We start from the raw sequence: 72,089 nt of genomic DNA on the forward strand, positions 1-72,089 counted from the left end.
AATGATAAGAGATAAGCATAAATCTGAACATAATTTATGCTCGACTTCATACTGACTACATAACTGAACTCTGAGATACATTTATTACCAGTATTCCAAGTGGCTTTGCGGATTTTATAACACGATCCTATGCACTCACCTTTGATCGTAGCCATCTACCTTGCATCGCAAATAATTATTTGCCATTCAGATTGCTCCAGGCTACTTGTCTCTCCATTCTAGATTCCTATCATCCATCCTAGTAACCTATATGCCAGACAAGTGACATACCTTCTGCCATAGCAACCTATTTGCCATCCTGGTTGAGTACCCTCTAACAACCTTTCTACCATCCAGGCTACCTCTTTTCCTTCCTTGCAACCTATATGCCATCCTGATCACCTGCCTTTCATCACCAGAGAAGGGGCGGAGGAGGTGGAGGATAGTAATGGTTTCATGACAGTCACCGTGATGATGATGATGATGAGGAGGAGGAGGAGAAGGAGGAGGAGGAGGAGGAGGAGGAGGAGGAGGAAAAGGAGGAAGACAATGAGGATGAGGAGCAAGAGAGGTAGGAACAGGAGAAGGAAGAGATGGATCGGAAAGGGAAGTGTAAACAAGATAAGCTACCGCTGATATCATACACGCGGTGTTTTGTGACACACTAGGAGAGTTACATAGAGTTACATAGATACACAGACTTTACGGTCCCTACGAGGTGGTCCGGCCGTAATATTAATATGCCTTAATACTAATACAGTGCATAGGAGCGGGAGAAAAGGATAGCACAGCAGAAGGCTTTCTCCCCCACCCTCCAGACCCTCCGGCATTTGCCGTACAGGAAACAAGAGAGGAAGTAATACCTTGCAGGAATGAAAAACCTGAAGGAATTTTATAGGATCGGCAGAAAGTATAATGACATGGAAAAGGTAAATTTAGGCATATAGCCACATACTCTATGCATGGAATTTTTTCAATGTTTTTTTTTTATTTTTTCATATAAAAGGAAGAATAGAATGTTAGTCTATTAAATTCACCCAAAAATATTGTCTGTGTTGATTACTAGTATAAGTGTAATGTGTCTAATAGATAGATGAATGTAAACGCGAATATGCAATAATTGCTCCATCCTAACTAAAAGATACCAATTGCGTCGAGATACATGTCCAGTCTCTTTTTAAATATATTTATGGTACCACTCTCAGTCACATTCCCAGGGAGTTTATTGCATTCCTTTACAACAGAGTAAGTGAAGAAGTTTTTGGTTGTATCAAGATTAGCCCTCCTTGCTTGCAACTTCATACCATTTCCTCGAGTTACAGTCTCGGCAATTACTGTGAACAGCTTGCTTGAATCAATATTACTAAAGCCTTTTTTAGAATCTTAAAACATTCAATCAGCTGTCCCCTGAGTTTCCGTTTTCTAAGAGAGACTAGGCTTAATTCCCTGAGTCTCTCGAGATATGGTTTATTCCTCAGGGACGGGATTAACATGGTAGCCCTGTGCTGGACCACTTCGTGTATTTTATCTTTAACCAGGTGAGGCGCCCAAAATTGCACTGCAAACTTCAAGTGTGGCCTGACTATGCTTTTGTATAGGGAGATTACAATATCTTTGCTTTTATATGTAAAATGTCTTTTGATGAAGCCCAGAGCCCTGTTGGTTTTATTGGCGGGAGAGATACATTGATTTGAACATTTTAGGTCGTCTGAAATTAGTATGCCTGGATCCTTAACTAGTGAGGACTTGCTAATGATTTGGCCCTTCATTTCGTAATCATACCTTCTGTTTTTCTTCCCTCATTGCGATACCTGACATTTACTTACATTGAAGGGCATTCGCCATTTTTCTGACCAGCTGACAATTTTGTTAACGTCATTTTGAAGGCTAATTCTGTCTTCTTCAGTTAATATAGTGTTGCCGAATTTTCTATCGTCCGCAAATTTAGAAATGAAGTTGTATAGGTCAACACCGATATCGTTAATATACATAATAAATAGGACTGGTCCCAACACCGATCTCTGAGGAACACCACTGGCCACTGGAGCCCAGTCTGACTCCAGTCCATTTATAACGACTCGTTGCTTTCCCTCCCTTAACCAGCAACGTATCCACCTATGAATATTTCCGTCAATTCCAAGTGATCTTACTTTTGTCATTAGTTTATCATGCGGCACTTAGTCAAAAGCTTTCTGGAAATCTAAGTAGATTTTATCAAGAGACCTAGTACAATCATTCATTTAAAAAGTGTACAGTAAAACTCAATTAAATTTGTCACGCATGATCTCTGCATTCTTGAGAGAGAGAGAGAGAGAGAGAGAGAGAGAGAGAGAGAGAGAGAGAGAGAGAGAGAGAGAGAGAGAGAGATTGACTGATTGAATAGGAAAACTAGTGCCAGGCAGGAAAGGCCATATGGCACTAAAGAAGAAATCATTGATATCGGTCAGGTAAAGCAATCATATGGAGGAAAGCATACGGATACGTGACAAAAAGGTAACCGAAACGTGGGTGGATTCACCTAGAAGATCAGCAAGTGAATGTGGATGGCGTAAGTTATCAAGGAAAGGGAAAGCACGGTGGCGCTCAGCAGAGTATCGAGGGCAGTCCAGTAGGAGATGCTCTACACTAAGTAGAACCTGACGGTAGGAGCAAAGAGGAGGTACTCCACCAGCCATCAAATAGCCATGTGTAAGTCGGGTATGGCCTAAACGCAAACGTGCTAACGCTGTCTCCCACCGTCTGTTAGGATAGGAGGAAAATGACCAAGGCGAAACAGTGGGCTTAGTGGAACGCAGCTTATTATTAGTAACATGGGACCACTCCAATTGCCATCGATGCTTAAGCGACAAAGAGAGAGATGGAAAAAGGTCACCTGCTGGGAGACAGCTGGAGGATAATGTGTTAGACGCTGCTGACCTGGCCAAAAATCCACCTGCTCATTTCCTGCAATACCAACATGGCTCGGAACCCAACAAAAGGTGACTACTGTCTTCCTGGTAGCAATCCTGTACAAACACTCCTGAATTTTAAGAACAAGTTGGTTGGCTGCGGGAATGGTCTGGAGGCTAAAAAGGACACTAAGGGAGTCCATGAATATAACAAAAGATGAGATCTGTGAAGAAAAAATATATCAAACAACAATCAAAAGAGCAAATAATTCTGCACTGAAAATACTAGCGACATCAGGGAGACGGGATTGATATGAACTATTGGGAAACAAAAATGCACAACTTGTGCCACCAGAGGATTTCGAGCCGTCTGTATAAATGGGTGTGGCTGACGAATGACAAGACATATTGTGATAGAAGAGAGATCGTAGGTGAGACGGGGAGGTAGAGGATTTAGTTGCAGGGAGAACAGAGGAACATATACCTGGGGGTGGAATAAGCCACGGAGGAAACGAACAAATGTGATGTGGAAAAACGCGAGGAGGAGGAAGAGATAAAGAGCGGGACAAATCATCTACTCTATGTAAAAAGGAGTACTGTTGGTAGAAAGGTGTCCGGGATGGATTGGATGGAACGGATGTACAAAGAAAACCGGACGAGGAATGTTGATTAAGTCTGTAATAATAACGAAGGGTCAGTTCATCACGACGATGCGATAAGAAGGGCAAACCAGACTCAGCATACAAGCTCTGAACAGGAGTGGAATGGAATGCCCCTAAAGCAAGACGAATGCCTTCATGATGGATTGCATCCAACCTGCAAATAGTGGCAGGGGATGCAGAGGCATAGACTTGACAACCATAATCAAGAACAGAATTAACTACGGCGATATGTAAACGTAGGAGTAGAATGCGATCAGAGCCCCAACTGAGATGGCTCAGTGTCCGTAGGAGTTGAAGTCGTTAAAAGGCAGATGTTTTCGCGGTAGCTATATGTGAAGACCAACTCAACCGAGAGTCAAAAGACAAACCCAAGAATGTAGTAGTAGGATGATATGGAAGAAGGGTCATATAGATATAGTGATGGCTGTGGAATAACACGCTGTCTGGAAAACATCATAGCTCGTGATTTAGATGGCGAAAAGCGGAATCCATGAGAAGTTGCCCAAGTCGACACAACACTCACAGCTGACTGCATACACTGACCGAGACGAGAAGGGTCAGCATCAGCAAGGTAAATTGCTAAATCATCTACATATAGGGAAGCATGGACTCTAAGAGGAAGAGAAGAGACAATACCATTTATTGCAACAAGGAACAAAGTCGTACTCAGAAAACACCCCTGTGGAACGCCCTCCACGTGGTAAGGTGGCCGATAAACTGCCAGAAACACGCACCCGAAAGGTTCGAGCTTTCAAAAAATTGTCGAGAAAAACACCCATATTACCAACTACTCCAAAATGGACTAACGTACAGAGAATATGATGCTTCCACGAAGTGTCGTATGCTTTCTCAAGATCAAAAAAGACACCGAGAACTGATTGCTTACAACGAAAAGCCTGACGGATATAAGACTCTAGCTTCACTAAGGGATCTAAAGTACTACGCCCCTTATGAAACCCACATTGAAAATCGGAAAGGAGATTCTTAGATTCTAAATACCACATCAGACGAGCATTGACCATCCGTTCCAGTAACTTACCAAAGCAGCTGACAAGAGCAATAGGTCTGTAATCCTGTGAAGAGTGACCGGTCCTACCAGGTTTTAAAAAGGGAACCAAATATGCACGTGCGCCAGGCGTCAGGGAACTCACCATCTGTCCAGATCGTATTATAAAGTGACAGGAGAAAGGATAATGCCGGTCGAGGCAGATGTTTTATCATTTGGTAATGAATATCATCGGGGCCCTCACAAGTGTTGCCACAAGATTGGATCCCAGACAGAAGCTTGGACATAGAAAATGGGACATTATATGACTCAGCAGATGATAGAGTAAAACGCACTGGGGTACGTTCAACCTCGTGTTTATAGTGATGGAACTCCCGAGAGAGATGGACTCCCTTGCTGATCTCACTGAAATGGTCTCCCAGTATATTTGCAACCCTAGAAGGATCAGCAACAGACTCACCATCGACATGAAGTACTGGAGCTGGTGGGGGAGAGTATTTGCCTGAAATTTTGTGAATATGATTCCACAGGACAGTAACTGGCGTGGAAGACGTGACATTGGACACATAAGACGACCAACTTGCCTTTCTGGCAGCCTTTAATGTCCTACGCAAAATGGCACCAGCCTGTTTAAATGCAAGGAAGGCAGATTGGCGGCCTGGAGTATGCATTCTTCATTGGTACGTTCTCCATCGAGCCCTTTTGATCCGAAGGGCTCTAATACAATCAGGGGACCACCATGGAACGCATTTGGACGCAAAGGGGCGTGTAGTCTGGGGAATGGATTCCAATGAGGCGGCCATCACCAAGTCAGTAAAATAGGCAGCTATATCATTCACGCTTGGGACAGAAGAGGGGACTAAAAGTGAGTGGAAAAATGAGGAGAACTCATCCCATTTCGCACGGTCAAAACGCCAGCGCGGGGGACGAAGAACAGGTGAATAGGATGAACTAGTGAGTAAAATGGGAAAGTGATCGCTAACCAAACAGGTATCCAGTACAGACCAGGTAAAATCTAAAGACAGAGATGGTGAACAAAGAGAAATATCAAGACAAGAAAATGTATGAGTGCGAGGATCATGATGTGTAAATGAGCCAGAATTAAGAATGTGGAGATCGTGATTAGACAGAAAAAAATCAAGTAGGCGGCCTCTAGTAGAAATGGCATTATCACCCCATAAGGGATGCCTGCAATTGAAGTCGCCCAGTAGCAATATAGGCGGAGGCACAAGTGATAAAAGACGTGAAAGCTCGGGGAAATCTATGGGAAAGGAAGGTGACAAATAGAGTGAAATAATAGTAATCCAGTGATGGAAGAAAACCCTCACTATAGTACACTTAAGTGATGAAGAAACTGAAGAAGGTTCATGGGGGACTGTACTGTGAATGAGGATCGATGATTCAGAAATTGAAGAAGGCGTACTAATGAAAACATAACCTGGGATTTGAGCAGGAGGGATGGAAAGACGGGTTTCTTGGAGACACACAACCAATGGGCAATACTTGGCAAGGAGGCATCTAAGTTCAAAGCAATTCATATTAAAACTTCGAATGTTCCACTGAAGTACGGAAGCCATAATACTAACATAAAATAAAATAAAATCCAATAAAACAAATATCTATCTATCTATATACCTAGGCTGCTTCCCCCAAGGAAAGGGAGGTAGCCGAGACAGGACGACTCACTCTCCATTTACTCATCCATTCAAACACATTCATTCGCATCTTAGCCCCAAAGGGGAGAACGGAAAGATCCTCACCGCACCACACCGCACAAGGGTCAACTGGGCAATGCAATCAGTGACATCCGCAGCAGGGCCCGACAGCAGAACTGGTTTACACCTGACCTGACTAGCTGATCAGACCAAATGCGGGAGAATATCCCCTCAGGGCTGCGTCATCACTTATTCATTCACAATTTCTCTCCATTTATTTCTGTCACGCACAGCCACTCTTCCTTGCTCAACAGACATCCCTCTCGCATCCAGCGCTCTCTTCACACTGTCCATCCATCCAATTCGTGGTCTTCCTCTCAGCCTTACACCTCTCACATCAGATCTAGTTATCTTTTTCACCAATCGCTCATTATTCATTCTCTCCATATGCCCAAACCATTGCAACACCCTCTGCTCAACTCTACCAGCCATCTCCCGAACAACTCCAGTTCTCCTTCGCACTTCATCATTTCGCACCTGATCCATACGTGTCACTCCACACATACTCCTCAGACATCTCATCTCCATTACATTCAAACTTTTCCTCTCTGCTACACCCATATTCCATGTTTCAGCCCCATATAATGCAGTCGGTACCACAACACCCTCATACAGCCTTCTCTTTACGTCCATTCTAAGCGAACGACATTTAAACACTTTTTTCATTCCTCCCAGCACCTTTCCTACTTCATTTATTCTAAACTTCACTTCTGCATCTATTCTTCCATCCACAGCAACATGTGACCCTAGATATTTAAAACAATCTACCTCCTCAAGCAACTCACCATTCAAAACTATATTCATCCCCCTACCATCTATCAACCTCGTACACTTCATCACTTTACTCTTATTCTCATTTACTTTCAATTTCCTCCTTTCACACACCCTTCCAAACTCCTCTACCAACTGTCTCAATCTCTCCTCTGAATCAGTCACCAGTGCAGTATCATCTGCAAACAGCAGCTGCTTCAGATTCCACTCTCCTCCATCAACATTTACCAGACTCAGACCACCTAAAACTCTTGCATTCACCTCCCTTACAACACCATCCATGTAAATATTAAACAACCAAGGCGACATCACACATCCCTGTCGCAGCCCCACTCTCACGGGAAACCAATCACTCACAGCATTTCCCACTCTTACACACGCTCTACTATTTACATAAAAACTTTTCACCCCTTTTAGTAACCTACCATCAAGTCCATACAATCTTAAAACAGTCCACAAAGCCTCCCTATCAATTCTATCATACGCTTTCTCTAAATCCATAAATGCCCAAAACACATCCTTGCCTTTCGCTAAATACTTTTCACACACTTGTCTCACAGCAAACACCTGATCAACGCATCCCCTCCCTCTCCTAAAGCCACACTGCTCATCACTAATCACTCCCTCTGTACCCTCTCTAACTCTCATAATTAACACTCTACCATACACCTTACCTACAACACTCAACAGACTTATACCCCTAAAGCTAGTACATTCATACTTATCACCCTTGCCCTTATACAACGGGACCACACAAGCACTTGCCCAGTCAATTGGCACCATACCTTTCTCAAAGCACACATTCAACAATCTTACTAACCAGTCAACAATAGTCACTCCACCACCCTTCAGGCATAAAAGCACTAAAAAATAAAGGTAAAACCAAGGACATCAGAAACTAATTGTGGAACACAATAACCAGGGAGGGGCAATCACAATTCGCGACAGGATAGTATGGGGGAAGGAACAGAAGTGGGGGAAGGCAAAATGACTGGAGGAGCGTCATTAGAAACAACAGAAAGGGAGGGAGTTATCGACGGATTAGGGGAGGGAGGAACAGGAGTAGGTGGTAGGGGATCTGGCACTGGATGTACCTCCACACATGTCTGCATGATCCGTGGAGAACACCCCGAAACAACTGGTGTTGAGGGGAGACAAATTTTGAGTAGAACTTCTGATAGATGATATCCCCATATTAGACTTGGTGGGACGAGAAACACGCGCAGGCTGCGAACACTGCCGTTTCAGACTGTTTAGAGAGGGAGGTGTTGTTGTCTGGGAAAAACCGGGTCGCAAGAGAAGGGCAAAGGACGAGGATGAGGTAGGGTGAAAATGAGGGATTCGAGTAGTACCAGAACGGTGGTTAGAAGGCTGTTTACTGGAGTACGAAGCAGGGGACGGGGGGACATGACGGGGAGGGCGGAGAGATTGTTTCGGTGGAACAAACAAGGATTGACTGAACGTGGCAGGCTGAGGGTGAACTCCGTTGGTGGCCATAGGCAATTGGCCATCTGTAGACAAAGTCGGTGAGGTAGAAGGTGGACAATTCTGGGCAACGGGCGAAGGGGTCGAGGGGACAGTTGTGGCGACAGAGGAAGTCATTGCTGGTACACTCGCTCCAAAAAGTATCAGTGCAGAATGTGTGTTAAATATTATGACACACGGAACAAAGGGAACTGGAAATTGGGGTTCCGTCCTCCCACACGCAGGCATCTCTGACGATAGATGATTGCTGTATCAGTCACCTCTTGTGTCCTTCATAATGCGTAGGAAATGGCCGTAAATGTTATAATATATGCAGGTATTAACGGGCTGTCACTGCCACAAGGTTGAATAATTTCGGATGGTATCGGACCCACAGTGCACCGATACTTTCTGGAGTGAGTGTACATGTGAAGCTGTACTAGGAGCAGGGGTCGAGGAGCAGGTATGGGTCCTGACCGACCAACGGATACGGCCTGCATACGTGGAACAATCATCAAATCCCATACTTCGGACAATCTGGCGGGCCTCCCTAAGTGACATTGGATCACGGGCACGAGTACGAGAAACCTTGCACTAAAATAGGTATGTGGGACAAGAACGTATGTAGGCGGGATGGCCACCTCCACAACTGGGACAACGACATGCAGCAGCAGGGCAGTCTGCTTCGTCATGATCAGGCTGAGCACACCTGGGGCAAACAGCCACGGAGCGACACCACTTACTGGGATGGCCATAGGGCCAACATGATCGGCACTATCGAGGAGAATCAATATACTCTCTCACTGATAACTTAATGCCACCAATAATCACATAGTCAGGGAGAGATCGTGAATCAAACGTGACCTTAGCTATATTAACTGGACGTGTACGGTTTCCTCTCGGTGGAATGGTGTAACATAGGACAGACTGAACATCATGCCCCAACTCCTGAAGGGCGGCTTGGATATGTGACGAACAGTCAGATAATTCCCTGTCACCTAATCGTGCATATGGGGGGTCAGCGACAGTACCAGCAACAAAATTTAGGCGTAAATCCCTGGAAGCCGGAATGGGAGCACCAGTGTTATCTATTAAGGTAGTCATGGTATCAGCCTGGGCCTTATTCTGAACAGTAACTATACGAGACCCATCACGTAGGGAACGAAATGTCACATCCTTCCCAACATGACGGAGTAAAAGTAGATGGAACTCCAAATCATCTGAGGCTAGAGGAGCATGAGGGGGAATGGTGAAATATTTGGTCCAGTTCTGGGGGTCAAATAACGAAGATGAAAATGAATGACTGGTTTTAGATAAAATGGAAGGACGAATGCGTGAGGAAAAAACAGTAGCAGTGGACTTTGGGTGGTGGAGATTTGAAACAGAGAAGCTCGGTGTCGAGGCAGAGAAGGGTTCGTGAGGTTGTAGAGCGACAATGTTGGAAGGGTTGGATACAGGGGGAGCAACTGAGAAGTGACGGCGGGTGTAGTATGGTAGTCGGTAGGCATAGTTGATGTAGTTGGTAAGTGTTCATCAAGAGAAGTGTCCATAAGCGGTTCAAAGGTCGTCAACGAATTAGGCATGGGAGGTAGTGGTAAGGGGGCCCCTCCCGAAGCTCCTGCATTCTCTGCTTCGAATGCCAAAATGAGGTCTGACTAAGAGAGGCAGGCAGAGACGTCCGCACCTCGCCAAGGCTCAGTGTGGACTGAGAGAGAGAGAGAGAGAGAGAGAGAGAGAGAGAGAGAGAGAGAGAGAGAGAGAGAGAGAGGAAAAGGAAAAAGGAAGAAAACGGACAGGGAAAGTGGGAGATAAAGAGAGAGAGACGTGAAAGGAAGAGAGAATAGAAGGGGAGAAAGGGAAGATGGTAAGAAGATAGGTGCGGAAAGGATAGGGATATGGGAAGGGAAAAAACAGAAGGGGAAAGAGGGAGTGAAAGAGGCATGGAGAAAGGGAGGGAAAAGGAGAGGGAGGAAGGGGTGCGAAGGAGGGAGAAAACGGGGAAAAAAAGGACTGGTGGACAATGGAAGGAAAACGAAAGCAAAGAAAAAAGTCAAAGATATAAGAAAATGAGAGAGAGAGAGAGAGAGAGAGAGAGAGAGAGAGAGAGAGAGAGAGAGAGAGAGAGAGAGAGAGAGAGAGAGAGATTGGGGGATGAAGGGGGAGGGGAGATATTTCCCGAATTTGAAGTCGAGAGCCTCAGTACGTTCACATCTTTTGTGATTAATGTTGTTATTCAGTTAGCAGAGCCAGCTATACTCTTTTCACTTTATTTTATCAGTGATTTTCCTCCTTTTGAAACTTACATGTAGCCCAGCACTACAGTAGAACAATGTAATGTTTCTGCTCCACGTCCCTTCCACGGCAGTTTTTCGTAACTATCACAGTATTTTCGTGCGAATCTGTTTTTATAATTTAACACTATAGATAAGAGATGACAATTTTATGCCACATTAAAGTGAAAAGTGTATAAGAATGAAAGGTTAAAGAAGGTTGTTTAATTCCACCATTTGATAAAAGTCTACATTCTTTAACCCAAAGTGACTTAAAATTGCCGTCTCATCATCATGAATGGTGAGATGTAACAATATTAACTCTAAAATATAATGTTAATAACGAAAGCAATTAATGGAATGGATGGATAACAATAGCACTGTCACTTTCTGTCACTGGGCTACATGAAGTAAACTGCAAAAGAATGAAAATCTGTGTCAGGTTAAACAACTGTATTAAACCTCAATAAAATCGTCGGGAGATGGCAATGACATGATAAATAGGACTTAATCAAAAATAATCTCTCCCTACCATTTCCCTTCCTTCCTTCCCTCCCCTATCCTACTTGATGTGCTGGGGAGGAATGTCTTCACGTGGTGGTGCCCTTTTAGTCGGGCGGTGGGGCGGCCCTGTTTTACAGTCACTGCTCCTCTGTACTCTCATTCGCTTCATTCCATTCCATCTCTCTCCACTACCATTGCCCCTTCGCTGTCTCCCTACCTCTCTACTCCCCTCTCTCCCTCCCTTACTACCCCTCCTCCACCTGCCTCCCACACCTCATTCTCATCCTCCTCCACTCGCAGCCCACCTCTCGCCGAGGCATCACTTCCACCGCTGTTCCCGGCGGGACCAGCTCTCCACAGCAGTCGCACCAGCCGAGGGGCAGGCCTGTCCTTCCATCATGGGGAGTGCCCTGGTCGGTCCATCAGATCTTTTTTTTTTTTTTTTTTTTTTTTGCCTATCGACCATTGAGGCCGGAGCCCCTGGTCATTAAGGCAGATTATATACATGTATATATATTTACACATATATACATATATATATGAACATATATATACATACATACATACATGCACACATCCATGCATATGAACATACACACTTTCATGCACACGTACATATATATATATAATAATTTTTATTTTATTATTTTTTTGTAATTTTATTTTTATTATTTTTTTGTTTATTTTTTTATTTTTTTCTTAACCTTATATTACTTATAAACTAAAATGCCTAATGTAAAGACCCTAGAACTAATCACCTAACAGACAAATCGCTAACCTATACTATATCCTAAGAGACAAATAACTAGACCTACACTAATGGTAAAAAAGCCTCGACCAAGAGATCACCATCGACTGCAGATATGTAATGCCATTCTACATTACATACCTCCACTCATCACCTGGTGACTGTCAGTCGAGGCACAACCTAATATAGGAGACATCAATATATGAAAGGGAACCAGACGAGTCAGGAACATTTCCATATACATCAGCTGTCAGCCCTAATTAGAATAACTTAAGCAAGATGGTATAATGTATTTACATAATTTGTACAAAAAGTGAAGAACCTCGGCCAGCAGACCACCATCGACTGCAAGTGCCCAATACCTTTCTATATTGCACACTTGCACTCATCAGCTGGTGACTGTTAGTCGAGGAACGGGGTTTAATGTAAGGGACATCTATATTAGAAATAGATCAGTGGGGGGAGGAACTATTTCAAATATGTCATCTGTCAACCCTAATTAATATTACAATATATACATATTTACCGTTGATAAAAACCATAACCACACAGTAAAAAAGTCACATCACTCTGATCAGTCCGGTCTCTCTCAAGAAAGCCATCAATTTATCAGTCATAACAATGTCCCCATCACCCAGGATGGTGGAAAGGGTGAAGGGAACGTCTGCTGCACCGCAGTAATTTATAAGTGAAGCACGTTCACGAATAAATTGCCGACAGTGCAGGATGATATGATTGATAGATAACACCGCATCACAGATGTCACAGTGCGGTGGGAAGCGTCTTTCCATATAAGGTTTCATATGTGTCAAAACGGTGGCATTAACCCGCGCCGTCCCGAGGACGTACTTCCACGTCCTCACGTTTTGTCACAGCTAATCCCGAGGACGTACTTCAACGTCCTGCAATTGCAAGGTTCATAATTTCCACAATTTTCAATTTTCGCGAGTCATTTTTGGTACGTATACACGGGACACCTGCCTCAACAAGATGCCAGGCAGAGACAATGCCTTACCCAGCATGACCTCCTCCCCCCCCTGCATGCCCTTTTCTCAGCAATTCACCTGTTATCAGTGACCTGGCCAGTATAGCCATGTCATGCCACGGTACGAAATTCAGGGCCAGAGTGATTCCCCAATCAATGACAATGTGGAGGACAAACTTTACATAGCATTAGAGGAAGAAACAGTTAGAAATGATGATCAGGTAATGTGGCAAAAAAAGGTCAGGTATTAGTGAGTGAAACAATGCTTATAATGCCTATATTACTGCTTGAAAACCAATATACTTTTGTACTACATATAAATTCGTAACAGTAAATAAATAAAAACCGTTTATGAGTGGTGTGAAATAGTTATCCTCCCATAGAACTCGTTTTCTTTGGCGCCAGCCTGATAGAAAACCCAGTAAAGTAAGGAGGCTCTCCTACCTGTAATGAGTATTTTAAACCTCAGGTGAGCGATTTCTCTATGAATTTTCGATGTTTCTCACCAAAAGCGAAAGTTTTAGCAAAAAAAAAAAAGGTCGAAAATTGCCCGGGATTGGGGGGTACCAGTGGTCGAAAAGTGGCCGGGACGGGGCGGGTTAAGCCGTAATCATGCCAACACTTTTTCTTCCAGGCGACTGGGGCGGTTGGCGGTGTCCCAGTCGCCCAGGTACGGCTTACAGGTTGGAATATTTAGTCTGGTCCACTGACCTTGCCACAGAAGATTTATTGATTTCTTTCCGAGAGAGAGACTCGACCGTAGATCACGAGGAACGTCCCAAGTCTCCTCGAGCTCAACAGCCGACTTTGCAAGTAAGTCAGCCTGCTCGTTACCTTAGATACGAGAATGACCAGGCACCCAGATCAGCGTGAATGACTTGTTGCATGAATGCAACTTATTAACGATGCGGCCCTGGATCTCGTGAGAGTCCGTAGTACAAGATGCAATTGCCTGAAGGGCTGATTTTGAATCTGAAAATATGACAAATGAATCATGCCTAGAACTGAGAGCATAGTCTATGGCTTTGTCAATAGCAAAAAGTTCTGAGGTAAACACAGATGTATGAGTCGGCAACCAATACCTGAGGGCACATTCAGTCGACCATACACTTGCACCCACACATTCACTCAACTTGGAGCCGTCGGTGTACAAGTGGTGGGACCCCAAGTGACGAATGATGATGTTACGAAACAAGTGGTGGACCTCCGCCTCCGGCGCCTTGGCCTTTGGTGCTGGGAGCCATGTAACATCAACAGTAAAGGCAGGTGGCTCCCAAGGCGCTATATTTTTAAACACCAACTTGTCACAGTCACTGGGGTCCACACCAAGCTCCTGAGTCAGTAAGTGGAGGCGAACGGCAAGTGGCCAACGCACCCCCCGCAGAAGGTGGTGGTATTGACGCAGGGGGGTACAGGCCACATTGCCGATATTACTTTTCCTAAATGTCCTTACACTATAGGACAAGGCCAGGTGATCACGGCGAATACGGAAGGGAGGCACATTCGCCTCCACTTCCATACGAGCCACACGGGTACACCGGATGGCTCCAAGACACATTCGCAAACATTTATTCTGTAGCACATCCAATCCTTTCAGCGTGGCATCGGATGCCGAGCCATACACCTGTGCGCCATAGTCTAGCTTTGATCGAATAAGGGACTTATACATCATTAATAAAGATTTTCTGTCGGCACCCCAGGTAGTACCTGCTAGGTACTTCAGGACATTTAACGGTTTATCACAACGAGCAAGCAAAGTATTAACATGAAGTTTAAAATTCATTCTTCGATCAAAATGTATTCCTAAAAATTTTACAGAATTTTGAAAAGGTACCGCCTGATTATCCAAAGTTAAGCACAAATTAGGTACGTTACGATTAGTGAAGACTACAGCGGCACACTTACGGACGGAAAACTTAAATCCCCACTGCAAGGCCCATTGGTGGACGGAGTCAAGGGCTGCTTGAATCTGCCCAGCTGAAAATTGTGCATTACAAGAAGAGTGCCATATTGCACAATCGTCAGCGTAGAGCGAGTATTTAAGATTCCTCGGGATGGGAGCTGATGACAGAATATCATTGATCATAATACTAAATAAAGTAGGACTAAGCACACTTCCCTGTGGCACCCCGTTTTCCTGGATAAATATATCCGATGTTACGTTATGGGGCAATTAGACAGAGAAAGTTCTGTCCCTTAAGAAATTTGAAATAAAAACAGGCAATTTTCCTCTTAAACCATAAACATAGAGCTTCATTAGTATACCGTGTCGCCATGTCATGTCATAAGCTTTATGGATGTCCAAGAACACCCCTATCATGAATTCTTTATTGGCAAATGCCTCTGCAATACAATGCTCCAAATTCATTAAATGATCTAGTGAACTTCTGTATTTACGGAAGCCACATTGTTGATCATTTAACAAATTCTTCGACTCTAAAACAAAAAGAAGCCTATTGTTAACCATACGTTCCATGACCTTACATAGACAAGAAGTCAACACAATAGGACGAAATGAAGTGGGATTCATAAGACGACCAGCCTCTTTGGGTATCGGTATGACGTGAGCAAAGTGCCATGAGTTTGGGAACGTTTGAGACGCCCAAATCTCATTGTACAATGCTAACATCTTAATCAGGTTGTCCTGATTAAGATGCTGGATCATACCATACGTGATGGTGTCTGGTCCAGGGCTGGTGTCTTTACAGGATTTAAGGGCAAGGAGCAGTTCATCTAGTGTAAACTCTTGGTTGTACGGGGAGTCTACGTCTTCTGTGGCAAAGTCTAATATCTGTAGCTCAGCCGTGCGTTTATGATGTTGGAAACGCGGGACATAATTGGCTGAGCTACTTACATGAGAAAAACTCTTGGCGAGGATGTTAGCAATGTCCACGGGCTCGTCATAGGTGGTGTTATTCACCTGCAATGTGGTGACAGGGAAGTATGGGCGTTTATTATTTAATAATCTTATAGTGGACCAGACTTTATGTAATGGTGTTGTATGAGTCACCGTGGACACAAAGGACCGCCAGGAGTCACGTTTAGCCCTTCTTATTATTCTCCTTGCATCAGCCCATGCCTGTTTGTATGCAATAAAATTTTCCTCAGTGGGCTGACTATCAAAAATCCTGTATCTCCTATTGCGTTTTCTTAATGCTTGTCGGCAATCCGGCGTCCACCAATGTGCTCTATGCTTCACATGAACTGTAGAAGTCTTGGGAATAGCAGCCTCAGCTGCGTGTAATATTGATTGGGTTATATTTTCGACCTTAACATCTATGGTCTCCCCAGATATATCTAAATTGGCGATCCTTGAGAAGGATCCCCAATCTGCTTTCTTATAGTTAAATTTTGGAGGTGGAGGGTCCGAAATGATGTCGCGTGTATAAGAAAGACAGATGGGTAAATGATCACTTCCCAAGGAGTCGTCATAAGGGTCCCATGAGAGATCTTGATGTATACCAGGGGAGGCCAAAGATAAGTCAATGGCCAAAAAGTTACCAGTACGATCATCTACACGAGTCGCTCTGCCATCGTTCAGAAGACGGAGGTTGGACTGCAGTATTAGGTCGGCTACTTGCTCCCCACGACCATTGATCCTCAAGCTACCCCATTGATAGTGATGGGCGTTAAAGTCGCCCAACACTAACTTATTCCCAGGTAGATGTTCAACTAGTGAATTTAAAGCATCACTATCAATGGGGCCATGTGGAGGACAATAGAGAGAGCAAATAGACAGATACGTGTTATTAAATTTTACTCTGCACGCGACAGCTTCCAGAGTAGAATTTAGAATCACTTCCGTGTGTGGGTGTGATTTGTGTGTGTATATGGCTACTCCGTGACCTTCATATCTTCTATACGAGTGGTAGTGTTTGAACTGTGGAGGACCAGGGTGATCCTCCAGGCGTGTCTCCTGTAAACAAACAACGTCTGGCCTGCGTATAGAAAGCAAGATTGCTATATTGTGTAACTTATTCCCAATACCTCTACAATTCCACTGTAGTATAGTGAATGCGGCGGTTTAAGATTTACGAGGGGGGCCAGTGTGTTTAGTTTTTTTATGCCGCCCGCCACCAGGCGAGTGGCTACCGGGGGACCTTTCCCGGTGCTTACTCGTGGAGATCTCCATATTCTCATCAATAACAAGGCTCCCAGAATCTACCGAGGAAGAGCTATTCTTTCTCTCCCTCGCTGGACCAGGAGCGGGAAGGACATGAGGACGTAACTGTTTGGTGAGGGTGGTCAAGTTAATTTTATCTGACTTGTCAGGTTTCTGTTTTGGCTGCACTGACTGCGAAGGAGCAGCGGCAGCCTGAGAGTATGAAGTGGCAATAGGGATGTCTGTCAGAGAGTTGGAACGTACAGGAGGCTTAGGCTGAGAGGTATGGCGTGGGGCATGAGGAGCGAATATAAGGTCAGTCTGTGTCTCCACCGTGCACATCACAGGACGGGACACAACCGCCGATACATAGGAGACATTAGGTTTGGGAGTTGCATGCAACTCCTTCACCTTCTTCCTAGCATCGTAAAAGGATATGCCCTCAGTTGCCTTCACTGTGCAGACCTCTTTCTCCTCCTTCCACTTGGGACAAACCCGAGAGGAAGTGGGGTGAGCGCCCTGGCAGTGAAAGCAACATTCATTCTCTGATGTACAGTGGTCAGCAGAATGGCCTACAGCCGAACACTTGCCACATACTAGGTTAGAAGACCAACAAGCCTTTTCATGGTGTCCATATATCTGACATTTTGCACAACGAAGGGGGTTCGGGATGTATGGTCTGACATTGAAAATTTCGTATCCAACTTTCACATTGGCTGGAAGAGATACTTTTCCAAAAGTCAAAACAACTGTTGCGGTCTTTGTCCTTATACCTTCCGAAAATCTTGTAATAAATCTGGCCTCTATTACATCTTGCTGAGCAAGTTCCTGTACGATTTCTTCCTCTTCCATAGGCACCAGATCCCTGCAGGTGATAACACCCTTGCAGGAATTCATGGAGTGGGGGATCGTCGTCTGGACATCGTAACTGTGGAACTTCCTCAGTTTCAGCAAGTCCTTTACCTGGGCAGAATTGATTGTCTTTACCAAGAGATCTCCACTTGCAAGTTTTTTAACTTGTTCCACCTCACCTGCACATCCATCAATCACCTTCTTGATGATGAAGGGATTGAGGCTGGACAGGGGAGTAGAACCAACTGCGTGAATCAACACAAACTCAGCATTATTTACACTTATATCTAAAGCTCTGGTCCGGGGCCGTTCAGTCAGGGGACAGTCCGTCCGTTGGTTAGTCGGGGGTCGGTCAGGACTACCTCCCCCCCTGAAGGGGGGGGAGGCAGTAGGGGTGTCCGTCATAGTACCACTCCCCCCTAGAGGGGGAAATGGGAAGAAGACGAGAAAACAAACAAGGGACAAACAACCTGGGGGAAAACACCTAAATCTGAGGTTGCCCTCTCAAACCACTCCAGGGAGGCCCGACCGTGTTGCTTCACGCCCCAGAGCGATCAGTGGGGGGGATCCTCCGTGGGCAATAAGCAAAGGTAAACTCAGAATAACGGTACAGACACCTACTGTACCTAGCTAGAGGGAGGGGAGGAAAATGAGCACTAGCTAATCCTAACTTTATTTAAAAAACGCCCTAGTGGCGAAAAAACATAACTAATGCCGGTGAGGCAACCCTGCAGCTAGAGAAGAGACAGGAGATCGAGGCTCCTCCGCCCTTTATACCCGGCCGACGACCCTCTCTCCGTCACCACCAGGACCGGGGTTGTGCCCTTTTGACCACCAGGACCGGGCCTACCCTCCACGCTTCCACCTGCTGCTGTGGAGAGCTGGAGCGAGTCAGATGGGGGTTGAGGGCAGAGTTCGGGACTTCGACCTGAGCTTCGGCGCCCTTACCATCGGCGCCGTTTTGTCCATCATGCTCTCGTTCCTCTCTGCCCTCTGTTAACTTCGGAGGAGCCGGCTGCGAACCACCACCGAGTCGTTTGGGGTTGTTCTACCTGAGCATGCCGGCGCCCTCTCCATGGGCGCCGTGCTGTCTATCGCTCACTCCCCCTCGCCTCCTCGATCATCGGGTTGTCTCCACCATCGCCTCGTTCCCTTCCTCTGCCGCCCTTGCCCTGTCTGCCAGTCTTCGTCCCTGCTATGCTCCTTTATTGGAGCCATTTCCGCATTTCTCCCTGACGGACTCTTTTGTTTGCCCGTTCCCCACCATGCTGTGGGGAGAATATTTCAAAAAAAAAAAAAAAAAAAAATCCTCCTCCGTCTCCCTCTCTTACCCCTCCAGTTTCCTTCTCCGTCTCCCTCCCCTTTAACTACCTCTCGCCCTCCTCAGTCTACATCGCATTTGCTCTTTCTTCCATATCACTCTCCTTTTCCTTTCCCTACTCCCCTCCAGTTAGCCTCTCCCTACCCCCCGCTATTCCCTCTCCCTTCTTTTTCCCTACCTCTCCTCTCTACCTCCCTCACCCTCTGCTTCTCCTCCTCCTCATTCTCCCCTTCCCTCTCTTTCCCCTTTCCATCTCGTCCCCTCCCTCAGTTTCCCCTTCACTTCTCCCCCTACTCCATCTCTGTCCCTCATCCTATCCCACCTCTCATTTCCTACCTTCTACTCCACCCCAACCAATCTTCCTTCCCCTTCCTTTACCTCCATTTACTCCTACTTCTTCATTTCCTTCCCTCATTTATCCCCTACCCGGCCTTCATCACCTTCCTCTTTCCCCACTTCTTCCTTCCTCTCTTTCCTTCCCGTACCCTTTCTCTTCCATCTCCTGCCTTTTCCCCCGTAACAAGATGGCATGAATCCTTAGCATTTCACAAAGGAGCTTCATTTGTGCAATAAAAGACAAAAGTTGCGTCATAGATTTGTCCGAAGATTAACCCGAGACCTGTGGCCTACCTCATATGATCCAATTGTGAGGACCTGCGTCCTAACACATATGAGTGGGAATTATACGAATGGACCGCGAAGTTTCTGGAAGTAGCAGTATCATGCATATTTTATGGTTCCTTAGAATGAGCTTTATTTCCTGCCTCCCCTTCTGTGCTTGTTGCCAGATGTAGAGCTATTAGTACGATCAGTGGGGCTCTCAGAGTTCTGTCCTGTCTCCAGCTCTCTTCCTTCTTATCACCACTGACTTTCTAAGCTGTACATCAAATCCTATCCATCGTATGCTGATGACTCTACCTTTCAACTTTCCATTTGCTTCTCACAGCATCCATCTCAGCAGTTAGTTCAGCAAACCAGGGATGAACCTTTGGCACTTACTATCTGATTTGGCTCACACCTTTGATTGAGATTAAACAAATCTTGTTTTTAATGCATAAAAAACTCAGTACTTATATTTTTCAGAAAGTCAAAATGTTCTGTGGGAACATCTTCTAATTTTTAGCGGTACCTAACTCAATCTGCGTCAATACCGAACATACTCTACTTGGGGCTTCATTCTCTTGGAATTTATCTAGGAAAGAACATTATTACCTCTCTTGTAAAGATCTGTTTTCAAGAGATTAGGTGTGCTAAGTCAACTCCATGCCTTCTTTGCACAGTTGTTGACTTTATACAAGAGTTTTATTCACTCCTGTATAGAGTACAACTCTCATGTGTGGGTAGTCTCCCCACATACAGCTCTTCTCAGCAAAGTGGAGTCAAAGGCTTTTTGTCTCATTAACTCTCCTCCTCTTCCTGGCTTCTTTCAACTTCTGTCTCCTTGCCACACTGTAGCATCTTTATCTCTTTCTATTGCTACTTCACTGGTCACTGCTCTGCTGAACTGCTTGCATGTATCCCTCCACCACTTCGGCAGGTGCGTAGCACCCATCTAGCAGCAAACTCTCATCCTTTTTCTGTCAAACTCTCTACTGCAAGAGTTAATTGTTACTCCCAGTCCTTCATGTATGCAACAGGCCAACTCTGAAACTGTCTTCCTCTGTCTGTTTTTCCTACTCCAGTCTTTTAAAGGGTGTGTTCATGCATCTCAGAATGAACGGGTCTTGAACTTGGCTCTCTCTTCTTTTTTTTTTTTCTATCTTTGTAAGAAGTATCCTGTGGACTTTTGACTTTTGATTCCTTCTTCCTTGCATTAAAAGAAACAAAAAAACATATCCCAGTTTATCATGCTGAAATCATCCCAGGAAGGGCAACCATGGTTCAGAGCTGTTTAAAAAAATCTACAGTCATATACCAAGGCACTAGGAGATGATGGAAAAGAAACATAGAAAAGAAAATGATTTTGACAGTATTATGTATCACCCTCCGTTCAGCAAATGCGATCATGCAGTATTAAACTGCAACGTCTGGATTGCATATGACGTAGTTAACAGTAACGAAAGTTACAAAAGAACCTAAGCTTCACAAAGGGCAACTATCGTGACCTAAAGAAATACTTCTTAGAAACAGATTGGGAAAAAGAGCTTAGAGGACAAGATTTAAATGTTATATATGGAAAATTCTGTGAACTTTATGAAATAGGAGTCCAAAATTACATCCCTCAGCACAAAGAAGAAATGAAAATAAAGAAATGGTTTAATGAAGACTGTAAAAAATCAAAAGAAAAAAGCGACTTGTTGTGGAATGATACAGAAGACACGATAGTAAGAGGGCATATAACAACTATAAACAGGCAAGAAATGCATACACAAGAATAAGGAGAGAAGCCCCAAAACAGTTTGAGGAGGACAACATAAATAAAAGTACTGATCAACTGAAGCTATCTCACGGCTATATCCGATGCAAAACCAAAGTAAAAGATAAAATACAATCCACTATGGATGAAGAAATCATCTATACACAAGAGAAAGACATTTGTGAAGCACTAAATAAGAATTTTCAATCAGTTTTTACGGAAGAAAATAATTTTGAGAGTGATGATATGGAACATGCAGGCCCAAACATATTACCAGATATACAAATATCAGAAAAAGAAATACAGGAGGAGTTACAGTAAGCAAATTAGACAAAGGAAAAGCAATTGATCCTGACGAAATTTCTTGTTGGGTGCTACAAGAATGTGCAACGGAGTTAAGTAGACCATAATCTTTAATATTCATGGAATCCTTGGGTCAAGGTAAATTACCTGATATTTGGAAGAAAGCAAACATTGTTCCCTTATTCAAGAAAGGGAATAGACAAAATCCACTTAACTACTGACCATTATCACTAACTAGTGTTGTAAGTAAGGTACTGGAGAAGCTGATAAGAAAAGTTTGGGTAAATCATCTAGAAGAACACAATATGATACCAGAAAAGCAATTTGGTTTCAAAAAGGGAAAATCATCTGTTGCTAATCTATTACGCTACTGTGACAGAGTTGCAGAAACATTACAGAAAAGAGAAGGGTGGGTGGACAGTATCAATCTAGATTTCAAGAAAGCATTTGACAGAGTTCCGCACCAAAGACTTTTATGAAAATTGTACCATCAAGGAGGAATCCGAGGCAAACTACACTGTTGGATGCAAGATTTTCTCAGAAAAAGGGAATTGAGAACAGTACTAAGGGGAAATTACTCATCATGGAGGGAAGTGACTAGCGGAGTTCCACAGGGCTCAGTGCTGGCACCAATTATGCTTTTAGCATATATATATGACATAGATAATAACATTGAAAGTGAAAGCTGTCTAAGTATGTTTGTTGATGGCGCAAAAATACAAAGGAAAATTACTGACACAGACTCTTGTAAAGAGCTACAAGAAGAATTAAATAAACTTCATGAATGGAGTAATCCATGGCAAATGGAATTTAATGTGGACAAGTGTCATGTATTCAAGGTTGGTAAAAGTGGCAAAAGACCAGATTGGGATAATATGTTAGGTAGTAAAACGCTACACATACCAGAAAGAGAGAAGGACCTAGGTGTGATTATCAATAACAGACTATCTCCGGCTGACCACATCAATGAGAAGGTATGGAACATGTATACACTACTTGCAAATATGAGAATAGCATTGACATACATAAATGAAAACATGCTGAGAAAGATAACATCATTCATCAGACCAACGCTGGAGTATGCATCAGTTGTCTGGAATCCTCCTCTCAAAAAACACATAGATAAGACTGAAAAAGTTCAAAGGGCCTCTACAAGATGGGTACCAAGCTTCAGGGATCTAAGCTACAAAGAAAGATTAGAAAAATTGAATCAGACAACACTACAGGAGAGAAGGAAAAGAGGAGACATGATTATGCTATATAAATGCATATCAGGAAAGGAGAAAACAGACATAAAATGAATATATAACCTATGGGGATGCATCAGCAAGAGGACACTGCAAAAAACTGCATAAAGAGAGAGGCGAAAAAGACGTAAGGAAATTTAGTTTCCCAAATAGGGCAATTGACCAGTGGAATGCACTACCGAATGCAATAGTGTTTGCCAAAACAATTCATTAAACTTACGGAGACGTAGGATGAAAATGATTTAAGATACGGGACAGTACGAGCTTGATTCATTCCTGTAAAGATACAATTAGGTAAGAACAATTAGGTAAGAACACACACACACAAGTCTTATAATTGAAGTGACATTACATATTTGTCCCCTTAACCCGAAAGGGTAATAGATGTAGGCATACTTCAGGTAGGTTGGTGACAATGTGGTTAGTGTACCATGAAAAAAACAGTAGACATATCGTGATAATCATAAATTATACAGTGTCTAGGAAGAAAAAAAAATATGGAGGAGATGGCATTCCCCATCCCACCTATACCCTCTGTCCTTGATCACTTTTTTCTTTCCTCCACTCTCTCTCCCTTCCTTCCTCCTCCTTCAGTTCAGTTTAGTTCAGTTATGAGACGGGAATAAAGCCTTTGCATCAGCACTCCCTTTCTTCTTATTTTTTACCTCTACTTTATTCTGAGGTGCTTTGTGGTCAGGGTTTTCTTCAATAATACACTAAACATCTGGTTTTCACTATAAAGCTTGTTTTATGCCCTTAAGTTTCCCCTCTCAGTTCCTTTATCTTTTGCTCTTTCTCCATATCTTGTTCAATCCTTCCTTTTTTGCTTCCATATTTTCACCAATAAAAAGAAATATCCCAGTAATGTCTTCTATATTTTCTTCATATGGTTGTTGCAATTCAGTAACAGCTTTCCTTTCTTTACCATATATTGGGCAAAATAGTAATAGGTGTTCCAGGTTCTCCTCTGGTGCCTCGTACAACTCACACCCTATGCTTTCCCCAGTGTGTCGTCTTCTTGTGTTTAGCGGTACACTGTTTGTCCTGGCCCTGTTTACTGTCACCTCTGCGATCCAGACTTTTACATGGTCAAAAGGGGCAGAAAACAAGTCACTATTGATGACCAATGTGTGCTGGAACGGTCAGGAACTCAGACTGATGGAGACTCTCTCCCATTTGCGGCCTCTTCGGTTGCGTTTATTACATTTCAAGTGGCCAAGTTAAGAGTGGTAGCATGCCAAATGACGCGGCCAGTCTCCAACTAGGCCAACCCAAGCCCAACCTTCGTAGTTTCCCAGAATGCTTCTAAGTTGCACATTAATAAACTGCTAGGTAAGCGCTATACCACCAGTTCTCAACGGTTATACAAACAATAAAGTTCGAGTGGGAGGAAATGTGTATTAACAAGATCAAAAGGTAGAAATCTTCCCCAGCTACTTGCTTTACAGATTAAACATGAATAAGTTGGCACATTATTCGAGAAATATATCTCTATATGGTCCTAATATCAAATCCACAAAACTTAGCTCCTCTGTCCCGGTCCAATGTGTTTCTTCATAATCGACCCTCTGAGCACAAATTTCACTGGTCCAGTCCTCTGCCACTCCCGACCTTAACTTCCACACTGGGACCTTGATCTCCAGAGTTGAACTTTAACTCACTCACTGGTATTTCGACCTACACACTTGGACTCGGACTCACTCACTGGTACTTAGACCTCCACATTTGGACCCGCTAGAAGTTAATATGTATAATGAATAACTATTCTCTCCAATGCAAGTAATCCCTTCACATGATCAGGAAAGTCTAATAATAAAGAACCATGAGTTACAACACTCGGCATCTCAAGTAATAACAGAATAACACATGGCACTACAGACACATAGGTCTGCTCCAAATAATACTTATTGCAGGGATAACATACAAGAAAAAGTACTATAACAAATACAGTAAGCATCAATAACTAACTCTAACCATGAAAATCATCACTGCATCAATATCATTGTGCCTCACGAAGTAACTACGTGAACATTAATTCGCCACATAACCCTAATAAGTACTGAATTGCAAAGTCATTCCAACACATTAATAAATAATTCACAGTCCCCGAGTACCTGATACTTGGCCTACAAAAATCACACATTTATCTGAGGCTCAGACAGAACTAGCTAGCATTCTCGTATTCTAGTTACTAAATAATATAAAGTACAGTACACAAATATATTGGAAATACCTCACTATTCAGTCAAAAAATGTAGGGGAGGTGAGCGGGAACACGGGACTCGCTTCTCCAAAGGCTAATGGCGTCCCCGTTACACTTCCTGAGGAATGACAACACTTGATTCTACCCGAGTCCGTTTCTTAATTTCGTCACTATCATCACTCGTGGGATATCACTATTCGCGCTTCAACATATCATACATCATTAATATCAAATTACAGAATTCCTTGGAGGGGGGGAGGAGGATGACGACAGTACTGACCATCTGCCACCTATCACGGCCGGTGAGCGAGTGAGACACGCCAAAACTGCGTGATGCAAAGGGGGAAGGGGGGGATGATGGCGTACGTAATTAAACATTTTTATTATTACAGACTCGTGATAGACTCAGTGTGATGTCTTTCCCCTTACAATCGATTACCCGAAAAAAATAACATTCGCTAGTCATAATAACTACTCAACAACACCTCTCTTTTTATACGCTTACATCGAAAAACAATAAAAATCATCGTGCTTTACAACACTTTGTGCACGCGTACATTATGCTGGATTATGTACCCAAAGGCACATGTTCCCATCTCACTGGAGTTTTTATATTATAAAGAGACTTAATACTAGTAAATTACAGTAGGAAAAAAAAGTGACATAGCAACTAGGTAACTTAATCTATGTTCTGGTAACGTCCGCATAGAAACAGCAATACCCAGTCCACACTCTCTCACTTAACCGAACTTTTGGTCATATAAAATGAACTAGATACAACTCAATATTACTTCCGGGCACTACATCCACCCACGGTTAGGGAAGACCAAAAGTTCGGGCGACGACCTGAACTCCTCAAAAATACCCAGTACCCATACTAAACAAACACGGTACATAAGTTCACCTACTTGACCAGTCTTCCTCAATACTGCTACTGTGGGGTGTTTCACACACTCCTTGCTCGTGAGGGGAAACCAATCTATACGCCTTCAAAACACCAGCCAACGTGTCCTATACTGTGACTGTGGGATATTACATAAGTTCCATGCTCGAGAACAGTCGGCGGCAGTCATGTCCACAAAAAAAAATCCTCTGCCACTAGTAAATTTTCTCCTGCTACTCACTATATGCAACTGACGACGTATGCCACTCACCAGGCATATTACTCATAAGGAGAATGCCCTGCTACAAGGAGAAACTTTGTGCTTAGTTAAGAGTAACACGAGTCGCTCCACTATATTGTCCTGAGAGACCGAACGAAACCTGCCTACCTCTCCTAACATGCGAGAGCCCCATAGTTCAACTTCACCAAGCTCTATAGAGAAACTGGAAACTTCCCCTCTCTCTCTGAGCAATCCTATACTGCAGTTTGGGTATTACATACACTCAGTGCTCGAGGTTCTCAAAGTAAGTGGGAAACCTCCAGGTGGAGACCTTCAGGTAGAACTGCCCCTCACATGTACAGTTCCCTAACTCTTATTATCCCTAACTAAGCCTAACTATCTAACCTACAGAAAAAAAAAAAAGAATCGAGGTAAGGCAAGAATGACGGTCTATACACCGAGGTGCACTTGATTTGACAAACTCGCAGCTTCTACGCCTCATCTCTCCCAAAGCTGGACATACCCTCAACAACTACTCAACCCTATTAATCAACCCAAAAATTACAACATCATAGGTACTGGTAGAATAGATAAATACGCAGGTACAGTCCGGAGAGACCTGGAAGGGCACACCCGACTCCATGTTCCCAGCCAGTTAAGGCAAGGACAAGACGTGTTCAGAGAGAAAAAAAAAAAATGAGTATATACAATATATACACCATACACCCATCATCTACGAGTACTGCAACCTCTCAGGCAGTCTCCGGGATCTTACACTAGGCAGTATCTCTTCCTCTTCCTCACTGGCCAAAAACTTGTGATCCACCGTACTCAATAAGGCTTCTCTTTCAACATATTTTTTTACCTTTTCAGCTGCCCTACTCAAGATGGTGCTATCAAACACATTTTCTGACTCATAGGCTCTACACTGATCGATAACTCTGACAATCTTGTAAGGACCCTGCCATTTTCTATTTAGCTTTGATGCTTTACCAGGCATGCACTCTTCAACATAGATGCAAACTAATTCATCTGTTTCTAGAGAGTCATTCCTACGTGCCTCATTTGCTCTGTTAAGGTATCCTGCTGTCATCCGACATTGTGTCTCCTTGAGCATCTGTTTAACATCTATTTTCTCTATACAGTCTTCATCAGTAGGCAACTGCAAATCTCCTACCTCGCGATTTGGATGACGATCATAAAAAGCAAAGAATGGTGATGTACCTAGGGACGTATGCACTGCTTCGTTCAATGCTTTCTCAGTGTCGCATAGGTGCATGGGCACAAGGGTGTTCTTGGCTCAAGATTGCCAGTATTGTCTTTCAGGTCCTGCTCTCTATAACTGAATTTTCTCGGGGATGGTAGGGTAGACAGAATCCTTGCTTAATCCCGACTTTCCTACAAAGATCTCTAAACTCTGCACTGGTGAATTCTGCTCTGTTGTCCATGATGACTACCTGTGGCTTGCTATACCCACAGATGTCCTTCTTAAATTCTTCAGCTACAGCTTTGGTGGATTTTGTACGAAGGGGGTAGATGCGTAGGTACCTAGAAAAATGGTCTATCACCGTGAGACAATACCTGTGACCACTCCTACTATTATGCAAATCTATGAGATCTGTCGCAACTCTCTGACCATTATCATCTACTGGTGGTAATTCCTTAAAATGGTGCACAATCTTCCCGTGACCCTTGAACTGCTGACATGACTTGCATGATTTAACAAAATGTCGCACATCAGTTAGTAGAGAGGCCAATAGAAAAACTGCCTTGCCTTGGCTACCATCTTGCGTTCTTCTAGGTGTGAAGGGTTATGAACAACTGAACAGGCAATAGCAACTAAAGACTTGGGTACTACCAGGCACAACCTAGACTTTCCCATTTCTTCTCTTCGCACATACAGAATCTCCTTGTTCATTTCGAAAGCATAAATGGGACGATTACCAGACAACTTCCTGGGCTGACCTCCTGCTAAATACCGAATTACTTGCCTCCACCTTGGGTCTGCTCTCTGGGCTTCCTGGACCTTGTCTACCGTAAGACCCAGCCACTGAAATTCTGCATTAGATTGGGTTATATCTGAGGCTTCCTCGATTGCTCCTACTGGTCTACTCAAAACATCTGGGACATAATGATTCACACCCTTTTTATACTTTACCACAAAATCGTAGTCTCTCATCTCCAACAAATAACGTGACATACGTGGGCATTTAGTCTTTTCCTTAAAGATGGTGGTTAATGGTCTATGGTCAGCGATGATGGAAAAGGGTTTGCACCATAAATAGTAGCTGAAAAATCTACATGCACTCACTACTGCCATAGCTTCCTTGTCTGTTATTGAGTATCTTTTTTCTGTCGGGGTAAGTTTCTTTGAAAAGTATCCAATAGGTCTCAGATCTGTCTCGCCCTCCAGCTGCATAAGAGCTGCGCCAATGTGCGAGTCGCTAGCATCTGCGTGTAACTCAAATGGTTTAGTTAAATCTGCCTTTACTAGTACTGGAGCTGACGCTAAATTGTGTTTAAGAACTCACACTCTTCTGACCATTCAAATTTTGCATCCTTCCTACACAAATTAGTGAGAGGACTGGCGATGTTAGCAAAGTCAGGAATGTGTTTACGATAGAAGTTACACATGCCCACAAAGCATCTCACTTCCTTGGCCTTTGTTGGTCGTGACATCTGTTCAATGGCTTCGAGATTCTTACTGTCAGGGCGTACTCCTTTCTCTGACACTACATGTCCCAAGAACTTAATTTCTCGCTTTATGAAAGAGCATTAACTAACATTCAGCTTCATTCCAAACTCGGTTAATCTGCCAAAGATAATTTTCAATCGGTCTAGCATCTGATTAAAAGAGTCTGCCCAAATCACAACATCGTCTAGGTAGTTACGGCACCAACCTTCTCTAACTAAAGGGGCTAACACTTGCTGCATTTTCCTAATGAAAATTGCTGGACTCACAGACAATCTAAAAGGCAAGCGCTTGTATCTGAACATATTAACTCCATCAGAAAAAGTTGTCAAGTCTCGGGTGCTTTCATCCAACCGAACTTGGAGGTAGGCGTCTTTCATATCAAGAGTGCAGTAAAACTTTTTCCCAGCACTTTCCTCTACTAATTCGTCTAATCGGGGTAGGGGTTGGATATCTATCTTGACCTTATTAAGAGCCCGATAATCAATACACATCCTTTTACTGCCGTCCAGCTTGCTGACTAAGACTATGGGGGCTAAATATGCAGCGTTCGATTCCTCAATCACATCCTTATCAATCATCTCATCGATCATCTCGGAAATTATCTTCCTTGCTTGCTCAGGATGCCGATACAAGGGCATATGCATGGGTTCAGAGTCGATAGTATCAATCTGGCCTTCAGGTGCTTTAAGGGTGCCAATTTCCTTCGGACCAAGAATGAACAGTACATTATTATCCAATATCAACTCTCTCAATTTGTCCCTCTGTGACTGAGATAAATGTGTCCACTTCAACTCTCTGAGAATTGAATTAAGCGCAGCATGTCGGTCACTCCCATCCTGTGCCTTATCCATGTGTGGTAACAATGCATTATCGACCCGAACTACTGGTGCTACAAGGTCACCTTCTGCCTCGCCTAGTGGTTGCACTAATTCAAGTGGACTTCTGTCCTGTTCTTTGGGGCTAAGATAAGTGATATTCAACTCGTCAACAACATGGTAAGTCCCCAACACTTGTCCTGGGTTTAGATGCACTGGTCCCTTGGTTACATTGGCAATGGGTAAACAGCATGTCCCATTCTCACTAACTCTTATGCAACAATTTGGTGTTAATGAAGCTTTACCCCTGACCTTCTGAAATTTAATAACATGAAAGACATCTCCGGGTTTTCTGTCTTTTAACGCAATGGGTACTGACATCAATGTCTGTGCAGGTACCACGGTCCTACACTTCACTTGTACTAGCTCTCCTTCGGCCTTTCTCGAATGGTTAGTCTGGAACTTTATTCTGTTCACTGTCTGGCAAAGCTTATTTCAGACCTCATACTGCTGACCACTCCAATGCATCACCTGACCTTCTCCAACCCAAGTGAAAATCGCCCTACCAATTAAGTCAGCACCCATGAGCACTTCGGTTGACAAATAATATTCTGGGACCACTACAAATCGCTGCACTATGCTTGTCTCGGGGGCAATATGCACTACCGACGAAACCTGGCCAACAACAGTTAACTTATGGTTGGATACTGAATGCAATGAACGTCGGCACTTGCTAATCTTTAATCCTAATCTATTTGCTGTACTTTCTTTCATCAATGTTGCTACACTACCAGTATCTACAAAAGCTGAAACCTGATACCGGCCCAAAATCAAGCATATCACTGGAGTGTCTACTACACCTCGAACTTTTCGGACTTCCTCCACCTTAGTATCTGAAAGGTTCTGACAGCCCTCATTCTGTTCTACATCCTGTACACTACACACCACATGACTGGCAGCCTGCATTACCTCAGGGTTGGGAGTCTGGATGTAACTGAGAATCCTGCTGCGGGAGGGAACTAGCTGTTGCAGGAGGTATACTTGGCAAGCTTTTCTCTGGTTTTCTACTCCAGTTAAGTCTACCAGGGCATCCCTCATGTCCCCTTCTAGAGTTTGCTTTCAAGCAATCAAAACAACTTTCCTCGCTCAGGTTTTCTTGGACAGTTCGCCCTGTCATGTTTACTGGCATTTGAACACCACCCACAAGGCCACATTGTATGTTTAGGTTTAAAGGATACCTGACGTATGGGTACTTGAGTCACTGGATGAGAGTTGTCACTAACAACTGGAGGTGTGATTCTAGTAGGGGTTGGAACATTATCAACAGACCCTTGTACTCTACGCCACTGTCTATAACCCCTGTCTCTCTCTAATTCTGAAATAAAGGTCTCCTCCATTCCAAGATCTTTAATCAACTCTAATCATTCCCTAACTTCCTGTGGTACATTACGTAGCACAGCTTTCTTCCACAACTGCTCCACATTGGGAGGGTTAATATGAGGATGTTCTCTACAAATTGCTCTAAAGTTACTTTTGAACTGTCTAACAAATCTCTTAGGCGGATCCTCAAAGTTATACTCCATTTGGGCAAGCTTGCTGAATGCATCAGCGAGCCCTTCGGGACCTCTGAACTCACACTGCAACAATGTCTTAATGTCCCCATAAGTACCACCTTCCTCACATAAGCTTAACTCTCCCAGAACATATGTACACAGCTCTGCGTCCAAACGAGTGAGTGTTACCTCCTTCCGCTGTTCTAAGTTAGCAGTCACTGACTCCACCTGCATCAAGAAGTGATCCACCAGGGTCCTACTATGTAGACCATACATTTCATTCATCTTTAGAACATCAACATCCTTACACTCTAATACTACCGAATTTCCCTGATAGCTCTGCATACCTCCTACAGGCAAATTTGACCACTGTGGAGTTGACTGCCTAAATGGATTTCTAGACTTAACGGGAATATACTGTGATGGACCTCCAACCTTGGCCGGGGTGAGTCCGGGTTGGCCTAACATCTCCTCCAACGTTCTAATACGCTCAAAACACTCATCAATTGTGGATGATTCCTGTTTAACCTCTACTCCCTCAGGCATTTCAGTTTCAAGGTCGATTACCTTTTCTACACGGGATTCCATCATAAATTATACAAATGTGAGCAACCCCAGGAGGTGAATGCTCTACTACGAAAATGCTCCAACTCCAACTTCAGCAACCCCAGGAGGTGAATGTTCAGCTGCAACACCAAAACAGTACACATTACAAATACACATACCTTATAACTCTACACATAATGCCAAGTACATATACCTTTGAGAACTGGGGGATGAGCTATTACCTTAATTTCACTTAATGACAATCTTCTAAATGATCTATTAATTATTGCATACAAGTTTACACTCACATTAATGGGTCATCCCAATGCTGTGCCACCACTTGTACTGTCACCTCTGCGATCCAGACATTTACATGGTCAAAAGGGGCAGAAAACAAGTCACTATTGATGACCAATGTGTGCTGGAACGGTCAGGAACTCAGACTGATGGAGACTCTCTCCCATTAGTGGCCTCTTCGGTTGCGTTTATTACATTTCAAGTGGCCAAGTTAAGAGTGGTAGCATGCCAAAATGATGGGGCCAGTCTCCAACTAGGCCAACTCAAGCCCAACCTTCGTAGTTTCCCAGAATGCTTCTAAGTTGCACATTAATAAACTGCTAGGTAAGCTCTATACCACCAGCTCTCAAAGGTTATACAAACAATAAAGTTCGAGTGGGAGGAAATGTGTATTAACAAGATCAAAAGGTAGAAATCTTCCCCAGCTACTTGCTTTACAGATTAAACATGAATAAGTTGGCACATTGTTTGAAAAATATATCTCTATATGGTCCTAATATCAAATCCACAAAACTTAGCTCCTCTGTCCCAGTCCAATGTGTTTCTTCATAATCGTCCCTCTGAGCACAAATTTCACTGGTCCAGTCCTCTGCCACTCCCGACCTTAACTTCTACACTGGGACCTTGATCTCCAGAGTTGAACTTTGACTCACTCACTGGTACTTCGACCTCCACACTTGGCCTTGGACTCACTCACTGGTACTTCGACCTCCACACTTGGACTTGGACTCACTCACTGGTACTTAGACCTACACATTTGGACCCGCTAGAAGTTAATATGGACAATGAATAACTATTCTCTCCAATGCAAGTAATCCCTTCACATGATCAGGAAAGTCTCATAATAAAGAAACATGAGTTACAACACTCGGCATCTCAAGTAATAACAGAATAACACATGGCACTACAGACACATAGGTCTGCTCCAAATAATACTTATTGCAGGGATAACATAGAAGAAAAAGTACTATAACAAATACAGTAAGCATGAATAACTAACTCTAACCATGAAAATCATCATTGCATCAATATCATTGTGCCTCACGAAGTAACTACGTGAACATTAATTCGCAACATTGCAAAGTCATTCCAACACATTAATAAATAATTCACAGTCCCCGGGTACCTGATACTTGGCCTACAAAAATCACACATTTATCTGAGGCTCAGACAGAACTAGCTAGCATTCTCGTATTCTAGTTACTAAATAATATAAAGTACAGTACACAAATATATAGGAAATACCTCACTATTCAGCTAAAAAATGTAGGGGAGGTGAGCGGGAACACAGGACTCACTTCTCCAAAGGTTAATGGCGTCCCCGTTACACTTCCTGAGGAGCGACAACACTTGATTCTACCCGAGTCCGTTTCTTAATTTCGTCACTATTATCACTCGTGGGATATCACTATTCTCGCTTCAACATATAATACATCATTAATATCAAATTACAGAATTCCTTGGAGGGGGGGAGGAGGATGACGACAGTACCGACCATCTGCCACCTATCACGGCCGGTCAGCGAGTGAGACACGCCAAAACTGCGTGATGCAAAGGGAGAGGGGGGGGGGATGATGGCATACGTAATTAAACATTTTTTTTATTACAGACTCGTGATAGACTTAGTGTGATGTCTTTCCCCTTACAATCGATTACCCGAATAAAGTGACATTCGCTAGTCATAATAACTACTCAACAACACCCCTCTCTTTGTACGCTTACATCGAAAAACAATAAAAATCATCGTGCTTTACATCACTTTGCGCACGCATACATTATGCTGGATTACGTGCCCAAAGGCATATGTTCCCATCTCACTGGAGTTTTTATATTATAAAGAGACTTAATACTAGTAAATTGCAGTAAGAAAAAAAAGTGACTTAGCAACTAGGTAACTTAATCTATGTTCAGGTAACGTCCGCATGGAAACAGCCATGCCCAGGCCACACTCTCTCACTTAACCGAACTTTTGGTCATATAAAATGAACTAGATACAACTCATCACTTCTGGGCACTACACCTGAAGACAATAACTAAGGAGAATCTATTGCCATATATGTCCTCCTCTTTTATTTCACTGTTCCATTTTTTATACATAACTAAAGTACTTTTTTGTTTCACCTCTTCCATCCACATATGTTGTCCCACTGTCTTGTCTTGGCTTTGACTATCTCCCCCGTCATTCCTCTTAATTCCATCTCTGTCAACCCTGTTTCTCTCAGATACTCCTCTGCTTTCTTCCACCACTTACAGTTTATTTATTTCATGTTGGCCAGTATCCCTTTCATTATTTTTTTTTCTCCAGTCATTATATTTCTAAATATACTGCATCTTTCTAGTCATTATCCTTGTTTTCATGGAGGATGATCCTATTTCTCCTCTAAGTAATGCTGCAGCTGTCCATTTATTCCTCCTAAAATCTTCCTGTACACACTATTTTCTATTGTCTGCAGTTTATTTATCTCAGTTTCCGTTACGTTTACAATATCCACTCCGTATAGTATGGAAGGCAGGGCAACAGTTTTCCAGGTCGTACCTATTAATACTTTGTTACAACTTTCTTCTGTTATGGAGTATGTTAAATTTGCAAACTTTTGTGCTTTCTGAATCATCATAGTTTTCTGGGTCTTGAACATATTCCTTGTATTGTCCACCGATATTCCCAAGTATTTCATGTTGTTTACCAATTTTATTCCTTCAATTTGTTGCGGATTTTCTTCACTATTGTATATCATAATGTTGCTTTTTCCTCTGTTTACCTCAAGTCCACAACTTCTGCCCACTTCTATCATTATTCTAATATTTTTCTGTGCCTCTTTTACCGTTTCAGCCAGTGTCGGTGCATCATCCTCAAAGAAAAGTGTTCCAATCCTGAATTCTTCATCTCTGTATCCTCTTCCCTCTCGATCCACCTTTTCCATTATTTCTATCTATCTATCTCTCTATTGCCAGACGCCATAATCCCGCACGGGGTGGCCAAGGACTCTGAGTTATTTGTTTTACAGGGAGGGGGACTAATCCTCCACCAACCCACTTGAAACGAAGGGAGCACGTATGGTTTGGATATATGGTTATCACCCAGCGTTGTAAATGGTTTCTTGGCTTGCAGGAAGGACAAGCATGGCGAAGCCTGTTGTCACCGGCGGTTAAGCAAGAATTTCCACTTATCCCTCTAAGAAGAAGTTGCGAACAGTGCCTGTTCTGCTTACCAAAATTGGCCTACTAGGCACTCAGTGATTTGGCTTTGGAGCTTCAGTCGTGGACGGCGGCGCCAACGGCTTTTGGAAGGCCGCCGCGTCCTCGTCTTTCAAGAAAGCCCAGACACTCACCCATTTAAAGTTTGAGAATAGGTTGAGGACGTTTCGTCCCCAAGACCTCTAATAATTCGCTTTACCGGATGAAACTCATGTACGAGTGCCAGCTATCCTGAAGGAAACTTCGGAGGGAACCAGCTACTAGATGGTTCGATTACTCTTTCGCCCCTATACCCAGCTCTGACGATCGATTTGCACGTCAGAATAGCTCCGGACCTCCACCAGAATTTCCTCTGGCTTCATCCTGGCCAGGCATAGTTCACCATCATAAGTTATTAATTTGAACAGAGTCGTTGAGCCAGTGCACCCTTGTCTTATACCGCTTGTCACTTCAATATCCTGTTTAATTTCTCCTTTCTGTTTTGTTTTTTGTATATACAGTACACTCGATACAGCATCTATAATTTGTTCATGAAATTATATTTCTTCATAATTTCGAAAAGTTTTCCTTTTTGATGGAATCAAAAGCCTTTTGGAAATCTATTGCTACCACTGCTGGTATTTTTTTTTCCTTTTACAACTTTTTTCTATGCAGTATCTCAGTATAAGTAGATTGTCATCTATTCTACTTCCTTTTGAGAACCCAGCTTGAATTTCTTTAAATTCCTCATTGTGCATCAGATGGTCCTCAATTTTGCCTTTCACAAGTGCCATGAAGATCTTGTATGAGACATTCGCAAGAGCTATAGGTCTTAGGTCCTTTACTGTTGGCTTCCTTTTCTTCTCAATCATTTTTGTTCTTGAACTCCTCCATTTTTCTGGTTTATCTTTATTCCTCATTTCATTCCTGAAACATAATGCTAAGGCTTCCAGACAAATCTAGCTCTTTGTTAAAGCCTTATATAGCTCTATTTTCAATCCATCAAGTCCAGCTGTCTTCTTACTTTTCATTATCCTTATACAATCTCTTACTGTGCTTCTATTTACTATTGGTTCCTTCATTGGTGTTATGCAGTTCTCTATGCTTGCTGCTGCATCTAAGTGCTCTCTTAATTCTCTTGGGTGCCTTGTTTTTATTCAATGCTCTCTTGTTGTTTGACTGTTTGTAAATATTCCTTTTTATTGTGTTCGTTTCATTCTTCTTCTATTCTGTTTTCGTGTTTACTATATACCGCAGTCCAGTACTGTAGCAGGTCCTCTACCATCTCCTCTTTAGACAGCGTTTCCCCATTTTTATTATACAGCTGGATGTTCTTTTTCATTTCCTCTACTTGTCTTAACTTGTTGTTGTGTTTCCATAGTTTATTGTTCATTTCTCTTTTAATTTCATTGGTTTCCTTGATCTCGTACTTTGTTATCTCTTCCTTTATCATTTTTTGTACTTCTTTTTTTCTGTTTTATTCATCTTCCCATTTCCTTTTCTTCTCTGCATCTCTTTCATTTCTTTTCATCCTGTTTAGGCGCTTTCGTTCCTTTATTCCTTTCCTAATATCCTCTGTAATCCACGGTTCTTCCTTTATGTTTGTATTCTCTATAACATTTTTTTTATACTTTTTTAATAATTTTTCCTCTGCCACCTCCTTAAGTATTTCATCCACTTGATTAATCCTGGTCATATTTCTTTTTACCACTCCTTTTTCCATGCCTCTCATAAATTCCTCTAGTGCTTCTTCTTCTGTCTGATAGTAAATTGTTTCTTCCCAAATCCCTCTTTCAAAGTTTCTATTTGTAGTTCTTTCTGCTCTAAAATATGCCTGGAGGAGGTTGTGATCAGATATGTCCATTATCTCATTCATCTTATCTATTTTCATCTCCATGAACCATGAGTACATACGTTCATTAACTACTATATAGTCAATTATACTCTTTTGCTCCTTCCTCTCCCATGTATGTAATCCCTCACATCTGTTATCTATCTATCTATCTATAGCCCGACGCCCTAATCCCTCAAAGGGTGGCCGCAGACAAAACGCCTCCAAGTCGCTCTGTCACCCACCATTTGACTACCCTCCCCCAACTCACCCCCCCTCCCTCATATACCTCACAACTTCATCCCTCCACCTCATCCTCGGTCTACCCCTCCCTCTCCCTCCCTCCACCTCACCTACATACACCCTCGTAGTCAGTCTTTCAGTCTCCATTCTCTCCACATGTCCAAACCACCTCAGTGTATTTCTCCTAATCTTCTCAACCACATCCACATCCACCCCACAACGTTCCTTCACTTCTTCATTCGTCACCCTGTCCCTCCATGTCACTCCACATGCTCCTCTCAAGTAACTCATTTCTACTGCTCTCACTCTTGTCTTGTTCCCTTCATGCAAAGTCCACGCCTTGCTTCCATACGTCAGGGTAGGGATCACAATGCTATCATGCAGTGACTTCCTAACCCATACTCATCCCCCTATTTCTCATCACTGCTTTCAGTGTACCAACAACCTTCCTTCCCTGCTGTACCCTTTCACGCACTTCATCCCCCAAAGTTCCATCCTTACTCATCACACTACCCAAGTACATGAATGCACTCACATTCTCCATATCCTCACCATCCAACCTCAGTGCACACTCCGTGACTTCATTCCACTCAAACACCATAACTTTACTTCTGTTTACATTAACTCTCAGATTCCTCCTCCTAAACACTGTCCCAAATTCATTCACCAAACCTTGAAACTCCCATTCATCTTCACTCAACAAGACTGTATCATCAGCAAACAGCAACACCAGAAGCTTCCAAATCTCACCCTCATTCATTAGGGCCAGCCCCACATCCACTGCCCTACCTTGCACCTCCTTTACAACCCCATCCATGTATATATTAAACAGCCATGGAGACATCACACAACCCTGTTTCAGTCCCACATTGAGATCAAAGAACTCACTCAGCTCACCATCCACTCGCACCGTTACCCTAGCTCCCTCGTACATACTCTTCACAGCACTCAACAATTTCCCCTCCACTCCATATATTCTTAATACCTTCCACATACCTTGCCTATCTATTCTGTCATAAGTTTTCTCCAAGTCCATGAAGGCAGCATACACTTTCCTTCCCTTCTCTAGATACTTCTCCACTAAACATCTTAGAACAAATATCTGATCTACACACCCTTTTCCCTTCCTAAATCCCCCTTGTCCTTCTCCAACTAGCTCCTCTGTTATTTGCCTAACCCTATCAATGAGTATTCTACCATATATTTTACCAGTTACACTAAGAAGGCAAATACCCCTATGGTTACCACATACTTCTCTCTCCCCTTTTCCTTTGTATAAAGGAACAATTATACCTGATTTCTAGTCCTCTGGAACCCTTCCCTCTTCCCAAGTCAATCTACACAACTTCCATATCCACTCCACAACAATCTCACCCCCATACCTAAGCATTTCTCCACACACTCCATCAATTCCCGGGACCTTTCCCAACTTAATATTCTTCATCGCTTCCACTCCTTCCGCCCTACTGATCTCTTCCTCCCTCCTTTCATCTCTTCTTCTCCCAGCCATTCCCGAACCACTTATACTCACATTGCTGTCATTCTCTACATTCAACAAATCCTCAAAGTGCTCCTTCCATCTCCTTAATTTCTCTCTCTTCTCCACCAACAATCTATTATTCCTATCTTTCACTCCCCCTACTATTTCCCCTTTCACTCTGCCTTACTTACTTATCTTATCTGCATTTAATACTATGTCCATAATCGTTTATTCAATCTAAAATCATCTCTCCTTTCTTGTTTAGTTGATGGTATCCCAGGAAACCCACATGTCCTCTTCCCTCCTTTATTTCATTGTCGTTGGTGACGTGACTCGACTGTAACTTGCGTGGATGAGGGGTGTGGGTAATATAGGAGACGGTGGAAATGCGGGGATGGCAGGAGTTGTAAGCAAGGGCTGGGGTACAGAGGAGGTGATTGGGTGCGAGGTAGCAAGTGAGGGTGATTGTGTGGTGGTGCTGTGTGTCGTGGCCCTGTCAGACGTTAAACAAATAGAATACGGTAGTGTTGACATATGGATGATTATCAGTGCGCATGAACCTTCAGGCTTATTAAGTATATCTGAGGTAGGTTGGTGAATAAAGTGGGTAGCAGACAAAAAGAAGTAGCAGAAACATCATGTGGTAATCATAACAGAGACTTAGTAAAGAAGACAAAAATAGAAAGGAGGTAGTATTCCCTATCCCCACCCACACCCTCCATCCTTGACCACTTTTCCCTTCCTCCTTCTTGCCTTCACCCTCTCATCCTTCCTCCTCCCTCCTTTACCATTTTGGCCTTGGTGGTGTGTTTCGACGAGCGGCCCAGGGTAGAGGATATAGCGAAGTGGGAACATAGTGCTGGTTGACGGGAGGTATGTGCAAAGGGTAGGGTAAAGGTTCGAGGTGGTGGGTGCAGTGGTGGTGAGACATGAGGTTCGAGGTATAGGGTACAGAGACGGGACGCTAAGATTCTCATATTATTCAAACAAATAATATCGAGGCTGGAGACCACGTCCTCAACCCAACCCACATCTCATCACCATCCACACAGCAAAGGAAATAATAGACGCTGCAATACTAACACAAAACTAGGAAGTCACAGTAATGAGTACATCCGACTAGAATGTTGCATTTAAGTGAAATTAATGTATCAGAAGTGGACAGAAACACTTTATCACTGAGGCAGGGGACGTCTTCAGCCATCAACCATGTGAAGGTGTGTGGTATGTAGGAGGAATGCTGGGTCTTGATAACAGGCTGTGAAGCCTATGCCCAGAGTCGGACAAAAAAAAAAAAAAAAAAAAATGCTGAACTTCAGTTTCTGGAGTAAATTACTGTCACGGCGGGTTTACAATATTGGATAAATTAACTCATTTAAGGGAATAAATGGCTTACAGATAGCCAATACATCGCCACTGACACGGGGACTATCAACTTGCAAAAAAAAATTTACTTTATCCCGGCTTACTTCGTAGATTCTCTAAAGACGAGAATTTCATAAACTTTCTCAACAGTACACAGCAGAGCCTATTCACTCGAATGCTGTATTGTTAGTACTGTTGGCCTCTGAGAAAGTGTCTTTACCCATGACAATCAGTAATAATAATGATAATGAACAGATTCTTGCTGGTGCTAACCCCTAGTTGGCGCAAGCATTATTTTGAACAAATACGAAAGAACTGGCTTAACTACCAGTCATGATTAACAGAAGTTTGTGCTAACTGGGAGTAGCAAACTAGGGTAAGCACAATATGGAGAAATCAAACACCATTAACACATTTAATCAAACTCAGAGGGAACTGAAAATTTATTAATGACAATATACGTTACAAGAATCTCAAAGTATATTTAGAGTATCAACCAAAGTAAATTCACTCAATCAGTCAAGCTAAATAATAATCTTAATCCCAGAAAACAGGAAAAAGATATGACTACACTCGCTGGTGCTGCTGACAGAGAAATGGGCAATCTCTGGGAATCACAGACGACCCACAGATCGAGACACGCGCTATCCTTCTCACCCTCGGCCGTCCATCATTAAGTACTAAGTATGATGGGTGGAGGGGCTTGGTATTGCCGAGCAAAGGTCCACAGCTCAGGAGCACTCAAATCCCCAGGAATCCTCACCGCAACACACATCTGTCCTTAACGAAGGTCCCTCTCCAACTAACTAATACTCGTATTCTCAAGCTTGGCACAGAGGCTTGAGAAATGGACATGTTCACCAGAAGTGGGCGTGGCCTGACTTCAATGGATAACAGAAGCAGGGCGAACGATATGCACACATAAAATCACTCAGTGAAGCACTAATGTTATGCACAAGAACAGTCACTTTTGAAGCAGTGACAAATGTTCTGATAAACCATCCCAAAGTGCATACAAGGACGATTAAACTGAATGATACACAGTGGGTCTTCCACTAGAGTTCGTGGCTTCCCATCAAAGTACAATGTCACAATTTTGCATACACAATCTTGCGAATTCGTGACATTACTCCCCATCAAAATGATTTTTTTTTTTCTCTTGACAGGATATATATATATATGTACAGCCGACAGCAGAAGTTCGTCCCTCTTAGCGTGCGTGATACGAGCCTGTTGATCTGGTAACACTGTATGAGATAGAGTTGACAGGTGCGCTTTAAATGGCTAATATTAAAGAAATGTGTTCGGAGATAAGAACACATTCTCTAATGATAATATTAATTTGCAGCAGGTGGGATAATAAAGTTATTGTGAAATGTTTGACATTGGTGTATGAAAATTCTTCGTTACGGACGCAGACGCCTAGGATTACTTGGACTGGACTGATGTTGCCAGCAAGTATTATATGAAATATTATGGAACGATTGCAGTCTTAAAGGTGAGGTTGCAAGAAAACACTAATTACGATGTCAGTTACACACTAAACAAACACAGAAACTGCCAGTTCGTGTTTCGCCAGTATGCGATTTTGTTTTATAAGTTGTCACTTCCCTTTCCGACCTCTCTCCCCACCCGTCTCTCCTCTTCCAAGTCATGCTCTGCCATCATCCACGTTTTATCGTTAATGTTGAAAATCGTATGTCTGTAGGTAAACTGTGGGAAATAATATGAAAGTGTCAATGAGCTTCTTTTCCTCCATCGCTTGAAGTGTTATCAATGACTTGAATATAAATGTTAGTAACATGAATAAATAGTCACTGTGGTGGTTAGCAGACATTTCTCGTCATCATTTATGTAACACTTACCTAACTATCGTTCTTACAGTGCCCAAAATACACTCCCTCTCCACCCCCTCGCCGTCTCCTCCCCTCCCCCTTCCACTGTTTCCATCACTTCTCCCCCCTCCCTCCGCCCCCATTTCCAGTAACCTTTGTTTCTAGCCTGCAACACTCCGAATCCCTCCCCACCGTGTTATTGTATTGACCCTGCCCAACTTCTCTCCCTTGTCATTTCAAATGTCTTTTTCTCTCCCTTTTTCATTTTTGTCTCGGGAATCGAACGACATAACGATGTTTGGGTCATGTTTTTGTATAGTATCCTTTAATAATGTGTAATATTATAATGACCGTGACAACGGCGGTCAAGAGGCATTAACTGTTCAAAGGACGGCAGTCAGTGCCTCAGTTTAATGATCATTTTATTTCTCCTCCTCTAGCCATTAATATCTTGCTTACACTTATTTTATAAATCCCAACATACATAAAATATGAAGCACAAACGTCCTTTTTTTCACCAAAGAAAGTATAAAATGAAAAATAATCATTGCGTATGTTGTATGACTGAGGTGGTTTGGACATGTGGAGAGAATGGAGAATGAAAGACTGACTAAGAGGGTGTATGTAGGTGAGGTGGAGGGAGGGAGAGGGAGGGGTAGACCGAGGATGAGGTGGAGGGATGGAGTTGAGGGGAATATATGGGGGAGGGGGGGTTGAGTTGGGGGGAGGGGAGTCAAATGGTGGGTGACAGAGCGACTTGGAGGCGTTTTGTCTGCGACAACCCTTTCGGGATTAGGGCGTCGGGCTATAGATAGATAGATAGATAGATGTTGTATGATCTACACGCATCCAGAAAATATTTTCTTAAAAGTACTGTCAGTATTCTTGGTGATAATTTGTAGATCTTCAGTTACGATTAAATATAGTAAAATAGATGATAGTCACAAAAGCTGTATCCTCATACATTTGGCTACCATAATCATCGTAATATACGATGAAGGGGGATTATACCCCTCTGGATGAGTAGGTTAAGCCCTTATCGGAATATGCTTGTCATGAGCCCGGACAGCAGGCAGATGTAAGTGGAAGTATGAGATTGTCGCGGTGTAAGGGTTAATTATGGTAAAGGTTCGCTTCCTATCCATCCGAGTCCTTGTCACTCCTGTATCGATAATATCGGCAGTTGCAGAACAGATGTTCAGGGCGCTGACGGACAGCCATGCCGTTACCTTTTGTTCTAACCATGTAATGCAGCTATGGGAATGGAATGATAGGGATAATCTTGCTGACTGCATTCTCTGACCTTGTAAGATCATGCGTTGAGGGAGTTCAGATCAAAGTATGTCGATGGCATATTGTTTTAAATTATATATAAGTAGACGTATCTCATAGGTCTCACTTTAGTGCGGAACACAATGTGTGGGGGAGGAGGGGATTATGGAAGCAGGAATACTTTGGGCGAGGGAAGGGATTACATATATTACAAGCTGGGACACAGATAAATATGTTATAACGTGAAGGGAGGAGTGAGGGATACAGAAAGCGGGAAGGAGGCGAGGAGGGAAGGAATCCACAAAGGGGGGATGGTATTGAACACTGATAGTTACGATGGACATATTGTTATGTAAGTAATTTGGTTACTTGTGTGTAATACAGTTGGCAATATAACATGCAAGAGTATTGTGTTTATAATGTCATTACAATTAAGACTCAAAGTCCTGTAAATGGTAATAACTGTATTCAAATTATGAAGAACCGATCTAGTTAGGGAGGTAAACAGAAGCAGAGTCAGTTAAATGAAATCGTTGGGAAGGGTTGGGGGTGTTGAGGGAGAGAAACAAGGGGTACTGGTAGAGGGGGGGAAGGGAGGGGGGAGAAGTGATGGAGACAGTGGAAGGGGGAGGGGAGGAGACGGCGAGGGGGTGGAGAGGGAGTGTATTTGGAGCACTGTATTAACGATGGTTATATAAATGTTATATAATGTGACGAGTAATGTCTCCTAACCACTACAGTGACGATTTATGCATGTTACTAACATTTATATTCAAGTCATGGATAACATTTCAAGCGATGGAGGAGGAAATGAAGCTCATTTGACACTTTTATATTGTTTCCCACAGTTTATCTACAGACATACGGTATTCAGCATTAACGATAAAACGTGGATGATGGCAGAGTATGACTAGGAAGAGAAGAGACGGGTGGGGAGAGAGGTCGGAAAAGGAAGTGATTTAACTTGTAAAACTAAACCGCATAATCGCGAAACACGAACTGTCAGTTTCTGTGTTTGTTTAGTGTGTAACTGACATCGTAATTAGTGTTTTCTTGCAACCTCACCTTTAGGACTGCAATCGTTCTATAATATTTTATATAATACTTGCTGGCAACATCAGTCCAGTCCAAATAATCCTATGCGTCTGTGTCCGTAACGAAGAATCTTCATACACCAGTGTCAAACATTTCACAATAACATTACCCCACCTGCTACAAATTAATATTATCATTAGGGAATGTGTTCTTATCTCCGAACACATTTCTTTAATATTAGCCATTTAAAGCTTACCTGTCAACTCTATCTCATACAGTGTTACCAGATCAACAGGCTTGTATCACGCACGCTAAGAAGGACGAGCTTCTGCTGTCGGCTGTACATCCTAACTCAGTCACACACCATTCACACTGTGGTGTGTGTATTACCCTGCTACAGGAAAAAAATCAGTGACGTCAGTGAGTGTAAAAACCTCGTATTTACGTTAATAGATGCAAGCTTGAGGGAAAAAACTCCGTGTCGACGGTGAAAAATCCTGTACTCAGGTAAAACCAAGCAAAAGTTCGCTACATTTACATTAACAATCATTTATCGCGTAGCATGGTGTATGTGATACACGGTGTTGGTGTGACAGTTGTGGTGTAACTGCATCTACATGTAAAGTGGTATAATACAAATTAATAACATAACAGAGGTATCGAGGGCAGAGGAGAAGAGGTGGCAGCGTGCAGCAGAGACGATCAGCTGACCTGTACGGCAAAATTGCTACACCTATCGATGTACAGCTTCGGCCAAGTGTAAGTATCCACCCTCTCCTAGCCAAACCGGACAATTGGCACAGTCGCACTCATGGATACGAGAGGTGAAGCAGGGCACGCCTCATCAACCTGAGTCGGATAAGCGAGAGAGAGAGAGAGAGAGAGTGTGTGTGTGTGTGTGTGTGTGTGTGTGTGTGTGTGTGTGTGTGTGTGTGTGTGTGTGTGTGTGTGTGTGTGTGTGTGTGTGTGTGATCGCTTTGAACGACTTTCGTCGGGGTTCTGCAAAATGGGAACCTAGAGACAAAATATTGTTAATGATATGCCTGAAAACGATAGATATTACATGATTCCATCTGCTACGAAGATGGCATGAGCATTATACGGCACATAAAGATACCACGTGAATAGTATAGGTGACAATATAATTATGAGTATTATATAACAATAATGTTCTATGCCCATCTCTGTCATAAATGAGAAACACTGCCTTTTATTACCGTCTCGCTAGCTCAAGTAACTGATTCGACTCTAGTTGATGAGTCTTGCCCTGCTTCACCTTTCAAATCCATAGTTGCGACGGTGCTACATGTACGGTTTGGCTGGGAAAGAGTGGATACTTACACTTGGCCGAAGCTGTACCTGCACAGCAAAACTGCTTCACCCTCCAACTGTACTGTGAAATCAATCAGAGAGGAGCATCAAAAGGGTCAATGTGACAAACAATATGTATTAAACTGCAATTACCCTTTGCCCAGGAGTTAATGCATGCACAATGAAAAGGATGCCTTAGCTGAAAAACTCAAGTAACAGCCAAAGCTTTGTACAATCGAGGTTGCCATTAAATTCTTATTGGACAGATTATCAACCAGGAAACACGCTAGTCTTTGGATTGCTCAAATTGCTGGGGACACCTGTAGTTTACTGTTTTTTTTTTTTTTTTTTAATGTGTCCGACTTCTGGGCATAGGCTTCACAGCCTCCTCTCAAGGCCCAGTAGTCCTCCTACATACCATACACCTCTCTACATGTCACCACTTCGGCGCTAACACCCACCGTCCATATTGAATACATGCTAGGGCTGTCTCATACAGGACTGGTGTACTGGTATTAGCGGGGGTACTTTTATGATAAGTCGGCGGGTTATCTGGTAGATCAGGAAAGTCTGCTTTTATGAAATTCAAATCCTTAAACTGTTCCCTGCCCCAGCCGGGATTCGAACCTGGGTCCATTAGGACTGCAGGTCGCCTCTCTACCGATTCAGCCACCGCCTCTAAACCTATATCTCTACTACCCGGACAAGGTGTTCCCTGGTTAACACATAGACACAGTGTGGATGTAAGGGGTGAGGTTCAAAAACTTGCTTGGTGCTTTCGAGGGAGACAACAGTCAATCAGACACTAGCTCCTCTCATCTGCAAGACCAGCTTCACTTCAGCTGATCCATCCCCTGCAGCAACAATTCATGGTATGTTAAAAAGATCCCGATGGATGCTGATTAACTAACAGGGCTCTCAGTGACCCACAGCCCATCACAGGTCAAAAGTAAGAGTAGTGACCATTAACTCAGGGCTCTGTGCATATGTTTCTAGTCTAAATACTGTCCGGTGGTATTTGTTCCTACGCACTCAATATCCTAAGAGCATACATACCTTTATAACTCTACAATTATGACTAATATCAATAAGCTGAGAATCCATATGCAAACTTGGGCAGGTCACATTTTAACACTCAATGTGGATGTGAACACTCATGTGGATAATGCTTGTATTCTCCAGAAATCCTCAAAAAGGCCCCCAGTTCGAGATGCTCCACAAGGTAATTCAGACACAGCCTCGGATTGCCTCTGCGAGGTTCTTGAACTTCCCCCTTAACCTACTGTATATGTATATACAGGTCCTGGACGTCATGTGTCCTGTGGGACCCATGGGTGACATGTCAGATCTTACTGGTATACTCTTAACTGGGAACCAAGCTAGTCCTTGGATTTCCTATGTCGCTGAGGATGCCTGTTTTAAAGAACCCAGTGCACAACAGTTGCCCATGTTAGTCATCAGTTAGCAGGTATGACATCAGGTCTGCGCCTACACTGTCACTGCCCTCTCTTTCAAGTGGCTCAGAGAATAAAGGAGCAAGGATTCCAATGGTACAGGATGGACGCGCCTTTGATTAGTGGTACATCAAAAGAATGCGCACTTTACCTCATGCCCCATTCCTGGCCAGAAGAAGTCAGCGTGGATAAAGTCAAGGGATTTCTTTTTGCCCTAGTGACCTCCCATCACTGAACAATGACCCAGTTCGAACACTGCTCGGCGATACTTTAAGGGAATGACAAACTGCAGTCGAACATTGTCCTGGGGTGTTTGTGACTCAAGATACAATCGTCCTTGTTTAAGAAGGAACCTGTCTTGACCTCCCCATGAATGCTTCATCACATTATCCTCCAGTTTCTTAACGCAATACGGTAAGTGTCAGGTCAAACTGTTGCTCTTGGACAACATCTTGACTAAGATTACGGTGCAACTATGCTTAGCACCACTTAGTTCCCTTATAATTAAGTCACACAAATGTAAGACTGTTGCTCTTAGAAAACATCCTGACTAAAATTATGGTGCAACTATGCTTAGCACCAATGATATTCCCTATAATCAGGTTAAACAAAGGTCAAACTGTTGGTCTTAGACAACATCTTGACTACAACCACGGTGCAACTATGCTTTGCACCTGGAATGTTACCTATATTTAGGTCAGCTTCTGGCATAACAACTGCCACTGTTCCACCAGCGTAGAAAGGAGATGCTACCAGAATACGTGCAGGAGACAATCGCATTTTCCTGGGGATCATTAAACCCCATACCCTTGGCTTCCTGTATGGACAAGTTAAAAACCTTGGGAGTATCTCAGTCTGAGTGAACTAAAACCAACGTTTGAACTGTGCAGTTTCACAGTCGAATATTAACCCGCCCCGTCCTGACGACGTATGGGTACGTCACCACGATTTGCATTTGCCAGTCCTGGCGACGTACCAGTACGTCGTGCAATTGCAATGTGCATAATTTCGACAATTTTCAAATTTCGCGCTTGATTTGCGGTACGTACCCTCGCCTGACCTTCCCCTACCTGCCACCAGGTGGGGACACTCGGCGACCCCGCGCGACCCACGCTAGCCTGCCACTCGTCCACTCACCTGGTAGCCACGGTCCTGCTCAGACATGGCTAAGAGAGGTCTCTCAGAGAGCGAAATTCAAGTCGCCCTGGACACCTTTACCGGCGACAGTGATTCCCCACTGGATGACGAGGAGATGGACAAGGATTATGTGTAGCCAGAGGAGGAAGAAACCACCAGCAGTGACGAGGAAGTTCCGTCACCCAGGAAGCGGCAGTACGTGACTTACCGTGCTGCTAGAGAGAGGCAGGAGGCAAAGAAGGCACGTGGTATATCATATCCCTATCCCCAGCGTGCCTTGGAAGCAGAATTCGAGGTCGAGGACGAGGACGAGGACGAGGACGGAGACCTGGGACGTGCTGCCATGTGGTATGGGCGGGAGGTGATTACCCATCGTGGCCCAGAGCGCACACCACGTCGTCTAAGCAGGTATGGGCCTAGCATTCTGTTTGGGGCGGTAGGAAGTGAAGTGGAGGCAGTGGGGAGTGAAATGGACATTCCTGGGATTAGGGAAAGTGAGAGTGAGGTGGGTGAGTCATTGCTCTCCCTACGCAGTGTGAGGCGGCAGAGTGGATCACGTGGGCCAGTGCGGGTGCGTTCATTATCATGTGGGGTTGTGAGGGAGGGGGAAGGTGGGGAGGAACCACTCCAAAGCACGTCTTATGCTCCCCAATATCCCCTAACACGTGGTCGAGCAAGGTTGCGTGAGAGAGCACTTGGTGTGGTAATGGAGGGGGAAGGTGGGGAGGAACCATTCCCCAGCACGTCTTCTGCTCCCCAATATTCAACAATTTCATCTCCACAGCCCCCTAATGTTCCTCAAGGCCGTAAGGGAAAGGGTAAAGGCAGAGGGAAGAGGAGTGACAGTGGGGAAGCCCTCCGTACTCCTTCTCCCCAACCTCCCCAACCAGGATCTCCTCCCCACCCAGACAAAGGCGGTGATGGGGACGAGGGATTTGTGTCGTGGGATTGGGAGGATGGGAGTGATTTTTCTCCCCTCATTCACCCCTTCACTGAGCAGGGGCGATCTGGCTGCATTGCACCAGGTATTCACTGTAATTCAAGCAGGTTGGATTTTTTCCACCTGTTTTTCAGTGAGGCCTTTGTAGATCAGATCGTTTTTCAAACAAACCTGTTTGCAAGCGGCCAGCGGCTAGAAAGTGAAAGATTGGGAACAAGGAGTAGGCATTCTATGATTTATGATTACCCTGTCTCCATTCCAGAAATGTTCTTATTTTTTGCCCTTGTCCTTTTGATGGGTATAAATAAGAAAAAATAGAATTCCTGCTTACTGGACTACGGACCCTGTTATGTTTACCCCCATATTTGGTCAAGTGATGAGCCGTAATCGGTTTCAACAAATTCTAAGTCGCCTCCATTTTTATGATGCTAATGACCCTGCAAATGCAAATAACACTGACAAAATGAGGCGAATTAGGCTGGTCTTTGATCACCTCAGGCAAACCTTTCGATCCTCATTCTATCCCTATAGAGATCTCGTCATAGACGAGAGTCTGGTGTTGTGGAGAGGCAATATTTCATTCAGACAGTATATACCCAGCAAAAGGCACCGTTTTGGGTTCAAGATCTTTGTTATGTGTGACTGTAGGACTGGATACGTGCAAGACATAGTCTTGTACACCGGTGCACAGACAGACATAATAGAAGATCGAAGTATAGGACTTTCGGGAGCAGTGGTAAAGACGATGATACAAGACTACCTTCATCGTGGTCACGTTCTCTACCTCGACAACTGGTACACTAGCCCTCTTCTCGCTCGTTATCTTCACAGACATGAAACGGGAGTCTGTGGAACCGTAAAGGTGAACCGGCGTCACATGGTCAAGGTAGGGCGGAAACTTGCAAGGAGTGAGGTTGTCTTCTTCAAAGCAAACAACATCCTTGCAACAATGTGGAACCACAACAGAGAAGTAAGCCTATTGTCCACGGTTCACCGCCCCTTGATGCACCGTACTGATTCTGTTGATTACCATAGCGAGAGCAGGCGTCGTGTTTGGAAACCTGAATGTGTCATGGACTATAATATAAACATGCGCCTCGTGGACCAGTCAGACTCCATGATATCGACGGTAGAGTGTGCCAGGACCACGATGAAGTGGTATAAAAAACTGTTCTTTCACTTGCTAGATATCACTGCTCTGAATTGCCACCACCTTCACGCCATGACCACAGGAGTTCAGGAAACCTTTGAAGGGTTTGTGAGGGAGCTCACACGAGAAATCTTTGCTAAGTATGCTGTTGAAAGGCCCCAACAGCTCCCCCGCACTGCCCATATTGCCCACACTCCCCAGAGAATATCCGCCCGCCATTTCCCCACTCCCATCCCTCCCCAGCCCAACAGACCTAGGCCCCAGCGCAGGTGTCACGTGTGCAGTCATTCCCAGGTGAGACTCACGACACAGAGGAAGGACACCCGCTATGAGTGCGTGCAGTGTGACGTGGGTCTGTGTATTCACCCATGTTTTAGTGAATATCACACGTTGCTGCAATTTTAGCATGGTGTGAATGCGAAAGGACGCTGAAATTATGAGGTAAATGCGACAGACAGACGCTCTGTGAAAATATCAGTCATGTGGATCGCCAAATATTAGTATAAAGTGCCTACGGGTAGAACATAAGTGAAAACATTGGGTGTAAGTATATAAATCTGCCCTAAGTTGAAACTTACATAGAGAGGGTTGTTTGATGCGATATTCTGTCGCTCAGTGCAATAAATACTGCCCCTTATTATATATTTTCTATTATGTGACATTCTTACGGGTATAATATAAGTTCAAATTATTGTATATGATGATGTATATTCTAAGTCAAATATTCATAGCGTGTCTATAAAGATAAGATTTCCTGACGCTTAGTCGAATGAATAAGGCACGTATTAGTCAAAATAAAAGTCAGCAAGTGATAAAGTGAATAATTAGTATATAAGTGTGTGAGTGAATTAGTATATAAGTGTGTATTATGTATGACGTAACATTCCTTGCGAGGGTATTTTCAGGCGATATTCTCACGCTCACTTGAATAAATAATGGCAGTAAGTATGTACAGTGCATTGGAGGGGTGTAAACGTGTGTAATGTAAGTGGGAAAATATAATTGGAGTGAATAAATAAAGTAGATGATGAAACATGAGTGTTTGAGATCGTGGTTGCTACGTGAATAGGCGCTAGCATATCGCTAAATGCCCTCGTAATGAATGAAAATAATTGAAAACCTTCACAGTGGTGGGGGAAAGGTTCTATGTAAATGGGAAAATAATTGGAAAGTGATAAAAAAATTTGGTATGTTGAAATACGAGTCATAGCAAGTGCGCTTACTAAGCTGATGTGCGCTAAACTTATGCTGCATGTCATCATAATGAATGAAAACATCTGAAATCACTTACAAACAGTTGTAATTGGTAAATTGTCATTGAAACAGAAGTATACAAGTAGAAAAAATGATAGGTAGACTCATAACAGAAAATTAGCATATAGCATGATACGACTCGGACCTAACTCGCTATGCTCGCGCGATGGTACAATGCTTAGTTTTCCTATATATGTGTCTGAAATCCATTATATTGTTACTGTTATTGTTTATTAGTTCAAATTCAATAAATGTAGAGGTGTTGTGTGTTGTTTGTCCCATTATTCCTTACCATAGAAAACGTTAACGCATATCCAGCCCATTACAGAATACGATACCTGCGGGGGGAAACCGCACCTGTATAGACCACTTATAGACCGCAGAGACCACTTTCTTCAAGATTTTCCATCGTTTCTCGACCTAAGCGGAAGTTTTATAAGAAAAAAAATTTTTCCAAAAAGGCTCGGGACTGGGGGATGTCATAGGTGCGGAAAGGCTCAGGACGTGACGGGTTAATAATTCTAATGTAAGAACATTGGCACAGGCTCATGGCGACCAGTTTCTAGTTCAAACTGGTAAACGAGAAGAAATCCACCAACTAAGTGGGGAGCTTCAATAATTAACGCTTTGGGTACCGGCGGCTTCCCAGGGGCGAATAAAATCGTCTGCCGTTACCAATTTTATAATACTAAAATCGAGTTAAGCACTCTATGGGTTAATGAAGCAGAAATTAACCTACCAGACTAATTGTAAACACCAGTAAGATAGTGCCTATAACCTTTATCTAATAACTATCTGAGTGAGTGAGTTTATTACTACTTCATTAATACTGTTACTTTGCTTTAGTTAGGAGTTATTAACCTGGTATAAGATCGTGCTAGGAGTTATATCCTGATCGCCAAATGTCGCGGGGGGTTTTAAGGTTGAGTAAATTAACCTGCTTAAGAGAATAAATAGCTTACAGATAGCCAATACATTGCCACTGACACGACGACAATCAACGTATGAATAAAGTAAAAAAAAAATTTACTTTATGCCGGTTTACTTCGCCAATTCTCTAAAGACGAGAATTTCATAAACTTTCTCAACAGTACACAGCGGAGACTATTCACTCGAATGCTGTATTGTTAGTACTGTTGGCCTCTGAGGAAGTGTCATTATCCCTGACAATCAATAATAATACTAATGATAATGAACAGATTCTTGCTGGTGCTAACTCCTAGTTGGTATAAGTGGATTTATTATGAACAAATGCGATAGTACTGGCTTAACTACCAGTCGTGATTAATAGAAGTTTGTGCTAACTGAGAGTAGCAAACTAGAGTAAGCACAGTATGGAGTAATCAAACGCCTGTTCTGGTGTCAACATCTTTTTCCCTATGAAGTTGTAGTATCACACATTTTACATAATAATTTTTAAAGCTGTTTAGTCATAATTAACAGTGTGTAATGAAGTGTGAATGATGAACAACCAAATATCATTTCGCTGTTAGCTGTGGTATAGGAAGAAGGTGGATGGCAGACCACAAGGGCCACCCTGTTTCAATTATAAAATGAAGGTTAGGAGAAGTGAAAAGATATCTGAATAGTGCGTAAGTGTAAAGTCCTGGGGAACCATTTATTATGTTGGTATATGTGAATGTACTTAATACCATTTTATAGAGGTGTATAATGTGCTAGTAGAGTTGTCATTTATCTCTACTTTTTGCATAAGCCCAGAGTATATGTAATGCTCGGCACCTCACTTTTTAGCTGACCTCAGCACCGCGCCCTTGTCCGCTCGGTGACTGTACAGCGTCAGAGGCCGTTTTACAGTTATCAAGGGAGGTTGTATCGCTCTTACATATCTCTCGGGTCGCAGTTATATTATTCTGTGCCCAATAAAGAGAGATTTAATCTGCTCATTTCTGTCACCTTATGCTACCACTTAATAACAGACCAGCTTCCACCTTCTCGTGGCAGAGGACCTTTGGTGGGAAGTGTCGGGCAGTGACGGCGAGTAGCTGACGTGTACTACAGACAGTGTCGTCGATCCAACACGGTGGTCTAGTTATACTATACAGCAGAACACTTAATATGTAGTCAACTGCTACTCCATAACGGCTACATTATTTTATTGGTGCTAACGGTGGCACGATATTTAGTGCTAGCCGTGTACCGATACATTAAAGGTGGCCAGCAGTGCGACGATACATTTTATTGGTGCTAGCGGTGGCACGATATTTAGTGCTAGCGGTGGCACGATATTTAGTGCTAGCGGTGGCACGATATTTAGTGCTAGCCGTGTACCGATACATTAAATTGGTGTTCAGTGCTGGGATACGATACGTGCTAAAGGGATTTATGCTGTGAACCAGTAACCCTTGCAATCGCTCGTTCCTGAAGGTGAAACAGAAAATCTTACTTAACTGTTGTAAGGGGACTAATTACCAGTGAGTTAAGTGGAGCAGATAAACTGGAGTGGTGCATATTAATTCCTCCCATTATTCTGCCAGTGCGAGATTCCTATCTTACGCACAAACTGGCAGTTATCTCGCCCTGTGGTGTGCGAGATATCTCCATCTTCAAACGCAAACTAGCAAGAATCTCGCGCTCGTGTGTGAGAGGCGAGATAAGGAGAGTTCAAGCCAGTGCGGTGAGGAGTGGGTCAACTAGCGAGCGACTTCTAGCAACTGGCGCAGACGGCCGAACCGAGCCGAGGGAGACCGAAAGCGGTGGGCCTGGCGTGACGCAGGGCGAACCACTCGCTTGCTAACTCCCACAGCGAGCAGGCTGTCGTGTGTGGTTGGAGGAGTCTGGTGGAGTGTGGAACGTGGAATGTGGAACATCATCCTGGACTTTCATATCTAGGTAGAGTCCATGCATTAATCCACACACACACACACACACTTGAATCAAGACACGTTAGTTAGTTGATGAGTGGAAATAAAGGTTTCTCAGAATTCCCTTGAAATAAATATACTTTCTGTGTATTTTATGTGTTCCGTTTTCTGTCACTTACCGTAACTATCCTTTTTATGTCAGTTTATCTTCCTGTAACTGGGAGGGGAATATTACTGACAAGGTTAGATGGATACAGTGAAGTGGGGACGTAGAATTAGGGAAATAGAGATTAATCCCACTAGACTCAGAGTTTTATGAGTGAGTTGATACATCAAATAAAAGTGCTCAGACATATTAAATGAGTGAAGGACATATTGAGGATCAAGGTGATGAGGATATTTCTGAAGGACAGGATGAGGATTTGAACGTTTTGCATTTGCGTTCTGGTCATACTTATTCAACAGTCCCAGAGCAATCAGTTAGATCCAAAATGGCCACTAGTCTTGCTAATGAGGGTAATCCTAGTGAGGAGACTGTGGAAGTTGAGACTACAACAGTACCTTTGGTCACTCAGGATATGCAAAATCCAGTCATTACTGATAGTACTACAACCACTCACATACCTGTGTATACTTCAGATGTTTTCAGTACACCACAAGGTTCTGGACATAATTTATTTTCTGTTCCTTATTCAAATGCATGGGGTATAAACACAGATGGTATTGGCATGCAAACCCAGAATCCTAATCAATGGGGCATGAATACTAATATTGGCATGCAAATCCAGGGCCCTTATCCAAATACCTGGGGCATGACTAACAATATGGGCGTGCAAGGTCAGACTGACCCTCTTCCTTTGTGGCAGATACCTGTACCTAATCTGGCTACTGATATAGTACAGCAGCATCCTAACTGTACTGAAAGTCAGGCTTTGGCAAAGGCAGGCATATGCTATGCAGAAGCTAGCAACGCCTTGCAAACTTCGGGCTGGAGAGATACAGCTACTAGTTCTCCACAGCAAAGAACCAAGGCTGTTAAGCCAGAGGTGAAAAGATGGTGTGTCATACATGGGCATTGTCCTGATGATACGGACTGTTGCCCCTTTGTCATTGAAAAGAGGAAGAAACTAGGGAACCCAGCTAGTTTGGGGGAAACTCAGGGCCATGCGCAAAAGTAATTAAAATAGTACAATCCACCGATGTGTGTGTGGCAGCTATTACTAAGGTGGACTTATTATCTATTCTTTGGATCATAGGGAAAGGCCAAGTGTCCCTGATCGTAGATACAGGGGCATGTACAAACATTATTTCTAGTAAAGCATTGGAAAGACTTAAAAATGAAATGCCTCTAACAAACTGGACATTATCACCACCTGATGTAATGTTGACAGGTGTGATAGGGAGTAGAAAGAAGATTGTAAGCCAGGTGCCGTTGACACTGAGGGCAGATAAACGATCTCCTGTGTTACGTGCTACGTTTTATGTGGTTGAGGATTTTCCTCTGCCAGCTGATGGGCTGTTAGGCTTTGAGACCATGGAGGAGTATGATATAGTAATACACCCTCAAAGACATTCCATTTCCTTTAATGGGAAAGAGTTTGTAGGCCTTAATCCCTCAGCGACACGAACTGGAACTGGCATCCAATCAGGAGCCGTCCAACCAGTTGTGACCCCGACAAGTGAAGCGTCAAGGGAGTCCCCGGATGCACACGAAGCGGAGGGTATGGACTGGAAGAAAGTCAGGGCTATGTGAGTGGTAATCACCACTTACCCAGTCGAACTGTCTGTATTCCTGTCCGAGTACCTGACGTGTCGGTGGGAACTGATGTAGCATGCTTAACTGAGACTGTAAAACATAAGGCATTGTCACTGGAATCGACTCTGACTAGCGTTGGCCAAGACCAGAAGACGCCCCTCTTCATCGCAAATATGAGTGGTGGCGCAGTTAAGCTCAGAGATGGTTGTATATAGGCGACTTGATGTGCTATGGTGCCCCCATAAAGGAAGTCGACGACGTGCCGGTGATCTCTCCTGTAGTTACATCTCAAGCAAGGACTCAGTCGGAACCCGTTCGTCTGGCTAAGGATTTCCGACGTAGTAGCACTTCCAGGAGAAGCACTGGGTAGGACAGATAGGGTGAAGCATCATATTGGTTTGTGCCCCGGTACAAATCCAGTTTATGTGCCCGCATACCGTCTACCGCACAGCCAAAGGGAAGCAGTGGAATGCACCACTCTTTCTAGTGCCTAAGAAGGACGGTGGTGTGAGACCTGTTGTGGATTTTCGGCAAGTGAACAAACAGTACCGGATCGTTACCCGATTCCGCATCTGCGAGACTTACTTCAAATACTGTGTTTACTTGTCTGGATCTAGCGTCAGGGTATTGGCAGGTGGAGCTGACCGAAGAGTCGCGTCCCATTACTGCTTTTAGCACTCACCGTGGGCACTTTGAATTTCTCCGGATGCCTTTTGGACTGAGTAATGCTCCTTTAACATTTCAGCGGATGATAAACCAATTGTTTGGCGAGATGTTAGGGCAAGACGTCTTAGCGTATCTAGATGACCTAATCATCGTGAGTAACAATGTTAACAGTCATTTTAACAAGTTAAAACGAGTGATGGAAACCTTGAGATCCGCAGGTCTGAAAATTAAGCTGTCAAAGTGTGTTTCTGAAATCCAGTATTAGATTTTTAGGACACCTAGTTGATGGTAATGGTATCAAGACTGTGCCGGACAAGGTAAGGCCAATGTTAAATTTTCCTACACCACAGAACAAGGATCAGATATGATCGTTCCTAGGCCTCACTGGCTTTTATAGGAGTTTTGTCCACAGGTATGCCATCATAGCATCACCTTTAACGACGCTACTTAAGAAGGACGCTGCATGGAAATGGGGACCCTCGGAAGAGAAAAGCTTCAACGAGCTCAAACAAGCCATGTCAGAAACACCCGTATTAGCGTTTCCTGATTATACTCACCCTTTCTGTTTGTGCACGGACGCCTCAGGTCTGGGTCTGGGAGCGGTGTTACAGCAGAAGGATGAGCAAGGAAAGACACATACCATAGCGTATGCTAGTAGGGCATTAAGACCCCCAGAGAAGAACTATTCGACGACACATTTGGAGACATTAGCAGTCGTGTGGGCATTAGGACATTTCCAGGATATTATTTGGCTACCGGATAATTGTTTAACTGACCATGCACCCATACGCGACTTGTTTAAAGGAAAAAACTTGCACGGTAAGGTTGCGCGTTGGTTTGGCAAGGTAATGGAGTTTGATCCAGAGGTCAGGTATTTACCAGGCCGTCAAAATGTTGTGGCCGACGCGTTGAGTAGAAACATTGCTGCTACCATAGCTGAGGATGTTGCTCTTGCTGAGTATTCCTCAGACACGGTAAAAGCGGAACAACGTAATGATGCGATGTGGTCTCAAGTCATCTATATGACTCACTTCCATCTTCAACAGGGTCTTTTGTAAGCAACCCCCAGGGAAGGACACTGCATATCGGTTGGTTGTTCCTGCTACCTTACAACAAGCCGTGCTACAGTTAGTTCATGACGTACCTCAAGCGGGTCATCCCGGTCGCGATAGATGCATACGTGAGGCGAGAAAGAAATACTATTGGCCGACCATGAGGAAGGACATAGAAGCCCATGTCAGTCAATGCGTCAAATGCGCGGAAATACGAGGAACGACGGGACTTCCGACTCCCATCTTAGAGTATCCTCTACCGGAAAAACCCTGGGATACAGTCTCCATTGATCTCTTAGCGTTGCCGAGAAGTTGTCAAGGTTCAAGTTATGTACTGGTGGCAGTGGACCATTTCTCACGAGTCACTGTTTTAGCACCTTTACAGACGAAAACTTCAGAGGAGGTGGCGCACGCTTTTTGTGACCTCAGTGATTTGTCCATACTCTACACCCAAGGTATTGCTCAGCGATAATGGCAGTGAATTTCGTAACCAGGTGTTACAAGAAATCTGTCGTATGTATGGAATAAAGCAAGTTTTTGTAACGCCTTACAGTCCTAAGAGCAATGGCCTGGTGGAGAGAACAAACAGGAAGATACTGGAAGTCTTGAGACCAGTTATAACCTCAAATCAGGAGGATAACTGGGAAGACTGGTTACCACATGTAGCGGCGACCATCAACTCCTCAGAAAATTCATCAACTGGGAAGTCTCCTCACTATATCCTTTATTGGAGAAGAGAAAGTGTTACCCTACGATTTGTTGGCTGGACCTCCTACTCCAGTAGACAACGAAGAAGACTACGCAAAGGTACAGTTGTTGAAATTCCAACGTATACACAGTGAAGTACGCAAAAGATTAAAAGCCTTAAGAGCGGAGATGATGGCGAAACAACACATAGGTAGTCAAGAAAAAACGTTACAGGCAGGCCAGAAGGTCATAATCCACAACCCTGAGAGAATTTCCAAGCTCAGACCTAAGTTCCGCGGACCATATACCGTTGTGGAACGAGTACGTGGAAATACTTATAGAATAAAGGATGAAGCTAATGGAACTCAGGAGGCAGTACATGCTGATAGGATCAAACTAGTAAGTCAAGAGCTAGGCCTATCGTCTGATGTGTTGTGCCCTCTGTCTTTGTCGCAGTCTATGTCGTCATCCGTACCTGTCCCTAACCAAGAGTATCGCAGCAAGCTACGATCCCACAACAAGAGTGATTAAGGGAGTATCTACTCTTGCAGAAAAAAAAATATGGCTGTGGCTCAAACTCCTCGTGCGTTGCTTGGGGTGGACCTATGGAAATACATCGGACATGGACACGACTGCGTTAATGCCAGGAGCACTGAAGAGCCCACTTGGAGAAGTCGTGGTAGTGGAAGATGCAGTATGCGTCTACTATCCAATGGAAGGCTATCTCCAAACGCCAGATATTGTCAAGGAGGTCTCCAAGGGCTTGTCGAATCTCAGACAGCAACTATTGGAAGTGGGAAAGATGTTTAATCGAAACCCACGATTGACGAACTCTGACACTGAAGCTTTGTTGAGCTTCAGACTAGGCATATAGACAGGCTCACCGACAGGCTCACTAACTTGCATGTAGCTTTACCTAACGTACACTCTGATCTTTCCAAGCATGTCCATGCACGTACTAAGAGAGGACTTGTGGATTTTCTAACTCTTTGGTACGGTATTAGATAAGGATGTAGTGCAATTGGGTAGACAGATGCATGACTAAACACTGGCCGCTAAAGCCAATAATAGATTAATCATGCATGTGTATAAACAGTTAGATGAATTCACTAACAAAGCTAACGAGATAATTAGGACTACCAACCATCTAGTAGAGCTTGTGAACAACATCTAAATTAACCTACTAACCCTAGCTTGGTGTTATTCGCTGAGTACTTACATGCTCTCGACGAGTCAACCACTGCTTTGGAGAAGCATGCAGCCAATATGGTGGACGGCTTAATCGATGCAAGTTTGAACAGGGTTAATGCTTTATTGCTGCCTACTAATATACTAACAAATGCACTTGATAAAGCTATGTGGAAGCATGGACTTATGCCACTCTTTGATCTGAGTCAACTGGAATATTATTACCCATTGTTAGAGGCCCAGTTGACTCATGAAGGCATCCTGATATTGGTACCTATGAGGAATGCTGCAACATACCAGGCATGGCGGTTCATTTCCTTCCCTTTTGCTACTGCTAATAATACACTTATTATTACTGAAGAGGGTCCAGAGGTGCTAGTTGTCTCAGATGACAAAAAAAAATGTAGCAGAAACGACTGTGGATGAATTTGAGATGTGCAAGGCCTCATTTCTTGATCTCCATGTATGTCCTGCTTTCCATTTTGTCTTCTTACCATTAAAGGTAGAGGAGTGTAAGAGGGCCTTGTTGGACACAAATACTTCCTCTGCTCTGCAACGTTACACCTTCCAACCCATTCAGTTGAAGTCAGTTTTCCATGCTCATATTCATGCGAAACAGTACTTTTACTTTCCTGAGACAGAGGATGTAACTGTGATTTGTGCCTCACAGAATCAATTCCTTACAGTAAAGGGGTACTATATTGCACCTGATTTTTGTGAGTTACACAGTAAAGAGATAGCAGTTCTGCCTAGCAAGCATCATCTAGCTTTGACAGTGAACTTCTCATCCCAGTTACGACCCTTTTTACCTTCATTCAGTGTTACGTCCTTGAATGTGAACAGGCTGTCTCATGTATTAAAGGAGCTTACCTTCCCCTCCCACCTGAACAGGACTGATTTAGAGTCTTATGTACTGTCCTATCTTCCTTCATACCTTTCTCCTTCCTATTTTGGTCCTGGCGTTGGTCTTCTCTTCTACTTATTGTGGTCTTGTCCTGTGTTTGTGGTTTAGGCTACTATTTAAGGCGCCAATTAAGGAACCCACTGATACCACGTGTCCGTACTCGAGGATTGCAAGTGGATGTTCCTGAATAGTTAGCTACCCTACAGTCTGGTTAGGCTACACGGTAGTTAGGACAACAATGTCGACGAGGACGTCAATGGTGTGGTCGAGCGATGTTCTGGTGTCAACATCTTTTTCCCTATGAAGTTGTAGTATCACACATTTTACATAATAATTTTTAAAGTTGTTTAGTCATAATTAACAGTGTGTAATGAAGTGTGAATGATGAACAACCAAATATCATTTCGCTGTTAGCTGTGGTATAGGAAGAAGGTGGATGGCAGACCACAAGGGCCACCCTGTTTCAATTATAAAATGAAGGTTAGGAGAAGTGAAAAGATATCTGAATAGTGCGTAAGTGTAAAGTCCTGGGGAACCATTTATTATGTTGGTATATGTGAATGTACTTAATACCATTTTATAGAGGTGTATAATGTGCTAGTAGAGTTGTCATTTATCTCTACTTTTTGCATAAGCCCAGAGTATATGTAATGCTCGGCACCTCACTTTTTAGCTGACCTCAGCACCGCGCCCTTGTCCGCTCGGTGACTGTACAGCGTCAGAGGCCGTTTTACAGTTATCAAGGGAGGTTGTATCGCTCTTACATATCTCTCGGGTCGCAGTTATATTATTCTGTGCCCAATAAAGAGAGATTTAATCTGCTCATTTCTGTCACCTTACGCTACCACTTAATAACAGACCAGCTTCCACCTTCTCGTGGCAGAGGACCTTTGGTGGGAAGTGTTGGGCAGTGACGGCGAGTAGCTGACGTGTACTACAGACAGTGTCGTCGATCCAACACGGTGGTCTAGTTATACTATACAGCAGAACACTTAATATGTAGTCAACTGCTACTCCATAATGGCTACATTATTTTATTGGTGCTAGCGGTGGCACGATATTTAGTGCTAGCCGTGTACCGATACATTAAAGGTGCCCAGCAGTGCGACGATACATTTTATTGGTGCTAGCGGTGGCACGATATTTAGTGTTAGCGGTGGCACGATATTTAGTGCTAGCCGTGTACCGATACACGCCATTAATACATTTACTCAAGCTCAGAGAGAAGAACTGCAAAGTTATTAATTACAACAAAAATTTACATTACAAGAATCTCAAGCAAAGTAAATTCGGAACATCAAGCATAGTGAATTCACTCAATCAGTCAAGCTAAATAATAATCTTAATCCTAGGAAACAGGAAAAAGATATGACCACACTCGCTGGTGCTGCCAACAGAGAGATGGGCGATCTCCGGGAATCACAGACAACCCACAGATTGAGACACGCGCTATCCTTCTCACTCTCGGCCGTCCATCATTAAGTACTAAGTATGATGAGTAAAGTTGCTTGGTATTGCTTAGCTATGGCCCACAGCTTGAGAGTAGTCAAATCCCCAGGAATTCTCGCCATGACGCACATCTACCCTTTACCCCTTAACTGCGGGGCATCACTTTCATGACGCTCGGGCGCAAGGGATCATACTGCGGGGCGCAGGGGCGTACTTAGAGATTTGGGGGTCCGGGGGGCTAGGTTCCTTGCGGGGCCCCCCTCCAACGTCTAAATATAGGGGGCCCTCCAAAAGGGCCTGCCATAGGTATACTGTAAGAGAACGGTGGGCAGGCTTTATAGTGTAACAGTTTAACATTCGTAATCCTTGCCATAACTGGTTTTTAATTACCAAAGTACATTTTTCTGGTGTGTTTTATAGTGTTATTAATGAAACTGGTAAAAATTTTTGATGCTAATGTTACGATATAGCAACCCACCTAACCTCACCCTACCCAGCCTAACCTAATCTAAGGTAAACCTAATTCATCAGCACCAAAAACAATGATCAGATTCATTAAATCATTAATAATATTGTATAACACATCAGGAAAATGTATTTTGGTCATTAAAAACCAGTTATAGCAACTTATGAATATTGTCCCATAATCCTCTCATCTCCATAAAATTACAAAAATGAGAAATATATATATATATATTACAATAGAATGTATTTCCAATAATTTATACTCACAATTAGTCGTAGACAGTACTGTTGTTTGTTATAAAAGCCAATTTTCAAGAGCCGGTGGCACTGCACCCACCGGTTTCAATGTCAGGTGACGACTGAGACTGTGAGACGTGTCTCGAATGTATCAGAAGGTTTAGGCCTACCGCTTGGCTACAAGTTGCCAGAAATCTCTTTCTCAAAACTTATCTAATATCTCAGCCAGGACTGTCGAGATGATAAATATATATATTTTTCTATCTATCTATATACCTAGGCTGCTTCCCCCAAGGAAAGGGAGGTAGCCGAGACAGGACGACACACTCCCCATTTACTCATTCATTCAAACACATTCATTCGCATCTTAGCCCCAAAGGGGAGAACGGACAGATCCTCACCGCACCACAATGCACAAGGGTCAACTGCGCAATGCAATCAGTGACATCCGCAGCAGGGCCCGACAGCAGAGCTGATTTACCCCTGCCACATCATAACAGACTCATCCCCTTACCCGCACCTGACCTGAAATAGCTGATCAGATCAAATGCGGGAGAATATCACCTCAGGGCTGCGTCATCACTTATTCATTCACAATTTTTCTCCATTTATTTCTGTCACGCACAGCCACTCTTTCTTGCTCAACAGACATCCCTCTCGCATCCAGCGCTCTCTTCACACTGTCCATCCACCCTATTCGTGGTCTTCCTCTCAGCCTTACACCTCTCACATCAGATCTAGTTATCTTTTTCACCAATCGCTCATTATCCATTCTCTCCATATGCCCAAACCATTGTAACACCCTCTGCTCAACTCTACCAGCCATCTCCTGAACAACCCCAGTTCTCCTTCGCACTTCATCATTCCGCACTCGATCCATACACGTCACCCCACACATACTTCTCAGACACCTCATCTCCATTACATTCAAACTTTTCCTCTCTGCTACACCCATATTCCATGTTTTAGCCCCATATAATGCAGTCGGTACCACAACACCCTCATACAGCCTTCTCTTTACATCCATTCTAAGCGAACATCTAAACACTTTATTTATTCCTCCCAGCACCTTTCCTACTTCATTTATTCTAAACTTCACTTCTGCATTTATTCTTCCATCCACAGCAACATGTGACCCTAGATATTTAAAACACTTTACCTCCTCAAGCAACTCGCCATTCAAAACTATATTCATCCCTCTACCATCTACCAACCTCGTATACTTCATCACTTTATTCTTATTCTCATTTACTTTCAATTTCCTCCTTTCACACACCTTTCCAAACTCCTCTACCAACTGTCTCAATCCCTCCTCTGAATCAGCCACCAGTGCAGTATCATCTGCAAACAGCAGCTGCTTCAGATTCCACTCTCCACCATCAACATTCACCAGACTCAGACGTCCACCTAAAACTCTTGCATTCACCTCCCTTACAACACCACCCATGTAAATATTAAACAACCAAGGCGACATCACACATCCCTGTCGCAGCCCCACTCTCACAGGAAACCAATCACTCACAGCATTTCCGACTCTTACACACGCTCTACTATTTACATAAAAATTTTCACCCCTTTTAATAACCTACCATCAAGTCCATACAATCTTAAAACAGTTCACAAAGCCTCCCCATCAATTCTATCATACGCTTTCTCTAAATCCATAAATGCCCAAAACACATCCTTTCCTTTCGCTAAATACTTTCACACACTTGTCTCACCGCAAACACCTGATCCACGCATCCCCTCCCTCTCCTAAAGCCACACTGCTCATCACCAATCACTCCCTCTGTACCCTCTCTAACTCTCATTATTAACACTCTACCATACACCTTACCTACAACACTCAACAGACTTATACCCCTAAAGCTAGTACATTCATACTTATCACCCTTGCCTTTATACAATGGGACCACACAAGCACTTGCCCAGTCAATTGGCACCATATCTTTCACAAAGCACACATTCAACAATCTTACTAACCAGTCAACAATAGTCACTCCACCACCCTTCAGGCATTCCACAGCACACCCATCCATACCTGCAGCTTTCCCTGTTTTCATCTCCTTTACTGCCTTCTGCACTTCCTCCTTCGTGATCAAAGAATCATTCAACTCTCCCAACACATTTATTCCTTGCACCCTTCCATCTGCCACAAGCTCAGCCACCCTTTCCTCCTCTACATTTAACAATCTTTCAAAATACTCTGCTCATCTTTTCCTTACTGCATCCATCTCAATTAACATCCTTCCATCCTCTGCTTTTACTTGCTCTTCCTTCCCAGACTCTCCCTTTCGCACCCTTTTCACCTCCTTCCAAAACATTTTCTTATTCTGTTGAAAATTCTCTGTCAGCCGCCTACCCCACCTCTCACCTGCTGCCACTTTAGCATCACGCACAGCCCTTCTTGCCTTATTCCTCTTTTCCTTATACCTCTCATATGACATCTCATCCTTCCTTTGCAGCCACACTTCATATGCACGTCTCTTCTCAGCCACAGCCATACTTACTTCCTCGCACCACCATTCACTTCCTTTTCTTACACCACCACCCACACGTCTCACACCACACACCTCTTCTGCATGCCCCACCACAGCACTCTTAAATAACTGCCATTCCTCCTCCACACTGCCATTTTCCCGATCTTTCACTGCGTTCCACTCATCTTGCAATTTCTCCTGATACTCTATCTTTTTCTCTCTTTTATCCAACTCAGTCACTTTCAAAACCTCCCTGCCACACCTAACTCTCTTAGCTCTCACCCATCTCTTACCTACTCTTAACTTTCCCTCCACCAGGTAGTGGTCAGACATAGCCTCCACCCTCCCCTCTCAGAACTCTCACATCCAACAATCTTCCTATTACATTCCTAGACACAGCCACATAGTCCATCAGAGCTCTATCAACAACCCTTCCACCCTCCTGTCTCACCCACGTATACTTATAAATATCTTTCTTCTCAAACAGCATATTTCCAATCACCATCTCTCACTCAACACACATCGCTATCATTCGCTCCCCATTTTCATTTCTTCCAGGCACACCATGCATACCAACTACACCTTCAACTGCTACATATCCCATTCTAGCATTCAGATCATCCATCATTAACACATTCACATTCGCTCCAAAACTCTGCAGACACTCATCAACATCATTCCAGAAAGACTCCCTCTCTTCTTCATCCCTTTCACTACCAGGCTCATATGCACTCACAAACACCCACAACTCACGTTCAAATTTCGCTTTCACCCACATCAGTCTCGATGACACCTCCTTCCATTCAATCACACACTGCTGTACTTCCGGACTCACTAACAAGGCCACACCTTCTCTTGCCCTTCCTCCATCAACACCTGACAATCTTCCATTCACACTTCCAAACATAGACTCACTCTTCCCTTTCATCTTCATTTCACTCAAAGCTAACACATCCAACTTTCTTCTCACAAACATTCTCCCAATCTCCTCCCTTTTTAGCCTCAATCGTACTTCATCCATGCACATTCATAGACCCAATCTTCAGGGTATGGGGATAACTCCATCTCCCATCCCTTTCTCTGGCCTGTCTCTTTTTAGGAACTAAAAAACAGAGGAGGGGGTCCCTAGTCCCCTCACCCTGCCCCTTTTAGTCGCCTTTTACGACACACAGGGAATACGGTGGCAGTATTCTAACACAACCTGGCCGCAGAGTAGTAGTACCACCCCATAGTGCGGCCAGATTGTGTCCCCCTCGCCACAAGGGCCAGGGGGGCAGTTTCAAACAGCCCCCCACCCCCCCTCAGGTATGCCACTGGCTGGGCATCACTTTTTTGATTCTATGTTATTTTGAATTTGCCCGGGCTTTCAAGTGGTGGCTTGTATCATCTGTTAGTACTGCCATTGTCCAGCTATAGTCAGCGCTGCTAATGTCATCTGTACTCCCATCCATTGTTGACAATTTAGCCATTTTTCCCCTGTCCTTGACTCCCCTCCTTACCTCCCCTCCATTAACCTCTCCTCCTGCCTGCCCAGCCTTGCCACGCTTCGCAAATCCTGCTCAGATTTTTCCACTCATTTCATCCATTGAAATGTGCCCTATGCCCTATTCTTATACAAAATAATATATATAAAAAAGAGAAAATGTAACTGATACTGCCATACACCTGGAATAGGCTAATTATCACCTGGCAACACCCCACGTGCACTCGTTCGCTAATTTTCCCTGTTTATTTGCCCTTGAAATATGCCGTATGACCTGTTTTCGTAATAAAAATATATATAAAAAAGGAAGAAGCCTAAGTGATATTTACATTCACCTGGACCTACCTAATTTATTGTGTATTGTCTAGATTACCTGCCAATCATTTCACAACATATAAATTAGCAGCTGTCACAATGCTGACATTGTCAACTTTTCCCTGCCCATAATACGCCACGTCGTTCAGTTTACTGTCGTCTTTCGCGGTGAAACCACGTCGGATTCGCGCCCCTCCATTTCCGCTGCTTCTGCTCCTACTGCAAAGGGCCCTGTGACCTCTACCCCTACTAAACCTCGTGTGGGAAGGGGTAAAGGACTAAGTGACTCTGCTGTGGAACGTGAACTGGCTAATTTATCCATGATAATGATGGACAGTGACTACCATCTTTCTATGAATCATGTGACTTGGAGTAATGACAATGAAAGTGAAATCTTCGCTGTCTACACTAGTTTACTGAACGAGAAAGTGAATGCATGGAGTGAAAATAGACTACTAGTAGTGAAGGAAACTTATGGATAAATATTGTATATATGAATAAGTGTAATAAAGTACTAGGAATATAAAGTGTGAGTGTGTTTATAAATAATAAATGACAGCTCCACCTCAGAATACCAGCGGGGAACGAGCGCGGGTAGGAGATAAGCTCAGTTTACTTGTAGTCGATGACACCAAATAATGTAGAACTCGTGTTTTGTAGTTAAGTATATCGTAGTCGTAGCCGAGCTGTAGTTAACGGTGAGTAGATTTCACTTTGTCGTGGATGACAGGAGAAGATAAAGATGAATCTGGGGCTGATTGTTGTTTATTTTCTTCAAAAGGAAAAGCTCAAGATTAACACTGAGTATATTACACAAGAGCGTTTTCTCGCAGCCCACCGTGCCTCTCTCTAGACCCCCCTTCTCGCTCTCTGTCTCCTCCAGCATCCTAACTCCTGTCTTCTTCTCCTGTTTCCTTCTGTATATGAAAGGTTGTGTCACGTGAACTATATGGTTGAGTTGAACCTTTTAGAAGCCTGTGTGTGTGTGTGTGTGTGTGTGTGTGTGTGTATCGTAGCTTTCCGGTCAAGCGTCACACCTTGCGGTCTTGTCATTCCTGAATGAGAAAGAGCGAACATCATTTCCTCCAGGGCCTAACTATGACTCATCTAACCTCTAGAATACCTATGTATGTCAGCAGCTGTTATGTATTGTATTATGATATTGTAGAGTCCTGAGAGAAGAAGAAGAAGGAGAAGAAAATGGAAATATCATCCAGAATAAAAATTAATATTCTTTATAAATGGTCTCTCTCTCACTCTCTCTCTCTCTCTCTCTCTCTCTCTCTCTCTGCGCGCGCGCTTGCGTGCGTGCGTGCGTGTGTGTGTGTGTGTGTGTGTGTGTGTGTGTGTGTAGTAACCCAGAGAGAGAGAGAGAGAGAGAGAGAGAGAGTTAATAGCTATAAGAATAACATGAGCACTTTTTTCCAGAAATCTCAAGAGTATAGGTCAGTGTCTTTTTTCAGCTCATCATTATATAGTTCCTATAGTCGCGGCGCACGACCCTGAGGTTGTCATTATCGTACCCTGGCAACCTACCATTCAAAAGTGCGTCTGATTTCGTATCACATGATACACGAATAATATTATTATGCACGAATATATTATACGCGAATATTATTATCCATGAACATATTATAAACAAATCACATCTCATATTCTACACGAAATCGGACACATATTTGAATGGTTGGTTGCCAAGGCACGATAATAACAAACTCAGAGTCGCTTGCCGCGACTATAGTGCCTCATCATCGATATGGAATAACGTGATGTAGTTACAAGTAGAGTTTATTCATTCTACTCTGCTTGCACCGAGAACTGAAATAAGGACCTGAACCTTAAAGTCAATGGTTCCGTGCCATTTTCTGAAGTAATGTTTGCTGGATGTTTTCCGTGTCATTTACTTTCCGCTTTGCATCATCATCCTGTTTCCAAACTGGACTTACTTCAACTAAGCGCAGCCATGAGCAAAAGATCACGACGCTTCCCTGCTAACGGTGGTGATGGAAACTGTTGTTTTAAACGCATTTGTTTTTTTTTCTAATAGCAGTACGAAGTTTACCTGAGCGAAACATATGAAGTTACGTGGAGAAACAGAAAGCCAAATGAGGACGTGAAGAACAATTATGATGTTGATTCGGATGTCCTGGAAATCATTAGGAAAAATATAGTTCCTTGAGGTGGTTTGGCCATTTGGAGTGAATGAAGAATAGGAGATTTACTAGGAGAGTGCATGTGAGTGAGGTGCAAGGGCGGAGGGGGAAGTCAGACTAAGATAAACTGGAGGGTTGAGGTTGAACGGTGCGTGGGAGGACGGTGTAAGTTGGAGAGAGGGCAGTCTGATCGCGCAACCCAGCATGACACTGAGGCGATTTGTTGTTTCAGCTCTCCAGGACTAAGGTGTCTGGTTACAAATAAATTGGTGGGAAGTACGAGGCACACAGAAAGAGAATATAAGAAATTTGGCTTTAACCTGGTGTTCAGGGGAAAAAAAAAAAAAAGGCAAGATAACATTGCCAGGCGACTGTTAGCGATCTACTGCAGTCCTGGCTGTACTGTACTACAGGCAATAGTGGCCTATACGTAATTCCGTCTGACCTAAGTAATCACCCCATCATTTAACGTAGCAACTAGACTTCGTAAAAGCATTTCCTTTTTCTTGGGTGACACTTCCTGCTAACATCAACCTCATAAGTACGATGTTTTTATTCTATTTTAGAAGGGCTTTCAGTAGTGAGAATATTATTGAAGGTTATATCGAGCTCCTCTGCTTCGAAGGGAAGAAACTTCAGTCTACCCTCTACTGGGTTCACATTCAGATGAACCAGGAATTACAACAACAACGACAATAACTTCTTCTTCTACTACTACTACTACTACTATTTTCTTCTTTCTTAAGATATCACCGCCATCTATTTGAAATTATATTGTGATGATCAACCCCAATCTTCATAATACAATTCACCATTTAGCGTTGTAGTGTGAAGGTTAACATTGGCCCCAAACACGCCAACGAGTTGTGGTTACCAACGATTGGCGACAGTTTAATTAATACTTTTATAATTAATATTACGGCACTAATAAAAACAATAATCGGTTAGAGTCGCTGGTCATTGCAGCTATCGACCACAGTACCATCCTAGTCTATACTTATCCAGCGGCGTTTCTACAGGGAGGAAGAGATGGCCCCCCGAGATCTTCGGCTAGCCCTTAGGTTGCCCCCCCACACACATACACACACTTTTTATTCACATATCTGAATTCCGATTTTTTATTTAATGACAGAACGGAGGAAGGCAAAACAAATGAATAACAAAAATCCATACACCAGATTACTGGTGTCCTCTGTTCATAAAATATCTGTAACAGTTAGACTTGAACAGCTGTGGGTTGAACTTTGGAAGGAAACAACTCTGGGGAAGCGAGTTCCAGAGAGATGCAGTTCGGGGAATGAAAGAATTCTGATAGGCAGATGTTCTGCAATATAGCTGAATGACATTCCAGTCATGAGTGCTACCAGATGCCCGTGTAGCACGAAGAAAGAAATGGAGGGGCGGCACCATGGAAGCAACTTCGTCTGAGCATTTGCCATAAAAATATCTGTAAAATAATGCAAGGGAAGCAACATTCTTTCTAACTTGCATGGGAGGTAATTTATTTGTAATGGCAGGGTTGTTAATAATTCTAACAGCTTTGTTCTGAATTTAGTCTAGTTGTTTTAATGCAACGTCTCCACATCCATTCCACAAGGGTGAGCAATATTCAAGCTGAGAGCGCACATGACTCTTATAAATTATAGCTAACTGCACATCAGTGAAGAAGTTACGGACTCTGTACAATAATCCAAGTTTTTTTTAGGTGGTTTTAGCAAGTGATCTAACATGATAGGTCCAGCTAAGGGCACTGTTAAGTGAGATGCCAAGAATTTCAATACTTTTGGAGATGGGAATATTAGTGGCACTGAAGGTAATGTACGAATCTGGCAATATCTGTCTATTAGTAAAATGTATATATTTAGTTTTACTAGCATTAAATGAGAAAAGGTTGTTTTGTCCCCATTCACTGATCGTAGATAGGTCTTGATTTATGGAGATGGCTGTACTGAGTTGAGAGGTAGAAATATTAGACATTGTAAATGGGTTTCTGAGTGTGAATGAACTATGTAGTGTTGAGTCATCTGCGTATGAGTGATTGGGATTGTGGGTGACAGATAAGAGGTCATTAATATGAACCAGGAATAGGGTTGGCGCCAGAACTGATCTCTGTCGCATGCCAGTGTCAACTGAGTGAAAACTGGAATATACATCATCTACTGTTACTCTTATTTTCCTGTCACTAAGATATGAAGAAATCAAAGGAACAAAAGACGTTAGTCCATAGCAAGGGAGTTTGGACAGCAGGGAACGGTGCCATACTCTGTCGAAAGCTTTAGAAATATCAAGGTTCTACTGCATGAGGTTCTTCATGTAGATCAATTGATTAATGCATGGTATGAGTTAGAAGATTGAGTATGTCACTGGTGGATCTTTCATGGCGAAAACCATATTGTATTTCACTAATTAAATTGTTGGATTCAAGATGTTTAACAATGTGCATATTAATTAAAGTTTCAAATACCTTACCAAGAGATGTGACAGCTATTGCTCTGCAATCAGAGGGGTCAGAGGAACTTCCTTTCTTCAGAATTGGGTGGATATTGGCTTCTTTCCGTGAATCTGG

Source organism: Coenobita brevimanus, chromosome 112 (genome assembly GCF_032717465.1).
Source record: "Coenobita brevimanus isolate Jiangsu-jjx chromosome 112, ASM3271746v2, whole genome shotgun sequence".
In the NCBI taxonomy this organism is placed as follows: Eukaryota; Metazoa; Arthropoda; class Malacostraca; order Decapoda; family Coenobitidae; genus Coenobita; species Coenobita brevimanus.